This window comes from Pseudophryne corroboree, chromosome 4, assembly GCF_028390025.1.
Source record: "Pseudophryne corroboree isolate aPseCor3 chromosome 4, aPseCor3.hap2, whole genome shotgun sequence".
NCBI classification, from domain to species: Eukaryota; Metazoa; Chordata; class Amphibia; order Anura; family Myobatrachidae; genus Pseudophryne; species Pseudophryne corroboree.
The window spans coordinates 209,896,698-209,968,786 of record NC_086447.1 but is presented as its reverse complement, the minus strand read 5'-3'; the positions used below and the strand labels follow the sequence as shown (position 1 = coordinate 209,968,786).

The window sequence follows — 72,089 nt, the reverse complement described above, 5'->3', positions numbered from 1 at the left end:
TCTCCCCAGCACCCTCTCTCTACAGTATATGCTGCAAGTTTTTGCCACTGCGCATGTGCCGAAACCACACTGCGCACACGCTCCAATGGATTAGCAATAGCATGCACACAGATGATTTATACACAACACGAGTGACAAATAGTCATCTTATGGGGAGGTAATGGGGGGTGGCTATAAAAACACAAGCATGTCAACACTGTTTTCTGGACATTGCCTAGTCAGCCACTGCAAATGTATTCACAGCTGGAAAGGCTCTGGCATCTTAGGAGAGATGCTCAGACTGAGACAACATACAGTAGGCTTGCTCAGAGGGCCAATGGTGCAACCGATGTGCATCCGATGTTGATGTTTCCGCTTTTGTACGGAATCGATGGATGTGAGATGCCGGCAGTGGAGGTCTTTGTGCAGAAGACAACGGCTGACTTATTAGCATATTTTTGTAAGCATCCTCCAAGCAAATTGGCAGCTGTGCATGTAATTGTGTATACCTCTGACAAGGGCGTAGCTACCATGAGTGCAGGGAGTGCCGTTGCTATGGGGCCCAGAGCTGAAAGGGCCCATCTTCCCTGTCACAGTTACATGTGTTATATCCATTTTTCACCATTAGGTGGTGCAGTACATAGGGGCCCTTACAAATGTTTGCATTGAGGCCTGCAATATATCTAGGTATGCCACTGGATCTGCTCATTGTAACATGGTATGATATGAAATGGAGGGCATTATACATTTGTAATGTTACAAAATATGAAGTTGGGCACTGTAATGTGGCACAATACAGTATGTAGTACACTATAGTGTGGCATAATATGAATGGGGGACAGTGTATGTTATAATTAGAGATGAGCGGATTCGGTTCCCTGAGAACCGAACCCCCCTGAACATCACGCTCCGAGCCCGGATTCGAGTCCGGCTCGGGCCTTCCCGTCAGACTCAGAAACCAGAACGAGGCAAAACATCATCAACCCGCTGTTGGAATCACACGGGTTTTGGATCCTAAATAAACATCCGCGCATCATCACCATTTTCACTCTGGAGAGTGAGGGAGACAGACCTCTGTCTCTCTCTGGGGTGGTGGCATCGGGTGGGATTAGTGTGTGCTCTGTAGGGGTGCTGCTGCAGTCAATGTGTTGTACCTGTGCTGTGTTATGGGTGCTGTCCTGGCTGTCACTGGTGTTTCATGTTCTGCAGCTGTACATGGGTGTTGCTGTCCTGGCTGTCACTGTGTTGTACAGGGTGCAGGGGCACTATCCTCCTGTATGCTGGAAAATATAGGTATGCTGCTGGCCCTGTATGTTGTAAAAATTCAGAGGTAAAATTGTTAAAAATTAAAAGCACACTGCTCCTGTATGCTGTAAAATATTGGGGTGCGGCTGGCCCTGTAGGCTATAAAAACTCAGGGGTGCAGTTGTTAAAAATTAAAAGCACACTGCTCCTGTATGCTGTAAAATATTGGGGTGCGGCTGGCCCTGTAGGCTATAAAAACTCAGGGGTGCAGTTGTTAAAAATTAAAAGCACACTGCTCCTGTATGCTTTAAAATACAGGGGTGCTGCTGGCCCTGTATGTTGTAAAAATTCAGAGGTAAAATTGTTAAAAATTAAAAGCACACTGCTCCTGTATGCTGTAAAATATTGGGGTGTGGCTGGCCCTGTAGGATATAAAAACTCAGGGGTGCAGTTGTTAAAAATTAAAAGCACACTGCTCCTGTATGCTGTAAAATATTGGGGTGCGGCTGGCCCTGTAGGCTATAAAAACTCAGGGGTGCAGTTGTTAAAAATTAAAAGCACACTGCTCCTGTATGCTTTAAAATACAGGGGTGCTGCTGGCCCTGTATGTTGTAAAAATTCAGAGGTACAGTTTTTAAAAATTAAAAGCACACTGCTCCTGTATGCTGTAAAATATTGGGGTGTGGCTGGCCCTGTAGGATATAAAAACTCAGGGGTGCAGTTGTTAAAAAATTAAAAGCACACTGCTGTATGCTGTAAAATATAGGGGTGTTGCTGTTCAAATAACGCTACACTGGCCCTGTATGTTGTAAAAATTCAGGGGTGCAGTTGTTAAAAATTAAAAGCACACTGCTGTATGCTGTAAAATATAGGGGTGTTACTATTCAAATTACATTACACTGGCCCTGTATGTTATAAAAATTCTGGGCTGCAGTTGTTAAAAATGAAAAGCACACTGCTGTATGCTGTAAAATATAGGGGTGTTGCTGTTCAAATAACATTAAACTGGCCCTGTATGTTGTAAAAATTCAGGGGTGCAGTTGTTAAAAATGAAAAGCACACTGCTGTATGCTGTAAAATATGGAGGTGATGCTGTTTCTTGCTCACAGCACTAAAATGTCTAGTTACGGCACTGCGTGTGGCAGACCCTGTCGCTGAAATTATTGGTTTGTTAAAGTGTGCATGTCCTGTTTATACAACATAAGGGTGGGTGGGAGAGCCCAAGAACAATTCCATCGTGCACCTCTTTTTCTTCTTTGCATTATGTGCTCTTTGGGGCCTAGTTTTTAAAAGTGTCATCCTGTCTGACACTGCAGTGCCACTCCTAGATGGGTCAGGTATTTGTGCCGCCCACTTGGGTTGCTTAGCTTAGTAATCTAGCTACCTCATTGCAGCTCTTTTTTTTCTTTGCCTCATTTGCTCTTTGGGGCCTAGTTTTTAAAAGTGCCATCATGTCTGACACTGCAGTGCCACTCCTAGATGGGTCAGGTATTTGTGCCGCCCACTTGGGTGGCTTAGTTTAGTAATCCAACTACCTCATTGCACTTCTTTTTCTTCTTTGCATTATGTGCTTTTTGGGGCCTAGTTTTTAAAAGTGCCATCCTGTCTGACACCGCAGTGTCACTCCTAGATGGGCCAGGTGTTTGTGCCGCCCACTTGTGTCGCTTAGCTTAGTCATCCAGCAACCTCGTTGCACCTCTTTTTCTTCTTTGCATTATGTGCTCTTTGGGGCCTAGTTTTGAAAAGTACCATCCTGTCTACCACTGCAGTGCCACTCCTAGATGGGCCAGGTGTTTGTGCCGCCCACCTGGATCGCTTAGCTTAGTCATCCAGCTACCTCATTGCAACTCTTTTTCATCTTTGAATTATATGCTCTTTGGGGCCTTGTTTTTAAAAGTGTCATCCTGTCTGACACTGCAGTGCCACTCCTAGATGGGTCAGGTATTTGTGCCACCCACTTGGGTTGCTTAGCTTAGTAATCTAGCTACCTCATTGCACCTCTTTTTTTTCTTTGCCTCATTTGCTCTTTGGGGCCTAGTTTTTAAAAGTGCCATCCTGTTTGACACTGCAGTGCCACTCCTAGATGGGTCAGGTATTTGTGCCGCCCCCCTCTGTGGCTTAGTTTAGTAATCAGACTACCTCATTGCACTTCTTTTTCTTCTTTGCATTATGTGCTTTTTGGGGCCTAGTTTTTAAAAGTGCCATCCTGTCTGACACCGCAGTGTCACTCCTAGATGGGCCAGGTGTTTGTGCCTCCCACTTGTGTCGCTTAGCTTAGTCATCCAGCGACCTCGTTGCACCTCTTTTTCTTCTTTGCATTATGTGCTCTTTGGGGCCTAGTTTTTAAAAGTACCATCCTGTCTACCACTGCAGTGCCACTCCTGGATGTGCCAGGTGTTTGTGCAGCCCACCTGGATCACTTAGCTTAGTCATCCAGCTACCTCATTGCAACTCTTTTTCTTCTTTGAATCATATGCTCTTTGGGGCCTAGTTTTTAAAAGTGCCATCCTGTCTGACACTGCAGTGCCACTTCTAGATGGGCCAGGTGTTTGTGCCGCCCAGTTGTGTCGCTAAGCTTAGTCATCCAGCGACCTCGGTGCAACCTTTTGGCCTAAAAACAATATTGTGAGGTGTGAGGTGTTCAGAATAGACTAGAAATGAGTGGAAATGAATGTTATTGAGGTTAATAATACTGTAGGATCAAAATTAGCCCCAAATTCTGGGATTTTAGCTGTTTTTATGTTTTTTTTCAAAAATCATCCAGATCCAAAACCAAGACCCGAAAGAGTGGTTTTGGCAAATCCAATCCAGACCCAAAACACGAGCGGGGATCCAGATCCAAAACCAAGACACAAAACCCGAAAAGTGCACGCTGCACATCTCTATAGTGTGAATTGTACTGTGTTGCATAATGTGTACTGGCAGCAAACATTGGGGGTCATTCCGAGTTGATCGTAGCTGTGCTAAATTTAGCACAGCTACGATTATGAACTCAGACATGCGTGGGGACGCCCAGCACAGGGCTAGTCTGCCCTGCATGTCAGTGCCGCCTACCACCCGCAGAAGTGCAAAGGCATCGCACAGCGGCAATGCCTTTGCACTTCAAGAGTAGCTCCCGGCCAGCGCAGCTTTAGCGTGCTGGCCGGGAGCTACTCTTCGCTACCCGGCCCGCAGTGGCTGCGTGTGACATCACGCAGCCACTGTGGGCCACTCCCCGCACGGTCCAGCCACGCCTGCGTTGGCCGGACCGCGCCTAAGAAACGGCGGCCAAACACCGGCGTTTCGCCCCCTCTAGCCCATCGACCGCCTCTGCCTGTCAATCAGGCAGAGGCGATCGTAGTGCAGCGACGGGCGGCCATGCGCCGGTGCACTGCGGCGCTGGCGCATTTCTGACCCGATCGCTACGCTGCGAAAAACAGCAGCGTGCGATCGGGTCAGAATGACCCCCACTGTGATATAATATGAACAAGGGCACTATTATGTTTCACAAAATAAACTAGGGCACTACTATGGGACATAACATTTACTAGAGCACTACTATGGTTTAGAAAATGAATTAGGTCACTATTATGGGACATGTAATTAACAAATGCTAACGAGAGGTATCTCTTTAGAAGCATTGGGACAGGGGCCCATTCAAAATGTTATTATGGTGCCTACAATTTCTGGCTATGCCCTTGACCTCTGACTCAGGCCCTTAATTCTGCATTTGAAAGATTGTGTTTCCAAACCGCAATTACGTGTCTGTTGTGAGACGCACTTATCTTAATTCTATTTCCTGCAATAGTCTAAATTAATATGACAAATAAGGGATTAGACAACCGAAACATTGTATAATATAGCTGCAACACAAGTGAATTAAATATTTTAAGCTGGAGGGAGCAATACATAAGCAGCCAATCGGAAGCAGCTGATGGGTCTTCACGTATCTTCTTTACATCAGCCTTCCAGTACCCACAAGAGATCCATTTCCTCCTTAGTAGAGTATGTGGGGATGCTCCCATATCTAATTATGTTACCTCCCCAGAGGCGTGCTAGACTTATGTGAACACACCCTTACTGTACTTAACCAATGCAAGTGCCCGCCTTTCCACCTGTCCCGGTGTAAGGGGGTGCATTTTGTTTCGCACTGAGTAATAGAGAAATGCTATATTCACTCACCAAATTTAGCACACAACACACAATAAACTATAAATGAGGCTTTAAACGTTCAATTATTTTCTGTAATATTTCTTGGAATAGATGAGGCCCATCATTTTCATCAAATTACGAAAAAATGGAAAGAAAAAACTTCTGATTAAAAGTTATTTTATTGCTAACCACAGTCATTGGGAACTGGGTCCCCATAGCCAGCAGACAAATCACGTGGATAACCACACTACAGTATCTCAAGGCTCTGTACCCGGTCTGCTTGTGACTGGGACCTGCATTGTTTGGAACAGCAGTGATATTTTATACTTACTTCTCACATGTTGGAGCATGGTTAAGCACCACTTATGAAGAAAAGCAATAAATAAATTGGCTTGAACAATAGGGAAGAGATGGATGCTGGTCATGAGTCACTCACTGAAATAAACCAGGTCGGCTACACATTTAGACATTTTATTCCTCTGCATACCAAGGATAATGTGATCTGAGGTTTGTAGATTTACAATGGAATATTACTGGGAGCTTTGCCAGACTTCTGTTCCCTGTCTGGCCAGTTTAGCAGTTTCCTGGTCTCATTAATATATTAAGAAGAAATGCGAATTACCTTGAAATAATTGACAGTTGTAGACAAATAAGTGAATACGTAAAATCCTACTTCTTATCAGCCTACCCCTATGGGATGCAGTCAGGATGGCGGTGGTAGGAATCCCGGTGCCAGAATCCCGTCACATAGCCAGAAGACCGGTGCTGGAATGCCGACATCGTACTAAGGAGCTCCTTCAGAGATGGACGGGGATCACTACATAAACAAAGTATATGGGATCTTGCGCCTTTATAACTTCATCTTTGCACCCACTCACAAAGAGCACCAAACCTTAACACAAATGTTAGACAAATAAATTGAGAGGTCCACAAGCGCTGTTACTACAAGGATTACAGACAGAATATGGTTTTCTTGTTTCTACAAGCCAGTTCGGATGGCCTATATATACGAAAGAGATACAAAGTCCATTATAGATCAGTTCTCCACATCCTTTCTTTCTTGTTAGAGTTGGGATAGACTCACCAAGGATCAAAAAGATGCCTTCATATAAAGGTATCTTTGTATCTTTTTTCGCCAACGATCACATTCTGGCTACAGGAGTGACACTCACCTCCTTTTTATCAGCTACGTTCACGTAACTGTTTCTTTATGGTCATCAATGGTAACCTCCTCTGAAGTCCAAATGCATAATAGACCAAGCATACACGAACTGTTACACCAAATGGCTCCGAAAAAATATATAATGGTTCAAAAAAGTATTTTATTTACTCCTTGCAAGGAGTATAGCATTAAAAACAATATATAACAAAACACTAAAACATAAAAAAAAAAACATATACAAATATCAGGTATACCCCCAGATAATGGTATGTCCAGATTTACACCATGTAGAAAGACACTCATTCCATGTGCAAAAAAAGAAAAAAAAGTAATGTGAGAGTGCTATAAAATTTTGGTGTTGGATACTATACCACAAGGTCCCCCTCTCAGCAATTATCCCCAATGCGTTTCGGAATTACTTCCTTCCTCAGAGTGTAAATCTCAACAAACCTTGACACATATTTATACCACTTCCTCTGAAGGAATTGTCGTAGCAACCAATCAGAAACCTCTACATTTAATTAAGAGAAATAGAACTCACACGTAATATATTATTTATATACATCCTATATCTTACACGTGACTATCTCCAATCATAAAAATATAACCAATTTCATTAAAACAATCATCTAAAACCGTGTTTGTAATTAAATTGGTAATCCCTAAAATAAGGTCTGAGCCTAGATAAAAATACAAACCCATACATTTCTATACAAAATAATTGCCTCTATTATGATCCGCCATGCCAGGTTTTATAAAACATTTCCCATTAGGCAAAGTAAAACACCCAGAAGTCTCTCTGTTGTGTATGTCTGTTTCTATGGAAACCGCATGTTCTACTCATATTTTCTTTTCGTATATGCTTCTTTCCGGACCGCCGGAAGCAGAATGACATCACTTCCGGTATTTGGAATGCAGAAACGGCAACAGGAGGATTTACCGAAAGTGGAATTTCATCACTTTCTGTATTTGTAACACATGACCATTGTAGAGGGACGTGATGGAATGCAAAACGCTTCCTGGTTATTACTTGCAAACGGGCTTTTATCAGAATATCACTTCCTGTATTTGTCTCTCTCCACGATTGAAGTGGAACGCATATTGCATTCAACGTAAGTGGTATTTCAATTTAACATCGGACATGTAAAAGACAAAAAATATAATTAAGAACTCCATATAAAATCCATACAGAATATAAACATCACAGAGTATATGTATAAAATAATAATAATAATAAATAAATAAAAATAAAAACATTCCATAAAATTCTAAATTTACAGAAACCACTTGGTCTCAAATTCTGCATTTAAATGCTATGCATTCCTTCTTTAGCCAGTCTCATTTCCCTATCATCAGTTCTCCAATTTGCCTCAATAATTTTGTACTGCATGTTATGAAATTCCTAATCGTATATATATTATTAGTAACAGTGGATTTATATTCTGTGATTTTACTTTCCTTGCTTTTACATGACTTACATAATATGCACGTTCCACATCTATGAAAGCCTTTCAACGTGATGGTATTCCCAATTCTTGGTATGGATAAGGCACTTTTAACTACCATATTTTTCAAATTGTGGGCTTTTCTATACATAAAATGCACAGTTTTAGAGATATGCTTTTCTGAAAGAGGATCCTTTAAAAGGAGTCCCCAATGTCTCTTTACTATTTGTTCAATTTGTCTATGTTGCCCATTATAGTCCGCAATAAAAGAAACTTCATTATTTTTCTGTTTCATACCTTTTATTTTTTTTCTGCAGGATTGGTTTTAAGTGCCTTAGTTTGATCTAGTTCTAGACCTTTTATCATAGCTTTAGATACTATTTCTTGATCGGATCCTTTTGATGTGAATTTATTACATAAAGAAGAGGCTTCCATTTCATATTCACTTACATCTGTACAGTTCCTCCTTATACGTTGGAATTGACTGGCTGGAATGCTACATAACCAGTTGGTATGATAGAAACATAGAAACAAAGAATTTGACGGCAGATAAGAACCAATTGGCCCATCTAGTCTGCCCATTTTTTTTATCCTTTAGGTAATCGCAACCCTCTTTGAACCTTAATTCCTTGTAAGGATATTCACATGCCTATCCCAAGCATGTTTAAACTGCTCCACAGGCTTAGCCTCTACCACCTCTGATGGGAGGCTATTCCACTTATCCACTACCCTTTCTGTGAAATCATTTTTCCTTAAATTTCCCCTGAACCTGCCTCCCTCCAGTTTCAGTGTATGTCCTCGATTTCTAATACTTCTCTTCCTTTGAAAAATGTTTCCCTCCTGAACTTTGTTAAAACCTTTGGTATATTTGAAAGTTTCTATCATGTCCCCCCTTTCCCTTTTCTCATCCAAACTATACATGTTAAGATCTTTTAGCCTTTCCGGGTAAGTTTTGTGATGTAGACCATGCACCATTTTAGTTGCCCTTCTTTGTATGCTCTCTCATGTATTTATATCCTTCTGGAAATATGGTCTCCAGAACTGGACACAGTATTCCAGATGAGGCCGCACCAATGACCTATACAGTGGCATTATTACTTCTCTTTTCCTGCTACTGATTCCTCTCCCTATGCAACCAAGCATCTGACTTGCCTTCCTCATTGCTTTGTTGCATTGGTTTCCTGCCTTTAAGTCACTTGAAATAGTGACTCCTAAATCCCTTTCCTCCTCAGTAGTTTCCATTATAGTACCCTTGATACTATATTTAGCCTTTGGGTTTTTGAGACCCAAGTGCATGATTTTGCATTTGTTTGATTACTAGTAAAATCTATGAACGAATTGCAATCTGTAGGCTTGTTAAAATTCCTAGTCTTTATTTCCCCATCATCTACATAGATGTTGGGATCTAAGAAATTGACCCCAACATTGCTAATATTAAACATTAGAATAATATTACAATCATTATTATTAGGGTAGGAACAAAATATATCCAGGGAGGCTCGATCACCTTTCCAAATAAACAAAATATCATCTCTATATTGACTGTAGGACACCAGACTGGCACAGAAGTCAAGAAAATTAATATAAGACAGGTGCAGAAAATGTATTACATGAGGTTAACAACAGAACCAATAAAGATAATATAGAAATGGAAAATCCAACATATGAAAGAATAGAAAAAGGTTTACCATCTTCAAAAGTTTACAGAGAGAGGAATCAAAACAAACGTTTCCAGGGAGATAATACAAATTTGAAAGGTAATCTCGGGACACAAACATGGCACCCCATAGAAAGTAATAGAGAGCAGAGAACACAGAGGGCACTTGGGAAGAATAGATTTGTGGATAGAAGGGAACAATTCAATGACAAAAGATGGTATGAACCAAAAGAGGATAGAAAACTAGAATTTACCCCAAAATGGAGGTCACATAATCAAAGAGATTTGGAATGGAGAGGAGAGGAAGATAGAAATTAAGTATCTTACCCCTCCAGGAATAATAGGTTTAAAGTACTACACTCAAGGGACTCTTTTTTAGAGAACGGAACCCCAAACAAAAAGAGGGGGAAAAAAGCAGGACAAAAAAGAAAATGTAATAAAAAAGTCAGTTTTGGTTTTAAGAAAATCCAATCTAAGCAACATATACTGTAGTAGAATCAACACCCCCAAAGGAGAAGGTTTCCCAGGATAATAAAGAACATACAGTGAAAATATATAATCTTAGTTCCCATAAACTTACAGTTCTGGAGGAGAGTGTCCTAGGAAAAGGACTCAAATTTGCACCCTCAAACAGATGTGACAAATTTGGTGTCTTTGTAGATATGGAGAGATTTTTTAGGAAATTGACCTTAAAAAGATTTTTTGCAGAAACCCCGACCATGGAAGATCAGGGAGGAACTAGCCATATTTCCAAATTTAAAAGGAAATCCAACTTTTAGCCCAGGCATAAAAAGGCTGTTTTATAGAAGCCCATGAGAAACTCATTAAGGAAGATCTCGAGTCTATCATTCTCAAACCCAATCTAAAAAATTATCTTAATAAAGCTGAATTAAAAGCTATAAAGGGCCTCAAGGAAAATAAAGAAATTGTGGTGAAACACACCGACAAGGGGGGGAGTATAGTAATCATGAGTCGGGACAATTATAACAAAGAGGTGATGTGACAACTAATGGATAAAAAGACTTATAGGAAATTAAGAGGGAACCCAAGTGTGAGTTTAACTCAAAAGTTTGAAACTTTTCTCGCTCTGTATACTTCTAAAGGGGTGATCACTGAAGATGAACGAAAGTTTACGATAATAGATAATCCATCTATACCTGTCTTATACGTGTTACGAAAGATACACAAGGACAAAGAAAACCCTTCTGGGCGACCTATCATCCCTGGCACTAATTCATGTTTATCCAATTTGTCAGAATTCCTGGATTATTGGTTACAACAAACTGTAAAGGGTACACCATCATATTTAAAAGATACCATCTCAGTCATAAATATGTTGGCAGATATACAGTGGGAGAGTGACTATCTGCTTTTCACAGCGGATGTCCTCTCTCTATATATTGTTAGCCAGCATAATTTAGGTATAGAGGCTACAAAAAATTTCTTAGAGGAAAACAATATAGAGGTTGATACCATTCTATTAATTTTAGAAGGTATAGCTCTAATTCTTCACAATAACTTTTTTTGGTTTGATGACGGTTTTTATTTACAGTTGAAAGGTACAGCGATGGGCACCAGACTGGCATTGAGTTATGCAAATTTATTCATGGCCCATTGGGAAAAACATCATGTGTGTACGGGTCATGACTTCGGTGCCAGTCTGGTGTCCTACAGTCGTTATATAGATGATATTTTGTTTATTTGGAAAGGTGATCGAGCCTCCCTGGATATATTTTGTTCCCATCTTAATAATAATGATTGTAATATTATTCTAACGTTTAATATTAGCGATGATGAGGTCAATTTCTAAGATCTCAACATCTATGTAGATGATAGGAAAATAAAGACTAGGAATTTTAACAAGCCTACAGATTGCAATTTGTTCATAGATTTTACTAGCAATCATCATACCAACTGGTTATGTACTGTAGCATTCCAGCCAGTCAATTCCAACGTATAAGGAGGAACTGTACAGATATAAGTGAATATGAAATGGAAGCCTCTTCTTTATGTAATAAATTCACATCAAAAGGATCCGATCAAGAAATAGTATCTAAAGCTATGATAAAAGGTCTAGAACTAGATCGAACTAAGGCACTTAAAACCAATCCTGCAGAAAAAAAACAAAATGTATGAAACATAAAAATAATGAAGTTTCTTTTATTGCGGATTATAATAAGCAACATAGGCAAATTGAACGAATAATAAAGAGACATTGGGGACTCTTATTAAAGGATCCTCTTTTAGAAAAGCATATCTCTAAAACTGTGCATTTTATGTATAGAAAAGCCCCCAATTTAAAAAATATGGTAGCTAAGAGTGCCTTATCCATACCAAGAATTGGGAATACCATCACGTTGAAAGGCTATCATAGATATGGAACGTGCATATTATATAAGTCATGTAAAAGCAAGGAAAGTAAAATCACAGAATATATATCCACTGTTACTAATAATATATATACGATTAGGAATTTCATAACATGCAGTACAAAATTCTGTGTATATTTATTAGAATGTAACTGCAGTGTCCAGTACGTTGGAAGGACTACTCGCATGTTGAAGACAAGACTTGCAGAACATGCATGCAACATTAAAAAAGGTTTAGAAACTCATAATGTATCACTCCATTTCAAAGAAAATCACAATTGTGATATCAGACATTTGAAAAGTTTATGTGGAATAAAAATTATTGAGGCAAATTGGAGAACTGATGATAGGGAAATGAGACTGGCTAAAGAAGAAATGCAAAGCATTTTTGATCTGAAAACATGAATACCAAATGGATTAAATGCAGAATTTGAGACCAAGTGGTTTTTGTAAATTTAGGATTTTCTGGAATGTTTTTATTTTTATTTTTTTTATTTTTTTATACATAAACCCTGTGATGTTTATATTCAGTATGGATTTTATATGGGGTTCTTTAAAAAAAAAAATATATTTATTGTTTTTTTCCCACAAAAAACATAGAAAAACAATGCAGTACAGTACAATATAAAGTGCAGATGAAATATATGCCTGGTACAGGTAGGCAACAGAGGGTAAGACTAAGCATTAAGAACCACCACTGACGCCGTGGGTAAATTTAAACAGCGTGGGAAACCGTGTCAATGCAGCTTCACACCAACAGTAGTACATATTGTCAAAAGTCCAGACCCAAAGCGCAATATACAGTATCAAATCTGCACACTAATACATACTAACGAAATTAATAATACAGCAACAGAGAAAGAAAGAAAAAGAGCAGAACAACAGAGACATGGATATGAATTAATAGGGAGGAGGAGGGGGGGGGGGGTGTTGCAGATGCTAAAACCTGTGAAGCACGGCACACACATAAGTAGCGAAGGGACCATCCCGCTCCGTGCCAATGGGAAGGGAACGAGTGTCACCTAGGGGCCAGAAGGGGATTATCACCAGTAGAAATACATAATTTGCAATAAGAATCCCAACTAAGGGAGTCAAATATTTTTAGAACGTGGAGTTGTTGGGGAGATGGCAGAGAGTCAATATACGGTCCCCACTTCTTGTAGAAACGCAGAGCATTACGGTCAAGGTCTGGAGAGTAGATTGACGCTCAAAATATAACGTAGTAGTAAGAAGGGACTTGAGGTTAGCAAGAGAGGGAGAAGTTCTATATATCCAATGATTTAAAATTAATTTATTTCCCAAAGTCAGCAAAACATACAGAAACGGGACATAATGAGCTTGAGAGCGGGGTAAACACCAGGCTGTAGTGTTAAGGCCAAGGAGCGCTGCTGGGTCCAGAGGGAGCACAATCTGGAAAGTAGATCTTACATACCACAGTATCTTATTCCAGAACCTTTTAATCTTTGGACAGTGGCAGAAATTGTGCATAAAAAGGGCATTCGGTGCTCAGGGCCGTAACTAGGGGGGGGGCTAGGGGGGCATACGCCCTGGGCGCCGGATTTGTATGGGCGCGAGATTCCAATTCAGCACCCTCAGACAGCTGCAGTAAGTCCCCGCTGTCTGAAATCTCTGCTTTCTCCTTTGCCGGCATCAGAGATTTACGGATCCATTATGCTGTCTGCTGCAGTCTAGATCAATCGACTGCAGAGCAGCGTATAGTGAGCGTGCCAGATCCCGGCCAGCAGCAGCAGCATATATCACACTGACAGCGTGCAGGAGGATGTCCTATGAAGCTCTCTGTAGCAGCACAGCCCACATCCCAGGCAGCAGTCTCCTATCCTACAGACGTAAACCATGTATGTACAGTGCTATTATATGGGTCCTCTATCAGTATCTGCATACTGTCTATACATGTAGCTGCAAACATCTCTAGTGCTTATTAGGGTCATTAGATGGCTCTATGCAGTGGGATTTTTTTTTAATTCACTAACTTTCTTTTTTAAAGCTAATTTAATATATTCTGTATGATGCAGTCTCTCTCTCTCTCTCTCTGTTATACCGGCACTCACATGCTCACACATAGAATACTTCGCCAAGTGTTCTCCAGTTGTGCTGCCCTCAGGCAGTGCGTCTAATAGCGCCGCCTTTTAACAGATATATAGATATATATATATACATACACACACACACACACACACACACACAAACACACACACACACACATTTCTTAAACCACCACTGCTCCATTAGTTGCTGCGCTGATCGCACTGTCAGGATTAACTGTTCAACCCCCCTAAAACAATAATCTAGATCCGCCCCTGCCTGCACGCATTACTGCTGTGTAGCACAATATGTATATGGGATACTAATGTGCAGTATATTGTGAATAAGGGGCTCTATTGTGTAATATAATGTGTGCCGTAATTTGGATTTATTGTTTTTTGTATGGGGGGGGGGGGGGGGCGCGGCAAACTACTGCCTCGCCCCGGGTGCCGAAAATCCTAGTTTCGGCCCTGCGGTGCTTTACACTTGAGACAGTGTCCAGAGGCTGTACAGACCATATATTTATGCTGTCCTGGGGCAATATAAGCCCGATGTAAGAATTTAAAGTGGATTTCCTGAAGCTGAGCAGAATGCAGGGCTTTCAGGATAGAGGGGAGGGGGTAAAGGAAGCAGTTCACCTCCGGATCCCAGGACCACTCACTTGACCATTTAGATAACATAGGGGGCCAGAGAACATCAGGCTTGCTAGGTAACAAATCCTGGTACAACCAGCTGACTTTGTATGAAAGAGTCGGTAACGTGACCAATAAGGGGGACAGAGGGTCCATCCTCCGCTCGTGCACAGGAGGGATGGGGAGAGATTGTACAAAATGACGAACTTGGAGAAACATAAAGAAATCAGATGAGGGCACACCGTGTCTCTCGGCTAATTCCGCAAATGACAGCACAAGTCCACCCGGGTCAAATACGTCACGAATAAGGGCAATGCCCCTAGACTTCCACGCAAGGAATTTGGTATTGTCAAAAGGTGGAGTGAAACAGGGGTTTCCGCAAAAAGGAATAAAAGGGGAATATTCTGGGTTTCGGTGTAGAGCTTTGTTTATGGCTCCCCAAGAGCGGTAAGTATCCCAAAAAATAATATCAGAATGCGCCAGAGATGGGAGGAGGGGTTTTGGGGTGTGTAGCAACGCTCTGAGATCATAGGGATACACAAGATCTTGCTCTACATCATAATTAACATATGAGGAGGTGCCTAATAGCCAATCCGAGATATATCTAAAATTCACAGCCCGGAAGAATGCCAAGAGGTCAGGGACAGCCAGCCCACACTTAGCGCGAGGAAGCTTAAGCTTAGGAAGGGAGATCCGAGATCTCTTATGGTTCCAAAGGAATTTAGAAAACAGTTTATCATATAACAATAAATCTTTGCTAGGGGGCTGGATAGGGATCATCTGGAGGAGATAAGAGATTTTAGGGAACACAATGCTCTTCAGGATGGCTACTCTCCCTAATAAAGAGACAGGTAGAGAGGACCAGGTGGACAGCAACTGTGACACCCTGTTAAAAACCTCTGTATAGTTGGCCGAATATAAATCTGAGATATTTACTGGAAAATATATACCCAAATATTTAAGTTTCGTAGTATTCATCTGGAATTGAGTAAGGACAGGTGAGGAGGTGCGCGTACAAGCAGCCGGAGTGAGGGGGAAGAGTTCAGACTTGGAAGCATTAACACGATACCCTGCAAAGGTACCAAACTCAGTAATGACTTGCATAATTGGTGGGATAGAGGTTTCAGGATTTGAAATAAAGAGGAGCATATCATTCGCGAATAAACTCACACGAAGCTCATGGTCACGGACCAGAACTCCAGAGTATCCGGGAAGGTGACGCAACTTAATAGCCAAGGGCTCTTTGGCGATGGCAAATAAGAGTGGGGAGAGGGGGCAGCCCTGTCTGGTGCCGCTGTGAAGGGGAATGGGTGCAGATAAGTAGCCATTACACATAATACGGGAAGAGGAGGGGGAATATAAATTTCGGAGCATGTTGATCAGGTCCAGCGGAAACCTAAACTTCTCCAGCGTGGTATGCAGGTGATCCCAAGTAACAAGGTCAAACGCCTTCTCCGCGTCCAATGAAAGGACGTATTGGGGGTCTGTGTCTCCGCTGGAGTGCAACCAGCTAGCCGCTGCAAGAACTTTACGGATATTATTAGTGGAATGCCTACCCGAGATGAAACCGGTTTGATCCGGATGAATAATTGAGGGAAGCACTCCCTTTAATCTGTCAGCAATAATTTTTGTAAAAAGTTTATAGTCAACATTGGGGAGAGAAATGGGGCGGTAGGAGCCGGGAAGATGGGGATCTCTCCCGGGCTTGGGAAGAAGACGGACCAGAGCATTATTAAAGTATAAAGGGAGGGAGTGAGAGGTTAGAATTGCATTAAACACCAGAACCAAAATATCCAGCAGTTTAGGCTGGAGCATTTTATAGAATTCGCCAGAGAACCCATCAGTTCCAGGGGCTTTTAAGGGTTTTAAATGTTTGATAGCAGCCTCCACCTCCCGAGCAGTAATTGGGGAGCAGAAGCCCTCAGCAACCGAAGGGGGATTTGGGGTAGGGAGACAGAATGCCAGAAAGAAGTTTTAGTGGGGACATCAACAGGGGAATGGGCATAAATGTCCGTGTAAAATTCTGAGAGGAGTTGCGCCATGTCTACAGACTTAGTAGCCAATGAGCCATCACCGCGTTTAAGCGATTGGATCACCGAGGAAGGCACAGATCCCCGCAGAAGATTAGAAAGGAGACGGCCTGTTTTATTGCCAAATCTGTAAAAATGGTGGTTTTTGTGAAAGGTATGACGATCTCCCACTAGTGCTAATACAGTGTTAAATTGGGATTTACATTCTAAGTATGTTTTCTTTGAGGCAGGAGAGGGAGACTGTTTAAATTGTTGGTAAGCATCCGTTAAGCATCGTTGAGATGTTTTAAATTCAGAAAGAAACTGCTTCTTTCTCGAGGAAACATATTCCACAAGCCTACCCCGGAGAACTGCCTTGGAGGTCTGCCAAAACAGTAAAGGATCAGTCTCAAAAGTGCTTGCATTATCCAGTCTGAACTTCCCCCAAAATGCCTCCAACCTATTCCGAAACTACAATGAGGAGGTGAAGGAAGTCGGGAAACGCCAACACTTAAAAGAGCCGCGATCTAGCGAAGTGGTTAAGCAAACCCAGACCAAGGCATGATCAGAAAGGGATATCGTTTCCATCTGAGCCTCACTACTTTGAGGGATCAGAGAATCCGACAGCAATAAAAAATTAATTCTGGACAAGGTGCCATGGGCAGCCGAGAGACACGAGTACTCCCTATCAGTAGGGTGAAGGAATCTCCAAGCATCAGTCAGATGTAATTGCTGAGCAAAGAAGGGGACACCTAGGGCAGGGGGAGGGCGTGCACGAGTGGAGGAATTCGAGTCCATATAAGCGGAGACCACAACATTGAAGTCTCCGCCCACAATCATTGGGAGAGACATAAATGGGCACAATTTAGTAATGAGACTCTTGAAAAATACCTTCGAATAAGAATTTGGGGCATAAACAGTACATAAAACATATTTGGTGTTATGAAGTAAAATCTCAAGAATCAGGAATCTACCAGCAGGATCACACAGAGAGGTGAGAACCTCTATATGCAGGTTGCGTTTAGCAAGGATAAGTACACCCCTCACCTTAGAGGAGTGAGGAGCATCAGAAAGCACCTGCCAACCGAGGACACCCAGCTTTTGGGCCTCCGGGGAAAGAAGGTGCGTTTCCTGCAAAAACATTAGATCCATATGCATTTTATTTAAATAAAGCAGTATTTTCTTCCGTTTGATGGGAGAGTGAATACCCCCCACGTTCCACGTACCCACTTTAATGGCAGACATAAGACATATGACTGGGGGCAATCACAAATGAAAACATCCTACAATCCCACAGGTAATGGAGAGGAGAGAGAGACACAGGAGGGAGGGAGGGAAGGGGTAGACAAAAAGGCAATATAGACATAGAAACGAGAGAAAGAAACAAGACCCACCGGGGGGTCCCGCTATAACAATGAGAATGTGACTTCACGGTAAGTCAACTGGGGCAGTAACCGTATATAGGGGGTAATTCCAAGTTGATCGCAGCAGGATTTTTGATAGCAATTGGGCAAAACCATGTGCACTGCAGTGGAGGCAGATATAACATATGCAGAAAGAGTTAGATTTGGGTGGGTTATTTTATTTCTGTGCAGGGTAAATACTGGCTGCTTTATTTTTACACTGCAAATTAGATTGCAGATTGAACACACCCCACCCAAATCTAACTCTCTCTGCACATGTTATATCTGCCTCCCCTGCAGTGCACATGGTTTTGCCCAATTGCTAACAAAAATCCTGCTGCGATCAATTTGGAATTACCCCCATAGCGAGGAGGACATTGCTCCTAGCCAATACCACTATATCGAGCAGCATAGGGGAGGGGGGGGGGGGATGGAAGGAGAAGGGAGGGGGAGATGGGGGTATGGAGGTGAGGGCCAAGATAATATCAAACAGGTGGAGGTTGAACACAAAACAAGTAGCATTGACATATAACTTCACAAGAACAAACATGTATACATGGGAACGCATAACAGAGAATGCACTTATGTTACACCAGAGGTACATATACACAGAGCCAGCCATAGGCATAGGCAAACTAGGCAATTGCCTAGGGCATTTGATATGCCTAGGGGCATCATCAGCTTCTGCTGATTAAAATGATATGCGGCATGCCTATATTCTGTATGTAGCATTTCATATGCAGATACAGCCACAGTCTCACACAGTATATTGGCATACTGCATATCAGTTTAATCAGCAGAAGCTGCTTGTGCATCCTAGCCACATAGCAATGCAAATAAGATGCATTTTCATTAAAAAAAAAGTGCCCGACGTTAGCATTGATGCAAGATTTGTGAGGACACATCTGTATCCAAGCAGAGGCAGAGATCACAGTGTTAGTGGAAGTGTGAGTGCTGTGTGCATGTGAGTGGGTTGGTTGTGCAGTAGTGTTCAGAATATGTGTAAGGAGCATTATGTATGTCATGTAAAAATGCTTTAATAATGTGCAACATATGTGTAAACGGCCACTATGTGCGTCATTATATGTATAAGGGCATTAATAATGTGCGGCATATGTGTAACAGGGTACTACTGTTTGTGTGTCATTATGTGTATAGGGGCACTAATAATGTGCAGCAAATGTGTAGGGAGCACTATGTGTGTCATTATGTGTATAAGGGCATTAATAATGTGCGGCATATGTGTAAGGGACATTATGTGTAAAAGGGCATTAATAAAGGTTGTCATAATGTGTAAGTGCATTATGTTTATAAGGACATTCATGTGTCTCATATGTTTAAGGGGCATTACTGTGTGGAATTGTGTATAAATGCATTACTAATGTGTGGCATTATGTGTATAAGGTGCTCTACTATGTGGCGTTGCATATAGAAAGGGCACTACTGTGTCGTCTAATGTGAATAAAGAGCAATAAGGTGTGGTGTAATGTGAATAAGGAGCAATTCAGTGTGATGTAATGTGAATAAGGGGCTCTACTGTGAGGAGTAACGTTTATAAGGTAAAGTGATACTACTGTGGGATGTAATATGAATTATGGACACTATCGCAAGATAAAATGTGAATAAAGTTGCAGCACTGTGTGGCGTAATTGGAATTGGGGTTACTATTGTGTGGCCATGCCCCTTCCCAGCAAGAAGATTCCCCTTTTTGGGCTGTGCGTCAAATGTGTGAACTGTTCCTATTTAAAATATAGGGGGTACAAGGACTGCTATGGGTGAGGGGTGATGGTGCTGGGAAAGAGGTGCAAGGTCAGAGGCAGAACCAGCGGTGGTGCTAGGGGGCACCAGCCAAAATCTTGCCTAGGACATCATATTGGTTAGGGCCGGCTCTGCATATACATCACCTATAGGACCAGCGTGGATGTGGTGAACAAGTCCAAATAGACCAACAGAGGATCACATAGTCCACAAGTTTAGGGAAAGAAAAATATGCGGCAACAGAGCAACAAGGGGAGAGGAGAGTTCTAGATCAGATTCAGGAGAGCACAGCTATTTCAGCGATGGGTCAGAAGTGGCGGCTTCCGAAAGATAAGCAGCAGCATCCTCCGGGGTATGAAAGTCCTTAAAGGATGTGCCATCAAAGATCCTCAGGCGTGCAGGGTAGAGCAGTGCGCATTTTTCGGCCCTCCTGGACCAATTTAGAGCATACAGGTGAGAATGCCTTGCGGAGTCTGGAGAGCTCCGGAGAAAAATCCTGGAAGAGTAACAATTTGGCATCTTCCCAAACAAGATCCCGTACACGATGGGAGGCCGACCAGAGAGCTTCTTTATGGAGAAAGTTGAGACACCGGAACAGTACAGCACGCGGTCGTGTTGAAGTGGAGGAGGGGCGGGTGGGGCCCGTTCTATGTGCACGTTCCGCCACTAGGTCCGAGCAGACATCTGGTATTCCAAGAAGATCAGGAAGAGTATGTCGGAGGAAATGATAAAGAGCCTGTCCCTTAACCGACTCTGAAAGCCCGATAAGCTGAAGGTTATTGAGCTGCGACCTATTTCCAAGGTCGTCGATCTTTGACCATACCAGGTTTTCAGATTTCTGCAGTTTAGCAGAGATATCAGAAAGTTTGGCGATTTGTTGGAAATTCTCACCAGCAGTATGTTCCACTTGCAAAACACATTTAGACAGCTGTTTGTATTGGCTTTTGATATCCAGGACAGCCTGCTGTAATGCAGCAGCATGCAGCTGTGTTTGTTCCTGGAATAAAGGCTGGACAGTTTCTTTTACCGCCCTGACAATGTCAGCATAGGATAACGGGTGCCCAGGTACATCTAAGGGCGATGGGGTCCCCGCAGCCGTGGAGCCCACCAGGGCAGGAGAGCTGGAGGGGGGAAGAGCTGCAGGAGCAGCGGGTGCAGCCGCTGTGTGGGCTCCGGCGTCTATGGAGGCCGCGGCGGCCATTTTAGAAGTTGAGCCGCGGACCTCAGACCTGGCACGGGGGTTCTTTCCCTGCATCACGGGGGCCAGAAAACGGTCCATACAGGGTGGCCGGAGCTGCAGGGGGTGAGCGGGTATGGCAGGCCGCTCAATGGACGCCCAGAACGGGCAGTATGGGGTTGTTAGTGGCGGCAGGCACCGGAGCTACACGAGCTGCGTGTCACTCCATGCAACGCCGGAACCGGAAGTCCCAATATGGGGTTCTTAATGATATTTTTTGTCTTTTGGATGTCCGATGTTAAATCGAAATACCACTCATGTTGAATGCAATATGGGCTCCACTTCAATCGTGGAGAGAGACAAATACAGGAAGTGATATTCTGATACAAGCCCATTTGCAAGTAAAAACCAGGAAGCATTTTGCGTTCCATCACGTCCCTCTACAATGGTCATGCATTACAAATACAGAAAGTGATGAAATTCCACTTCCGGTAAATCCTCCTGATGCCGTTTCTGCGTTCCAAATACCGGAAGTGATGTCATTTTGCTTCCGGCGGTCCGGAAAGAAGCATATATACGGAAAGAAAATATGAGTAGAACGTGCGGTTTCCATAGAAACGGACATACACAACAGAGAGACTTCTGGGTGTTTTACTTTGCCTAATGGGAAATGTTTTATAAAACCTGGCATGGCAGATAATAGGGGCAATTATTTTGTATAGAAATGTATGGGTTTGTATTTTTATCTAGGCTCAGACCTTATTTTCGGGATTACCAATTTAATTACAAACAGCGGACAAAATTTACTAAGAATTCGAGTTTGTCCGATTTGTGTTTTTTTTTCTAAGTCCCAATCCGGGAATTCACTAAGCACCAATCTCGGCAGTGTTTGGACTATTCGTAATGGTTTGATTAGCAAAGTTCAGAAATACGAATGAATAGACCATCGGTCAAACACGGCTGTTATTTCATACAATACGGGCATTCACTATTCATTCGTATTTGGGTGTTAGTCTCTGAGTGCTCAAGTGCGGGTCTGTTTTTTTTCGATTCGTTAAAAAAAGCAGCAAAAAAATAGACCTGCTTTTTCCAGTCGAGTTTGGATAACCATGCAGGGATCAGTGAGATCTGTGCATGGTTATCTATGGGAAAGGGTCATTTTAGTGTTAAAACTTAAAAAAAAATTGCGTGGGGTCCCCCCTCCTAAGCATAGCCAGCCTCGGGCTCTTTGAGCCGGTCCTGGTTGACAAAATATGGGGGAAAAAATGACAGGGGTTCCCCCATATTTCATCAACCAGCACTGGGCTCTGCGCCTGGTCCTGGTTCCAAAAATACGGGGGATAAAAAGCGTAGGGGTCCCCCGTATTTTTGAAACCAGCACCGGGCTCCACTAGCCAGGTACATAATGCCACAGCCGGGGGACACTTTTATACTGGTCCCTGCGGCCCTGGCATTACATACCCAACTAGTCACCCCTGGCCGGGGTACCCTGGTGGAGTGGGAACCCCTTAAATCAAGAGGTCCCCCCCATCCAGCCACCCAAAGGCCAGGGGTGAAGCCCGAGGCTGTCCCCCCCATCCAAGGGCGGCGGATGGGGGGCTGATAGCCATGTGTAAAAAATGTGAATATTGTTTTTAGTAGCAGTACTACAAGTCCCAGCAAGCCTCCCCCGCAAGCTGGTACTTGGAGAACCACAAGTACCAGCATGCAGTTGAAAACCTGGCCCGCTGGTACCTGTAGTACTACTACTAAAAAAATACCCCCAAAAAAACACACCGTAAAAGTATAAGTTTATTACATACATGCACACCTCCATACATACATACATACTTACCTATGTTCCCACGAGGCTCGGTCCTCTTCTCCATGTAGAATCCTTGGGGTACCTGTGAAAAAAATTATACTCACATAATCCAGTGTAGATTGTGTCCAAAGTATAATCCACGTACTTGGCAAAACAAAAAAATGGAAACCCGACCACGCACTGAAAGGGGTCCCATGTTTACACATGGGACCCCTTTCCCCGACTGCCAGGATCCCCCCTGACTGCTGTCAAAGAGGGTCCCTTCAGCCAATCAGGGAGCGCCACGTCATGGCACTCTCCTGATTGGCTGTGTGCTCCTGTAGTGTCTGTGAGGCAGCACACGGCACAGATACAATGTAGCGCCTATGCGCTCCATTGTAGCCAATGGTGGGAACTTTGCGGTCAGCGGTGAGGTTACTTTCGGTCAACCGCTGACCGCAAAGTTCCCACCATTGAGTGGCTGGAGGGGGGGGGACCCCTTGATTTAAGGGGTTCCTACTCCTCCAGGGTACCCTGGCCAGGGGTGACTAGTTGGGTATGTAATGCCAGGGCCGCAGGGACCAGTATAAAAGTGTCCCCCGGCTGTGGCATTATGTACCTGGCTAGTGGAGCCCGGTGCTGGTTTCAAAAATACGGGGGACCCCTACGCTTTTTGTCCCCCGTATTTTTGGAACCAGGACCAGGCACAGAGCCCAGTGCTGGTTGATGAAATATGGGGGAACCCCTGTCATTTTTTTCCCCATATTATGTCAACCAGGACAGGCTCAAAGAGCCCGAGGCTGGTTGTGCTTACGACGGGGGGCCCCACGCAATTTTTTTCTGATTTTTAACGACTTTAAACACCTTTTTAAGGTACACAATTAAGCCCTGCTCGGATCTCACAGATCCGGCCGGGATTACTTGTGTTTTGTCAGGCAGTGTTTTACTCATCACTCCCGTAAAACACTGCCTAACATTACAAATCACATCGACATCGGAAAAAACGAATTGGGAAAAGTCGTCAGCTTAGTGAATGATCGTATCAGGATTCAAAAAGTTGCAGTAAAATGCACCCGATACCATTCGAGTTCAAACACCCTTCAAAACGGCAAAAACACGAATCTTTGTAAATATACCCCAGGGTTTTAGATGATTATTTTTATGAAATTGGTTATATTTATATGATTGGAGATAGCCACATGTAAGATATAGGATGTATATAAATAATATATTACGTGTGAGTTCTATTTCTCTTAATTAAATGTGGAGGTTTTTGATTGGTTGCCCAAGACATTTCCTTAAGAGGAAGTGGTATAAATATGTGTCAAGGTTTGTTGAGATTTACACTCTGAGGAAGGAAGTAATTCCGAAACGCTTTGGTGATAATTGCTGAAAGGCGGACCCTGTGGTATAGTATCCAACACCAATATTTTATAGCACTCTCACATTCCTTTTTTTGCACGTGGAATAGGTGTCTTTCTACATGGTATAAATCTGGACATACCATTATCTAGGGGTATACCCGATATTTGTACATGTTTTTTTGTTTTTTTATGTTTTAGTGTTTTGTTATATATTGTTTTTAATGCTATACTCCTTGCAAGGAGTAAATAAAATACTTTTTTGAACCATTATATATTTTTGGGAGCCATTTGGTGTAACAGTTCGTGTATGCTTGGTCTATTATCCATTTGGACTTCAGAAGAGGTTACCATCGATGACCATAAAGAAACTGTTACGTGAACGTAGCTGATAAAAAGGAGGTGAGTGTCACTCCTGTAGCCAGAATGTGATCGCTGGGAGAAAAAGATACAAAGATACCTTTATATGAAGGCATCTTTTTGATCCTTGGTGAGTCTATCCCAACTCTAACAAGAAAGAAAGTATGTGGAGAAGTGATCTATAATGGACTTTGTATCTCTTTCGTATATATAGGACATCCGAACTGGCTTGTAGAAACAAGAAAACCATATTCTGTCTGTAATCCTTGTAGTAACAGTGCATGTGGACCTCTCAATTTATTTGTCTAACATTTGGGAATCACTACATATGCAGCACAGGGCAAGGCCACACAGCATGTGTAAGGCCATATCCCGCTGCGTCCGCAATTTTGCTTCCATCGGTAAACTGCGCTGTGGGCCGCATCAGCGGGCAACTCAGAATCAGATTATACGATTTGCAATTGATATTATATTTTATTATCCATGAGATTATTATAGTAAATATGTGTAAATGAATGTGCCATTATGTTTTCACAATGGTGGTTGCAGTGTGGATTTATTTGCAATGTGGCTGACAGTCAGGGAGCGTGTGTGAGCGGTTACAGTTCTTGACCAGTCAAACAGTGTTGTGACCATTGTGGGGGCATGTCACAGCTTTCCACTGTAATCCCATATGCAATTAAAACCCGCCCAATTACAAGACGTTCACATTCGATCCCTACATAGAGCTTATACAGTATATCACAAGTGCAGCGTAGGAGACGGGTTAGTGTCCTAAATGTCACGTTTCTAACACTTTGTTCTTTCAGAATTTTTGGTCGTGTCTACAAATGAAGAAATTCTGGAGTGATATTTTTTATAAATAGAACATTTTGGTGTCTATGTACTAAGCCTTGAAGAGAGATCAAATGGATGGAGATAAAGCACCAGCCAACCAGCTCCTGTCATTTTCCAAACACAGCCTGTAACATAGCAGTTAGGAGCTGACTGATACTTTATATCTCTACCCACTTTATCTCTCTCCGAGGTTGGGCCCCTTAATCTTAAATGCATGCTCGATTCTAGTGCATTACTGTGTGCTAATTTTGAATCTTGGGGGAATAAAGTTTACATATAATCACCTTCTATTTATATTGATAATTATAGTGACCATAGCGCAAAAAACATATTCTATCTAAATGGATAGATCACTGCCCACCTAGGTTGGAGCAGTTTACAACAGCATTATTACATCTGATATACCTAGAAAGAGCAGCTTCCATGTCTGCTATTGAATTAGGGGTCATTTGATTTAATAAAACATGGGAGCCATACATTGAAACACTGAATTTATCTACTCAGGAAAAACTGTTAAAATGTTTTGAATCTACTAAGGGTTGGACTGGCCCACAAGGGGAAACCCCTGGTAGGCTCCACCACCTGGGGGAAAGGGGGGGTGGGGGAGCAGGAGGAGTGCACCGCAGGGACATTTCTAGAGAGGAGGAGGCCCGTGTGCAGGCTCTGGCTGGGCCCCCTCCTGTCTAGCCGGCAGCGCTGTGTAGACTCTGGGCACTAGGGTCTACAGCGCATGTGCAGATCTCTGGGAAAATGGCGCGACAGCCTATTTCCCAGTGATTTACCTGCTGCGCATGCACTAAACACCGGGAAAATGACGCAGCGCCATTTTCCCAGTGATTTTGGCATTACGCCAGTGGTGCACCGCCTCCTCCAGAGATCAGATTTCACACGGTGCATTTGAATTACACATTATACTGTACACATGTTATCTTATACTGGACAGGACTATGGTGTATTTTCTATTGTACATTGCTGCAATTAATCTGGCACATTGTGCAGAGCCGGCCATAGCTATAGGCAAACTAGGCAATTGCCTAGGGCATTTGATATGCCCAGGGGCATCAGCAGCTTCTGCTGATTAAAATGATATGCGGCATGCCTATATTCTGTGTAGCATTTCATATGCAGATACAGCCACAGTCTCACACAGTATAAAGGCATGCTGTATATCATTTTAATCAGCAAAAGCTGCTTCTGCATCCTAGCCACATAACAATGCAAATAAGATGCATTTTCATTAAAAAATGTGCCCGACGTTAGCACTGAGGCAAGATTTATGAGGACACATCTGTATCCCAGCAGAGGCAGAGGTCACAGTGTTAGCGGCAGTGTGAGTGCTGTGTTCATGTGAGTGGGTTGGTTGTGCAGTAGTTTTCGGAATATGTGTAAGGAGCATTATGTGTGTCATGTAAAAATGCATTAATGTGCAACATATGTATAAGGGGCACTATGTGTGTCATTATGTGTATAAGGGCATTAATAATGTGTGGCATACAGTATGTGTTACAGGGTACTACTGTATTTGTCATTATGTGTATAGGGGCACTAACAATGTGCAGCAAATGTGTAGGGGGCACTATGTGTGCATTAATAATGTGCAGCATATGTGTAAGGGACATTATGTGTAAAAGGGCATTAATAAAGGTTGTCATAATGTGTAAGCACATTATGTTTAGAAGGACATTAATAATGTGTCTCATATGTGTTAGGGGCATTACTGTGTGGAATTATGTGTTTAAGGTGCTCTTCTATGTGGTGTTGCGTATAGAAAGGGCACTACTGTGTCGTCTAATGTGAATAAAGAGCAATAGGGTGTAGTGTAATGTGAATAAGGAGCAATTCAGTGTGATGTAATGTGAATAAGGGGCTCTACTGTGAGGAGTAACGTTTATAAGGTAAAGTGATACTACTGTGGGATGTAATATTAATTATGGAAACTATCGCATGATCAAATGTGAATAAAGTGCAGTACTGTGTGGCGTATTTGGAATTGGGGTTACTATTGTGTGGCCATGCCCCTTGCCAGCAAAAATACACCCCTTTTTGGGCTGTGCGCCAAATGTGCGAACTGTTCCTATTTAAAATATAGGGGGTACAAACACCAAAATAAGGATTGTTATGGCTGAGGGGTGATGGTTCTGGGAAAGAAGTGCAAGGTCAGAGGCGGAACCAGGGGTGGTGCTAGGGGGCACCAGCCAAAATCTTGCCTAGGGCATCATATTGGTTAGGGCCGGCTCTGTGGCACATTATCATGCATCCAGCAGCAGTATTTACTAGAGATGTGCGGCGGACACTTTTTGGGTTTTGGGTTTTGGTTTTGGGTCTGGATCCCCGCTCGTGTTTTGGATCTGGATTGGTTTTGCTAAAACCACCCTTTCGGGTTTTGGTTTTGGTTTTGGAGCTGGATGATTTTTGAAAAAACATAAAAACAGCAAGAATCCCAGAATTTGGGGATAATCTTGATCCTACGGTATTATTAACCTCAATAACATTCATTTCCACTCATCTCCAGTCTATTCTGAACACCTCACAATATTGTTTTTAGGGCAAAAGGTTGCACCGAGGTCGCTGGACAACTAAGCTAAGCAACACAAGTGGGCGGCACAAACACCTGGCCCATCTAGGAGTGGCACTGCAGTGGCAGACAGGATGGTAGTTTTAAAAACTAGGCCCCAAAGAGCACATAATGCAAAGAAAAAAAAGAGGTGCAAGATGGAATTGTCTTGGGCACTCCCATATGTTGTTTAAACAGGACATGCACAGTTTAATAAACCCATCATTTCAGCGACAGGTGGTCCCTCTGGAAAAAGCTCACCAAGTTCTCCAAATCATAGCTAGCTACAAACATACCACCTCCTTCTTTGATGACTTTTCACATCACGCAATCAGGAACAACACACAGGCTTTCACCTCCACTCCTATATTGGTGTGGAACAGAAAGAACAACAACCAAGAAATATGTAATTATTAATTACCACATTACTGGACACACTGAAAAACTAGGGGTCAAAGCCTGCAAATTTGTACCCCCTTCTCCATGATTAAGATAATTTCGGATTTATTGCTGGGATGCAGATAAACTGGTATATACCACGGGATCAAGATTGGATATTTTTCCCTCCACGGAGTCTGGTTGCTTATTTTGTGAAAATCTTGTGGGTTTCTGTTTTTCCTTTTTTTTTATTACATTTTTAATTGCATATTTTGGGGCAGATGGCTTATTTCTGTTTTTCACAGCTCCCAGTTACAAGGAGATTGACAGGAAGAGGGTGTTTGTGGGTGGCAACTGACCGTTTCTAGGGAGTGTCCGAAAAAACGCAGGAGGGACCCAGGATTTTGTGGGAGGATTCCTGACGTCAGCTCCACCCCGATCATCGCACCAGCTGAGTAAGTCCTGGGCTGAGCAGAAACTGCACAAACTAATGTTTGTGCAGTTCTGCTACACATGCTATCACACACCTGCACACACTCCATATCCTTCCCCTGTAGGCGGCGACTACCTGATCGCAGGGATGTAAAAAACGCACCCTACCGATCAGGTCTGAATTACCCCCATTGTTTTGAAACTTATTGACTATTGAAAGTGGAATAGAGATATTTGAAAAATGGCTGTGGCGTCTAACTTCCAACGCCATGCTGTAGGAACTCATTGATACTCAGGTCAGTTATCGACCAATAAGCATCTGTTGATTGCGTCTTCGTACACAAGTTGCAGATCTGAGATGCCTCCAGTGGTCGTCTTAATACAAATCCCATCGTCTGCGTCATTTGCATATTTTCGCACAGCCGCCGGGTACTCAATCGCAGCTGCGAAGACTTTTTCGCAATCATCGAAAGAATCAAAGCTAAGAAACTAATGTGGGCTATGATGTGGTCACAAGAGGGAGTGTGGTAATGGTCCTCCCCTGGCACAAAGATTGCATTTAGGCTCATGACTTTCTACTTACTTTGATGCCAGCAAATATACAGTACCGTAAATCTTTTATAGTCCTCAGATGACTTTGGGGTGTGAGTAAAAGAAATACTGTGCTGTGTCAAGAAAATTATTCTTACAATATAGAACACAAGACATTAAATGCTTAATGAGATCAGATATATGTAATGTTTACTGTGGCAAAGCAGTTGGAAAAGAACAGTCAGAATTCAGATGGATAGCAAGAAAAATATTTGCAAGTATATAAAAGAACAAACAATAAATATGAGAAAATGCAGACCATACTTAAAAAGCCATATTGTTTTTGCCAGAAAATCGTTAGCCCTTGAAGATAAACGTGCTGCATGGGCATTTCAAGTTCTGCCAGCTTACTATAAACCACGTTACTAAATCATTATACAAAACATAGAAACATAGAAACATAGAATTTGTCGGCAGATAAGAACCACTTGGCCCATCTAGTCTGCCCCTTTTTTTTTTTTTTTTACATTATTTTTATCTCTAACCTTATTTGATCCTGTTTGGGTTTTCCAAATTGTCAGATATCCATAAAACATTTAAAATCATTCTACTTGTTTTTTCTTATATAAATGAGATTAGCATAACAGTGCTGTTACTAGGGGTGTGCCACCTGTGACAGAATGAAAGGGTAATGTTTAGATCTTTTGCCCTTGCCAGCTGCCTGCATGGAAATCAGACATCTTTTGTTACCCTTGTCCCTACGATATGGGATAAGTAACATTGTAATATAGTAACATAGGAGGTCATTCCGACCTGTTCGCACGCTGCTATTTTTCGTAGCGCAGCGATCAGGTCACTACTGCGCATGTGTATGGACCGCAATGCGCAGGCACGTCGTACGGGTACAAAGCGGATCGTTGCTGAGCGATGGATTTAACAAAGAATACATTTGCACAGCCGATCGCAAGGACATTGACAGGAAGAGGGCGTTTGTGGGTGTCAACTGACCGTTTTCTGGGAATGTTTTTAAAAATGCAGGCGTGTCCAAGCGTTTGCAGGGCGGGTGTCTGACGTCAATTCCGGGACCTGACAGGCTGAAGTGATTGCAAGGGCTGAGTAAGTTCAGACCTACTCAGAAACTGCACAAAATATTTTTGCAGAGCTCGGCTGCACAGGCGTTCGTACACTTGCAAAGCGAAAATACACTTCCCTATAGGCGGCGACTATCTGATCGCAGCGCTGCAAAAAGTAACTAGCAAGCGATCAACTCGGAATGACCCCCATAGTTAATAAGGTTGAAAAAAAGACACGTTGTCCTTCGAGTTCAACCTGTATAAAAGACCCTACACTATTCTGTATGTAACCACAGGTAAACCGTAGGCAGATTATGAGTGAAAGATGCACTTTTATTGTCTAAAAATTAACAGTACACACTTATTTTTGCATTGATAATTAAACCCTTGGCTGCCAAGATTCACACCCTTCCTGAAATCCATGGAGTCACCATTGGTGCTCCTGCTCATAAGATTGCCCGTTATGTAGACGATATTCTTTTGACTATCACTTACAGTCCACTTCTTGCGACAAATCAAGAATATGGTTCACACTTTGGCTATAAAATAAATCCACATAAAACAGAGGTCTTTCTTCTACCTTCTCTAAACTACCTGCCTGGCACTAACACATGACTCTTCTATTCAATGGAGCTGCCATTGAATTTAGAGAGAGAGAGAGAGAGAGAGAGAGAGAGGGGAACAGTATCTGAGAGAGAGAGTGTCAGGAGGGAAGTGAGGGAGAGAGACTCTGTGTCAAGGAGAGAGAGAGGCAGTGGGGGTAATTCTGAGTTGATCGCAGCAGGAACTTTGTTAGCAGTTGGGCAAAACTATGTGCACTGCAGGGGAGGCAGATATAACATGTGCAGAGAGAGAGAGATTTGGGTGTAGTGAGTTCAATCTGCAATCTAAATTGCAGTGTAAAAATAAAGCAGCCAGTATTTACCCTGCACAGAAACAAAATAACCCACCCAAATCTAACTCTCTCTGCACATGTTATATCTGCCCCCCCCCCCCCCCCTGCAGTGCACATGGTTTTGCCCAACTGCTAAAAAATTTCCTGCTGCGATCAACTTGGAATTACTCCCTGTGTCAGGGAGAAAGAGAGAGAGAGTAGCAAGAGAGAAAGTGTCAGGGTGAGGGGATAGAGAGAGTGTCAGGGAGAGAGATAGAGTGTCAAGAAGGGAGTGAGGGAGAGAGAGACCGTGTCAGGGAGAGAGAGGCAGTGCCAGGGAGAGAGAGAGAGAGAAAGAAAGAGAGAGAGAAGAAAGAGAGAAAGTGTCAGGGTGAGGGGGGGAAGGGGGGGTTGGGGGTAGAGAGAGAGGGAGGTGAAGCGAACAAAAGATTACCTGACTACAGCAGAGGTCTCTGATGGGGCAGACACTTTCTAGCATTAGGTCCCACTCCCTAAATACCAATGAATCGCGGAACTGCTGCTCTGCTGCCGGGACTCAAAGCCGGCCAGGTAGGTCCCCCCATTGCTGCATCCTATGTGCGGTTGCAGCCTTGGGGGAGCTATCAGCTGCAGTCATTCTTCCCGTGGGCAGGGGTGAAGGGGGAGCAGCGGGCCTGGGAGGCAGCCCGTGACTGGGTACAGGGGAGAGCAGCGGGCCCTGTAAGCAGCCCGGGTCCCATACCAGCTGCTTCCCCTGCACCCACAGTAGTTACACCACTGTGTATAACAGTTGTTAAATAGTCTGATTAAAAAAAAATGATCTTTCAGTGTATGGTCAGCTTTATACTGGAGCCAAAGCAGAAAAGAAATATGCCCACCCTCAGTTTTACCCTTATTGTACATGGTACCAGCTGAGTGACAATTTTAATTACATGTATGTATACAAAACACAAGCCAGCCATGTTCCCCTCTGTATCTGGGAGGTGAGTACATGTAACTGCGATGTAATGGTTTGCTGAGCATATATGCTAGGTTAGGGATTTACAAAAAATTGGACCGAAATATGACCAAATCCCCTCTGTTTTATTTGCTTCATGCACACAGATTTGCAGTATATTATTGTTAGCGCCAATAGCAAATTACTTTCTGTTATACTGATCCATTCGTGTGAAGCCAATCCAGGACAAATGTTCCTTTTGTTTCTTATTAAAGCAGCCTTGATATCTACAAGGAGTCTTAAATCTCTCTCTGTCTGAAAACTATGAGCTGGCCCCTCTCTTATTACAATTACATTAATCATGCTTATCATTGCCTTCTAGTTGAGTTACATTATTACATTATTTATGACTTAAACTTTTTGTAGCCTGAAACTAACTGGTTATATTTGTCTTTTGAAGATTGTATCCTCTACTATTATGGTATAGCATAATTCAGTAAAAATCTTGCATTTAATATACTGTATTTTGAGGTACTAGAAGATTAAAGAGCAAAAAGCCATTGTACAGTAAAGTAAAATCTACTTTCAAAAGTGTGGGAACACATATTTTGAACTAACTGAACAATTATAAGTGTTTGGCTTTGAACTATACACTTTACTACTGACCTCTGTTTTGGATAAGATTTTCCAGTGTGTACTTAGTCAAAAACGCAATATACTGTACGTAGTAGGGAGCGTTTACTGGGACCCAGCTGGTCTGCACAGAGTATTTCAAGTAAAATCATTCAGTTTTGAGGCGGTGTTAAATGGTTTAGCCTGTAACTCTGTTGTTACCTACAGATGTGTCCACTTACATCTTTGCTAATTTGCTAAATTTGGCACAACATGGAAAACATGGCTAAACTGTTTTTCACGAGTAACGAGTGAATGGATTTAAAAAAATTTGTTTTCCATAATAGAATATGTATAAAGTAACATATTAAAGAAGCAAGTTAAGAAAAATCACAAGTCATGGCTAAATCTTTGAGTCTATAGTATGTTAAACCAAGCCATACATGGCGGGATATAGCAAAGATGTATGTGGACACATCTGTATTTCAGATTGACAGATACCAGGGCCGGACTGCCCATCTGACATTTCTGCCATAAGGGGCCGTTAGTGTGGTGGTCTGGTTTGGTCCCACAGAAAGCGGCAAGGCAAAGTGCAGCACAGCTTCTGGCTCTCTAGTTTGGTGGCCACCCGAAGTGTGTGTCTCTAGGAAAATAGGGGCATACCGTGAGTCCACACCCCCTGTCCTGCGGCACACCCTCGTGAGCCATATCTGCTGCCCCCCGTCCTGAGGTGTGTGTCTCTAGGAAAATGAGGGCTTGCCTCCTGGCTCAGGGCACGCCCCCTATGACAAGTGCGCCCATCTGGGGCATACGCTTTCACAAATGCCAGGGCCGAAAAGTAGCCCCATTCTGTCCCTGATAAATACTCACTTTCTGCATCCTTTAATAGGCTTCCAGACAACTGTATCTTAAGCTCTTAAATTCTGATAAACTCTTAAGACTAAGTATATACTGTAGCTAGTTGTAGTTACCATAAGGCAACGTGTAACTCTGATCATTATAATTGCGCTCACCTGTAGTCACCAGATAAACATATCTACTAACGTTAACAATAACATCATTTACAGTATACAGCCTCAATGCCACCCAATAAAGTTCTCTGTCCATCATATGTAACTATGCAGTGTGCCTTGTAATGCACAAAGGGTGGAGGAAGGATAAGAATACTGGTGAAGGTAAATTTTGTATGGACACTGATATGCATGATGGTATGAAATATCTGAATCAGACCTTTACTACGAGACCAGACATAAGTGAGAGCCCGTTAGTGAATGCAGACCTGATATTTTTTCTCTCTTTTTCCCTCTAGAGATGTTTTCTTCTTTTCTTTTTTGAGTGATGCTCATGGTACTCTACATTTGCAAACACACAACAATTAAATTGAGATGCAAATTTGTGTTCCCTACAGGAAAAGGAGGCCTGGAAGGCGAAGGGGTATGGTCAGGAGTCCTCAGGACTCTGGAGAGATGGACAAGGTAAGCCAGTGGCCCCCAGGACGTATCTCCCAGGCCTAGCTGGTCTGACTCACCTAGGGTAAGGAAGGTATGTGCAAATTGCTAAGAGCTTACTGGCATGTACCAGGGTTCTCTTCTCAGGCAAGCAGGAAAGTAATGACATATCTTACTTGCATGAGGAAGAATATTGGTAAGGTAGCACCAACAGAGCCATCCCATATCCCTCCTGCAGACGGACCTTTTCAGGTAATACAAATCGACTTCATACAGTTAACACCCTGTAGGAATTTGAAATATGTATTGGTGTGCACTGATGTTTTCTGAAACTGGGTAGAGGCATTTCCTGCCACCACAAATACTGCTGTGTTTACCGCAAAGAAAACTGTGCAGAAATTTGTGTGTAGATATGGTATCCTTAGGAGTAGGAGCAAAGTGATAGCTTGAAACTGGACTATTGAGGTCATAGACACTGCCACTAGTGTTACGTAGCATCGGAACCACTCCCAGATTCCCACTTAACGAATCACCCTCTTTGAATTTTTTTTTCTGGTTTTGGAAGACAACCTCATGTCATGATTGATCCGCACCATGATTAGAAATACACCAATGGGCGTGGCCTAGAAGCCATTCAGAGTGGACGTGTTCTCCTTGGGCTCCTACTTACCAGTGGATATAACCACTCATACTCCCCCCAGGCACGCTCCAAATCCCTGTGTCTATTCCCCCTTTGCCTCACATATCAGGGGACAGTGCTCGCGGAGCCGGGAGAGGCTCTAGGCCTCTCTGCGGGTTGTGGCCTGCTCCCCCTGCACGGACCGGGACCTGGAGTTTTAGGTCTGCCCAGCTGACGGACCGCGGGATACCGCCGGCCCTCCTGATCCCTTCGATACCCGGCCCGACCCCTGTTACACCTACTACGGCGGGTGCAGTCCTCTCAGCCTCCCGCCTTGGCTCTCTGCGGCTGCCGCAGCTGCTCGTCTCCCCGGACCGGGCTGATTCCCGTCATCCTCCATCACCCCCTGAGACGGCTCCCCGAGCGGTGCTTCCTGCCGCGTAGAGGCGGTGCGGCGGCTGTGCAGGACGGAGCACTCGGCGTCTCACCTGCCCTCTGCAGCCTGACGGGGGATCGCGTAGTGGACGGGGGACCCGGCGGCGGGAGGTAAGGCTCACTGGCACGCGGCGGTGGCTGACTGACGCTCCTGGTGCACTTGGTGCGCTGCTCCCCGACCCGCAGTACTCGGCCCTGCAAGTGCTGTTCAGTAGCGGGAGCCGGCGGATGAGAGCGGCCCCCATTGAAAAGTTACTCCAGCAGAATAATAAAGCAGGGAAGCGGACATATTCTGAGAAAGCTCCTGTAGCTGGGATTCTTAAATCCCTTATTTATCCCCTCTCAACACTCTCTTTCTGTTCCTGCTGGCTCCCTTGTCTCCCTCTGTCCCTCTGGGGTGTCCCTGTTAGTGCTGCGGAATCGGGGAGCGGCGCCTAAAGCTCCCGCGGATTGTGGCCTACAGGAATCCCCAAAGCCGGGGCCTCAATTTACCTAGGCTGACGGAGGTGCCCGGAGCTTCGGAACTGGGCCGCTGGTCTCGCCGCCGCCTCCTGGTGCCTGTGCTGCTGCTGACCGCGACGGGACGACATCCCCTGCCGCCCCTGCTTGCTTCTTCTCCTCGGAGGTGTCGGGACCCGCGGTGACCGGACGGAGCCGCGTGGAGCCCAGTGGCCATCTTGGTGGATCTCTAACTCTGACCACGGATTTACATGTAACTATGGGAAGACCCCTAGCTACTTTCTGGAAGATGTGTCTGCTTGCTTGATGTTGCCTTAAAGCCACGTGGGGGGTTACGGCATGGCGACGACCCGCGCATTCTTATATTGCCAGGGCTATGTGAAAGTGTAATACTGCAACACCTTCCTTACAGACCGATCTCATGGTGAGAGGCACGAGGAAGAAAAAGGCCAAAACCAAGCCAGACGAGACTCCAAAATCCGCGACACGTCATTCGTCGGACCTGCGTCAGTTCTTAACTACGCCGACCTCAGGCCCTACTTTCATCTCAGTGGCACCGGATTCCCCGACTCCTCAAACTCCGGAAAGCGGCATGTCGGTCTCCAAAGACACACATTCCCCGTTGGCCTCCTCTTCGTCTGCAGAAATCAGTGAAATTCTATCTCACGTCAAAACGCTTCCCACCAAGCAAGATTTCTCTGCATTAGAGACTCGCTTGCGTTCTACTATTAAACAGGAGGTGGCAGCACTCCAACAGGATATATCTCAAGTAGCGGCTCGTGTTGATATATTGGAACGCCATGAGACGTCTAGCGTAGACACTCTAACTAAAATTCAAGAGGTGCTTACTCATCAGAGGGGTGATATTGCCTTTCTCAGGGCACGTATTGAGGATATGGATAACCGCGGGAGGCGGAATAATATTAGGGTCAGAGGCCTTCCCGAAAGTGTCCAGCAGGCTGACCTAACGACTGCCCTTACTACAATATTTGGAAAGCTTATTAAACTAGACCCGAACGAGGCAATCACGTTTGATAGAGCACACCGAGCCCTCCGTCCTCGTGGTATATCGTCAGACAAGCCGCGGGATGTGATTTGCAGGCTCCACTATTATGCCCAAAAGGAGGAGATAATGAGAAGGGCCCGTCAGCTGAACGACATCGACTTCCAAGGGGAAAAGATTCAGCTATTTCCGGATCTCGCATGGTCAACACTGCAACAACGCCGTGCCCTACGGCCTCTCACCGATTCCCTACGGAAACAAGAGCTGAAATACAGATGGGGCTTCCCTTTCTCCCTTCAGGTTTCCCACAATGGCAGAGCAGTTATCCTATCCAGACCTTCAGAGTTACCGGCCTTCCTTACGACTTTAGGTCTGCAGCCGGTATTGCTTCCTGACTGGGACTCTTTTCACTACCAACCTGAAATACCAGCCGTGACCCCTCCGGATGACGTGTGGCAACAAGTACGATCCCCGCGGCCGCGGGGAACCCGCCCTACCAGCACACAATCTGCTGAGCCTCCATGACTTTGACACCTTGCTCTATAGTGATGTAATTGTTTTTGTTATTGCAGTTGCATAATTGGTTTCTTTTGCTCCTCTGTGCTGCAATACGTCATTGATATTTACAATCGGTTCTGTAATGGTTTTTTCTAAAATAAGCAAAATATTTTCGTTAGGATGTGTTTCAAATTTCAATTATATTTAGGCCATACTTTTGCTAAAGATGTTAATACTTTCTTCATTCCTCTGTAATTCTCTCCACATAGAATAGCCTTTCGAACCGCGGGAGGTCGCTGTCCGTGGCCCCCCGTAGGACCCCCATTATGCTGCATCCCCTGTCTCTTCGGGTTGGGAGCTGGCAGGATTCCGCTCCTGTCCCTATTGCAGCGGCCCTTTTTCTAACACTGCGGTTAGCTATGTTTGTTATTATGGCAATTTGTGGTGTGGATCCCCACACTACGCTCTCCTTTCTTCTTTTTCCTGGTCACATTTTGACTTTCTATCTTACCTCTGCCGTCCTATCTTCTTTTCTTTCTTCTATTACGGTTGGGATGTCTAATATAACTCTGCTGGGCTTAAGCTATAATGGGTCAAGGTGATTTGCATATTACTTCCCTTAATGTGAAGGGCTTAAATATCCCTGAGAAAAGGTCTAAACTTCTCAAATGGCTCAGGGATGAGAGAGTAGACGTTGCCTTTATTCAGGAAACTCATTTCAAGATTGGCCATGTACCGTCACTTAACTGTCATTATTACCCTCATGTCTTTATGACCAATAACCCTTCTGGTAAGACATTGGGTGTGGCTATCCTATTTGCCCGTCACCTACCTGTCCAAAATGTCTCATCTCATAGATTAGTTGAAGGCAGGGGGTTGCTGATTAAATGTGATATCCATAATCAACGTTTTTCCTTTTTGACTGTCTATGCTCCCAATACAAAGCAGCCTGCCTTCCTGACCTCGGTTTTGGAACTCGCCGAGCCTCTTTTGGAGGGAGTGGTGGTGATGGGGGGTGACCTGAACTGGACCCTTGACCCTCTCGATGACCCCTCTAAAAAGGTTTCTCTTAAGCCAGAGAAGGAGTATAGGAGGGTGAGGCACGCTCTGCTTGACCACCAGCTGATCGACACGTGGAGACTGACACACCCCTCGGAGGTAGACTATTCTTTCTTTTCTCATCCCCATCAGACATATTCTAGAATTGATTACTTGTTTTTAAGCCACCGACACCTGCACTTAATGTCTGACGCTTCCATAGGACAAATTGTATGGTCCGATCATGCCCCTGTTAATCTCACGATACGCCTCCCCTCAAGCCCCAAGCGCCAATGGTCGTGGCGCTTCAACGACACACTTTTACAAGATGTGGTGTGTCGCTCTCAAATAGAATCAGCCATTGACTCCTATATTAACACCAATGACTTAGATGATATATCTAAACTTTCGGTATGGGAGGCACATAAATGTGTCTTAAGGGGGGTCTGCATTCAGATAGGCTCTCTTCGCAAAAAAACACAGGGAACAGCTCAGGGATGACTTGTTACTTAAGATAAAATCCTTAGAACTTCTACATAAGAAATCCCACACTCCACAACATTATACAGATCTCGAGGCGGCTAGGGCAGACCTGAATAGACTGCTCTCTGATAGAGTCAAGTTCTCCTATCGGAAGTGTCGGAGCAGGTACTATCAATGGGGCAATAAACCGGGGAAATTATTAGCCAGGGCTCTTCGTGAACAACGAGCTATTACCTTTATCCATTGCATCAAAGATGGTCGGGGGAAACCCCACCACAAGACACCTCACATAGCTAGAGCCTTTCGGGCCTATTATTCAGCCTTGTACAACCTTTCTGGGCCGTTGGGGAGGGCGGATAGGATAACACACCAAACGGCCATAGCAGACTACTTAATACTCATAGGTTTCCCTAGTTTGTCCAGAGAAGATGCAGAGGGTTTGGATGCCCCCTTCTCCCCGGAGGAGGTTTTGAAAGTTATTGAATCCTCCCCCAATGGCAAAAGTCCGGGCCCCGACGGGTATACCATTGCCTACTATAAAGCCTTTAAGGAGAAATTAACCCCTCTTCTTACAAGAGCATTTAACACTATTTCCGAAAAATCACAGTTCTCTTCTCAATCCCTAGAGGCACATGTCACAGTCTTACCTAAGGAGGGTAAAGACCCCAGCCTCTGTTCCAGTTACCGGCCGATCTCGTTGTTAAATATAGATATAAAACTCTTTGCAAAGCTGATTGCAAACCGCCTTAAATTGCTGTTGCCAGATTTGATTTATGGAGACCAGGCGGGTTTTGTCCTGGGTCGGGAAGCCAGGGATAATACTTCCAAGGTGCTTAATATGATTCACTATGCCAACCAGGCAACACCCCCCTCGATTATATTGTCAACTGATGCTGAAAAGGCGTTTGATAGGGTGGACTGGGACTTCCTGTCCGGCGTCCTAAGACACCTGGGGATGGGCAACGCCTATCTCCATAGAATTTTATCTCTCTACTCTACCCCGTCCGCTAAAATTAAGATTAATGGTTCCTTATCAGACCCCTTTACCATTTCCAATGGCACACGACAGGGATGCCCATTATCCCCACTACTTTTTGTATTATGCATGGAAGCTCTGGCGAGAAGCATTAGGGCTAACCAAAATATCTCCGGTTTGTTAATGAGAGGAAGCGAATACAAAGTGGCTCTTTATGCCGATGATTTGTTGGCTCTGATTTCAAACCCGGTTACTTCTCTCCCAAATCTGATGCAAGAATTTGATAAGTTTGGAGCCCTTTCTAATTTTAAGATAAACTATTCCAAATCTATCGCAATGAATCTAACTACTTCCCCTGATGTAATAGCGGGTCTGAAGGGTTCCTTCCCTTTTACCTGGTATGCCCATAAAGTTAAATATTTAGGGGTTATGCTATCCAACGATTTATCTAAAATATTTTCCTTAAATTTTAGCCCCTTACTGAAAAAGCTTCGTATAGACTTCCAGAGGTGGAAGAAATTGCGTATATCCTGGTTTGGCAGGATTAATATAGTCAAAATGAACGCTCTCCCCAGGATCTTATTTTTTCTCCAAACCCTCCCCATACACATCCCTCCTCTATGGTTCAGGGACGTTCAGAATCTCATTTGAACGTTCGTCTGGGGCGGTAAAACACCCAGATTTAAACATGACATTCTATTCCGGAGAAAACACCAAGGGGGACAACAGCTCCCACATATTCCCAGCTACGACCATGCTGTACAGTTAAATAGAGTTTTAGAATGGACAAGGGCCAAAGATTGTAAACAGTGGGTGCTTTTGGAGGAGGGTTGTCTCCCACATCATATAGAAATCGCTCCATGGTTACCCACCCTCCCGAAGGTCACCCACCCCACGGTCTCCCCTACGCTTAAATTATGGAACAAGCTCAGGTCGAGGAGCCATATCTCCTCTAAGTGGTCGCCCCTAACCTCTTTTCTTTACAACCCCAAATTTGTTCCAGGACTCCATGGTTTGGCTTTTGCTCCATGGGCCGAAGCTGGGCTTTTTAGGGTCAGTCAGCTGGTGAGTTCAGGTAGGGTGCGGTCATTTTCAGGTATTCAATCTCATTGGAATATATCAAGCATTGATTATTGGAAGTTCATTCAGGTCCATCATTTCCTAACTTACTCTAAGAATCTCTCTGACATCACTAGAGATCTAATTTCGAAAAATTATGCGTTTCCACTCGTTCTCCTGCACATACCATCTCCCAAATTTACACACTTATTGTGGAGGATCTATTTTCTCAGCCCCCTACCTTCATGACTTCCTGGGAGAAAGATATACCTAGGTTAGCTATACAGGCCAATTGGGACACTATATTTCGTAATGCCCAGGCAAGATCTCTATGTCTGTCAACGAAGGAAACACTATATAAGCTCATATATAGATGGTACAGGACTCCTCGTGTCCTTAATAAAATGTTTCCTACCCTTTCGAATCTCTGTTGGAGATGCAAGGGGGCCTCAGGGAGCTTTTTACACATTTGGTGGGACTGCCCTCTAATAATCCCTTTCTGGAATGACGTTTTTAAATGCTCTGAGTTGATAGTGGGGGATGCGGTACCCAGAGGGCCGGAGTTTTGGCTTTTTAATCTTACCTCAGCAAGTGTGCATTCTTATAAAGGTTCACTTTTGAGACACCTCAGCAATGCTGCAAGGGCCGTGATACCGGCTCTTTGGAGGTCCACCTCCCCGCCCTCGATCAAACAATGGTTTAATAAGATCACACACTTCTTAGACATGGAAGACCTTGTCTCCTTCTCGATGGGAAGAACCACTGACTTTACCGCTATTTGGATTCCCTAGTATGACTTTATGGAGTCTCTGATATATCGGTCCTATGTGGTAACCTAGTTGTCTTCCCAGTATTCATCCTGACAATTCCTCAACCCCTTATACACCTCCAGATACGTAACCCATCCCATCTTACTCCTTTAGGACTCTTTTCCTCTTTCTATTTCTCACACTTATTCCTTTTCTATTCTCTATTCTTTTTCTACATTTTTCTTAGCTAATTCTTTATAATGTCTATATTCATAGATATATCTTTGATAGTTGAACAGACAACTTTTTCTATGTTGCCCTACATGCTTAAAACAAAGTTAATAAGAATGTACGACCAGAGATGTTTTATGTTGTTTTTATTTCTGGATATTATTGTCAGAAAATGTTGTACTATTGATATATCTACAGCTTTAATAAAAACAGATGAAATAAAAAAAAAAGAAATACACCAATGAGGTGACAGTACAGTACCTTATCGAGATGAGCCAGCATTTGAGAACTTAACAAAAGAACTTGAAACTGTTGATTCCTGTTATGCCAACTACTAACTGTCTTGATTGTGAACCAAGAGACTGTGTGATTGTTCTTACACTCAGGTTGCCTAATAGACAGGTGGGAAGGACCGTACCAAGTTTTGTTGACAGCACGATCCCATTGAAAGTAGCCGAGAGAGAGACTTGGATCCATGAATTTCCATCGCAGGAAAGTCGGTAGTCTGGAAGGAACTCATAAAGGAAGTGAGATCGCAGAAATATCACCCGAGAGTCTGTTCCGTGAAGACTGAGAGGCGGCACTGTTGAACACTACCTGAGTGTACTAAAGGATTACAGAAAGACCAGTCATTGTAATGGATTTGCTGTGGGCAAGATTTGTTTTGTTCTATCTTTCTTTTTCCATTTTTTTCAGGACATTCTATTTTTGTGAGGTTTTCATGAGGAGTCGAGTGTGGGACTGGAACTGGTTCTGGAGAAAGGAGTGATTTCTTTATAGGATCCCAGGATCAGCCTATCACTTTGTTTAAAGCCAGAGAAAATCAAAGGTCTAGTAGTTACGGAGTTCGGAGGTAATGTGATAGGCTATTGTCTGAGGAATACTCTATTTTGTAGTTATTGTGACCCTATAATTGAAGATGAGTGCATCCAGAGATGTCAGTCTAGCAATAAGGCAGCATTTGACAGACATCCCTAGAGTGATTACCACTCACTAGTCGTTAAGGTCTTAAGGTCTTACACCAAACGGAATGTTGGATGTGTTCACAGGTACCTCTAAGACCAAATAATGCAGGAATAGTGCCACCCTCCTTAGAGTTAGCTGAGGTACTTAAATGACATGGAAAGGGGGGGGGGGAAACAGGTGGACAAGGAATATAATATATCTAGACCCCCTAGTCTTAAGATCCACCGATACCATAGATAAATCCCTTATGTGTTTAAATCTCACCAATTTCAGGAAATTGGGAGGTAATCAGGAACAATCAGACAATGGCTATTCACACATAGCAGATAAAGAGCTCATTAATATATGTGGAAGAAAAGTTTACGAATCGCTCTCCCCAAACTCTGAAGGTTTATGTTATCTAGGAAGGACACTACCTGAAATAATAACCCTTGTTCAATGATGAAACAGACCTAGCATACGATCCAGAAATGGTAACAATGTTCAGGGAGTGATAGGAATATATATCACGATTTGTTTGTGTTTTCTCCCTCTACCCAGCAAAGCCTCTATCAAATCCGAACATCAGTGTGCAAAGACGTAGGTGCATGTATGTGTGCAACGTTCATTCAAATCAGACATCATAGGCCATAGCACTATCCCAGCATACTCTATAGGTTGAATGTCATCCCACACCCAACCAGTGGTCCTGTGACCGCCGAGTGCATATAGAGGATGTCCCGTCCTCCTCCCTGTCTTCCCCAAATATAGTCAATGTCTGATTTGTGAAATTAATACATACGTGTGTCTAGGTCACCGATTATGTGTTTGAAATATTTTTTTTGTAATTATGTTTAGTGTGACAGTTATTGTCTACTGTCAAAGGGTGGACTGTCGAAGTCAAAAATATTACATACACACCACATACAGACTCCAAACAGATGGGTCTCTGTTCATGTGTTCTGCACATATACGGTTGCATGCGCATTCGCACAGAGAAGCCACAAAGGCATATACAACATATTCATACAACTCATAGACAAAACATGTTTAGCATCATTATGTATTAAATTATATAATAGAGTTTAACATCAGATATATATGTATTATTGGAATGGAACAGGTTAAACATATCATGCTTGGTGTCAAAATGATCAGGAGAATGTTTGTGTTGGTTTGATAGCTGTGGTTAGATTGTAGCACATTGCAATGATTAGTTATGATTAAATGTATTAAATCTAAAGTCACTCTTATTAGAACAAAGACAGCATCTGTGCAGCAAAAACCAGTGGCTGACCCCTCTTCAAACTGGACGTTGCTTGCATATGAACTGACCAATAACACATCATGAATGAGAGATCTCCCTCCCCTGGACCAATTGCAGAAGACTCAGTCCCAGACATGTACCTCCCCGAATACACAGTATATAGTTATTTCCCCTCACCCAAGAAGTTCTGTTTTGTTGGTGTAGATTCTAAAATGGAGACGACTGTTCACTGAGCATGGGACAGGGTGATGTATGCTGGCTGTAACGGATTCTTTTGTAACAACTGCTTCTTGTGTAATTGTAACTCTGTAACCATATATATATATATTATAACTGAATGATATACTGTACATATGTTATATTGTATGCATACACTTTTAATATCAAATATATAAATCTCTGAGCATTGGACCTCAAACAATAATGTGTGCGTGTACTTGCTTTCTCTTAAGGGATCTAGTGTTTGCGACGTACAGCGCACTTTTATCGTATATGGTAATAAGATGTGCCATGCGTCCGCAGCATATATTAACGCTGGCATTTGAAATGTTTATTTAGAAATAATTGGAACTTTACACTAGCATATCAGTTTTATGGACAGTAAGGTACATAGGGGCAGATGTACTAAGCTTTGGAGAGTGATATAGTTGATAGAGATAAAGTACCAACCAATTGACTCCTAAATGTAATTTTTAAAATGCAGTCTAAAAACACGGCAGTTGGGAACTGATTGTCTGGTACATTATCTCCATCTACTTTATCTCTCTAAGGGGTCTATTCATGAAGTAGTGTAAAGTGTGGAGAAGTGAGCCAGTGGAGAAGTTACCCATGGCAACCAATCAGCATTGACGTAACATTTATAATTTGCTTGCTGTACAATTGTACGGAGCAGCTGATTGGTTGCATTGGGCAACTTCTCCACAGGCTCACTTCTCCACACTTTTCACTGCTTCATGAATAGACCCCTAAGGCTTAGACCCCATAGTCCTACCTATTTGGTTTCATGCTTATGGACTCAGAGAGCATTATAACTGTAGAACCACTACACATGACACCTGCAGTCTAGTTCTCTGTGTAGAATGTCCAGTACTGCTGAAAAACCATCATCAATTAAGGTATGATTATTCATATTCAAGATTGTGCCCTTCTGCTCTGTGGGAGGTCTCTGTCCTCTCTGAGCTCTCCTACAAAGAACAAATAATGACTACTCCAATGACAGAGTCCGTTTTATACAAATCAGTGGTTTCTGTATGGAGACAATAGTGCAGCCAAACAAGTTACCAGATCTACCTTTCAGAAAATATAACTGATGAACCAGATAATTCACCACTAAAATATATATCTATATAAATTTACATCTATCTGATATAGAGGCTGGGAGAATCCCATTTCTTTTATTTGTATTGTATTCATTAAATGTGTTTTTTTTTATACATCTTTTACATGTGCATCTGGATGAAAGAAACCTTTATGTGCCTGTACTAGTAGTAAAAATACGTAAGCTGTGTGAGCATCCATTGTCACTTCCATATTGAAATACGTCAATGGCTTTTGAGATGAAAGATACCTTTACATGATTATTCTGCTCTCACCTAAAGTAAGAATAAAGTGAGAAATAAGAATATTTTCCTGCACAATATTACAGTGGTGCCCCTTATCTTAGAATAGTACCTGCACTACCCTCTTTGGGAAGAATATACTTGAAAATCTAAGAACTGAAATTCCCATACTCTACGACTTATTTAGAAGAGATCGGTAGCATGAAATAACCCCTTTCTTTTTCTATTTTATATCAAAAGTCTGAGAAATATTGAACGAGGATGGATCAAGAAAGGGATTGAAGGACCAACCTTATAACGATGTTGTGGACATTAACTTATTACATTTTTGTAACAAGTTTGGCGCAAGGACTTATCATTACCTTTTTGACTATTTACATGTATACAATGTTTGGTGACTTGTTTTTAGGATTGTGTCTTTGCTGCCCTTCTAGTGGCGCCCAGGTTTGGTACACATTCCACTTTCACATATTTACATCTCTAGGGCACCCCACCTGTGAGATTAATGTGGCAGCAGCATAAGTGAGGTCTGAGTGTCATACTCTTGATCCCAATATTAAGAGTTAAAAAAGGTTGAACTCAATAAACTTTTGTCTCCTTTTCAGTATCACTACGTAACATCAGTGGCTGATAGATTTGATTTATTTCCATTACAAGACAATCTTATCCATTCCACATTGAGAGCATTATATGGGGGTGATTTATCAAAGCTTGGAGAGAGGTAAAGTACTAACCAATCAGCTTCTGACATTTTATATGCTTGAAAAATTACAGCTCAGAGCTGATTGGTTGGTACTTTATCTCACTACACTTTATCTCTTGCCAAGCTTTGCTAAATCTCCTAACCATGGGCGTAAATATAGTGGGTGCCAGGGGTGCCACTGCTGTAGGGCCCAGAGGCTTAGGGGGGCCTGGACCTAGGTTTTTATACCAAAATCCCAGATTTGCCTGCATAATTTAGACTGTGGCACTAATGTGGCATAATTTGACCTGGAGGGCACTCTAATGTGGCACAGTATGAACAGGGGTCACTATTCTGTGGCATAATATGAACTGGTGACACCTGTGTGAATTGGGGGAATACTGTGTGGCATACTGTCACTTGGCAGCCCTACAATGTGACATTAATGTGAACAAGGGTACTACTATGGTTTATAAAATAAACTAGGGCACTGCTATGGGGCATAATAATAACTAGGGCACTACTATGGTTTTAGAAATTGACCTTGGCCACTATTATGGGGCCTTAACATTAATAAATGCTTTGGAGAGGTGTCTGTCAAGAAGCACAGGGACAGGAACCCCTACAATATGTTGCTATGGGGCCCACAAAGTGCTGGTTACACCCCTGCTCCTAACTGTCCACACTCCTGGCAGGTTAGGAAGAGCCAAGTATTGCTAATTATTACTTAACACCATCTTCCTGATGCCCATGTGGGCAATATTTAATGTTTTAATAGTTTTAATGGTAGATACAGATTGTGGCAGCATATTTCTTACTTCATTATTAATTCATAGTTATTATACACCAAACATAAATAAGAATGATAAAGTAATCCTAAACATGTGGCTGAATTTTCAATATTAATTTGTAAAAAAAAAAAAAAACCCCACAAAAAAACCCCCAACAACAATAAGACAAAGCGTTCTGTTGCCACAGTGTGGGCAGAAGACCCGAATAAATAAACCACATATTCATTGTTGAACCTCAAGCTCTCACTAAATACACTGTTTTATGGTAATCAATACTTTCTATCCTGCAAAAGACCAGTGATTACAAGCAGAGCATTGTATTCCTGTAATGAAAAGGGACAAAAAAATATACTGAATAGTCTAGTAGCTAAGGGACGTTTGTCCAACCTATTCTTCAAGAGATGGACGATGCTGTCTTCTGGAACTAATAACTCCTTCCATTCATTTGTTGAATATTACTGTTTGAAAGCGCTCAGGAGGAAGAGCAGGTGATCGGTGTCAGTTATTACATTGTCGCAGCAGGGTCACCGAGGGGGGCAGGTACTAATCACCGAACCGCCAGCTTCTGGAGTGGCCTGGAGGCGGCCAGGGTCAGCTACTGATGAGTACAAACATCCCCATTTGCGGCGTGCGGTGCTTTGCATAATATTTTTTTAATATTTTTTGTGTAAGGGGGCATGGCCATGTTGTCCAGACATGACCGCGCCCTTTGCCCAGTACCTGGGTCCTTGTCAGCTCTTGATGGCCTTGGCTGGCAGCATAAAGGTGGGATCAGGAGGAAAGGTAATTGCTCACCCATTACTTTTCCTTCTCATGCTGCCTCACTCTTGGAACCCTGAAGATTAGAAGGTTGTTCAAGCTTTGTGTAGATATTTTCATTTGCCAGGCTTGTCCACGTAGCAGTAATTAATCTGAAAGAATAACAAAATAGTATAAGAATGAGCAAAAAAGGCTAAAATTACAAAACTATTTTAAAACACATTTTAGTTTAGATATATCAAATAACCTCCTTTCTACAATATCACAATATTTATATGGAAAATTATTCAAGTGTTCAGTATTTTATACCGCATTCAAACTGTATACTTCTGGCCATAATATTACAGTGTATTTTTAGGTCTATATTTATGGGGGGGAAAAACAATTTTTAAGGTCAGAGACTTTGTATAATTTACACATTTTGTCAAAGTGCTGAACGTCACAAAAGTATGTGCTTAGACTAGATGTTCCTACAAATAAGTTCACTACTTGCTTACATATTTATCAAAACGTAATTAATGAATGGAACAGACCTTTGTCAACTATTTATGAAGGGTTTTTGTTGGAGATCCCTCTTCTCTAGACAGAATTATATTGCTTAGATCTTTACTACACTAATATTTCCTTTAAAAGGCAGTCATCTCTCCTGTCGTGATCGTCTATCTATCAGGAATCCCAAAAGAGTCAATATGAGGTTGACAAAGAAGGTACAGTGTGAAAGTGAGACAGACTGCACAGAGGGCTGGCTTGTGATTTACAAGTCAATCATAGTAGTCATAAAAAATAATTGACATAAATGAATGACTTTATAGAGTATAAATGGGCAGAGACCATATTCTGTAAAATAATTGAGATGAGCATGTTCGGTTCTCAGAGAACCGAACCCTACCGGACTTTGCCTTAGGAGCCCGGATCCAAGTCAGGCTCGGGTTTTCCTGCCTGACTCGGAAACCCGAACGAGGCAAAACGTCATCATCCCACTGTCGGATTCTCGCGGGATTTGGATTCCATATAAGGAGCCGCTCGTCGCGGCCATTTTCACTCCAGTCTCGGAGAGTGTATTGAGAGGACATGTCCTCAGTGTTCAGTGTCTGTGTGGGGGCGGGAAAGTGGGGTGTCGAGTCTTGTGCTGTGTAGTGCTGTCCAGTCCAGTGTAGTCAGTGTATTGTGCTGCATCACAGTGTTGGTGTCCTCTGCTGCTATATGTCCCCAGTGCTGCTGGCTTGCATTGTTGCTGTTTTGTCCTGCATTAGACCAGGGGAAGTCTCTTGTGCATCAGTCCAGTGACCTGTCACAGTGTTGGTGTCCTCTGCTGCCATATATCCAGTGTAGCTGTATAAGTCCCTTACAGTGTTGTTGTGTTGTGCTGCATCAGACCAGTGGTAGTGTCCTGTCCATCAGTCAGTCCAGTGACGAGGCAGTCACAGTGGTATACGCTGCTGCTATATGTCCACTGCTATAGTATTGTAATAATAACAGCAACAACCACAAGTCCCTTAAAGTGTTGTTGTGCTGCATCAGACCAGTGGTAGTGTCCTGGCCATCAGTCATTCCAGTGACGAGGCAGTCACAGTGGTATACGCTGCTGCTATATGTCCACTGCTTCAGTATTATAATGATAACAACAACCACAAGTCCTTTACAGTGTTGTTGTGTTGTGCTGCGTCAGACCAGTGGTAGTGTCCTGTCCATCAGTCATTCCAGTGACGAGGCAGTCACAGTGGTATACGCTGCTGCTATATGTCCACTGCTACAGTATTATAATAATAATAACAACAACAACAACAAGTCCCTTACAGTGTTGTTGTGCCGCATATTTTGTTATATAACTCCAGAAACATGATGGAGAACAAACATTTGGAGGATAAAATAGGGAAAGATCAAGAACCACTTCCTCCTAGTGCTGAAGCTGCTGCCACTAGCCATGACATAGACGATGAAATGCCATCAACGTCGTCTGCCAAGGCCGATGCCCAATGTGATAGTAGAGGGCATGGAAAATCCAAAAAGCCAAAGTTCAGTAAAAAGAACCAAAAAAAGAAATTTAAATCGTCTGAGGAGTAACGTAAACTTGCCAATATGCCATTTACGACACGGAGTGGCAAGGAACGGCTGAGGCCCTGGCCTATGTTTATGTCTAGTGGTTCAGCTTCACATGACAATGGAAGCTCTCATCCTCCCGCTAGAAAAATTAAAAGAGTTAAGCTGGAAAGAGCACAGAAAAGAACTGTGCGTTCTGAGATAGTATCACAAATCCCCAAGGAGAGTCCAAGTGTGTCGGCAGTTGCGATGCCTGACCTTCCCAACACTGGACAGGAAGATGTGGTGCCTTCCACTATTTGCACGCCCCCTGCAAGTGCTGGAAGGAGCACCCACAGTCCAGTTCCTGATATTGAAATTGAAGATGTCACTGTTGAAGTACACCAGGATGAGGATATGGGTGTTGCTGGCGCTGAGGAGGAAGTAGACGATGAGGATTTTGATGGTGATGTGGTTTGTTTAAGTCAGGCAGCGGGGGAGACACCTGTTGTCCATGGGATAAAGAAGCCCATTGTGATGCCTGGGCAAACTGCCAAAAAAGCCACCTCTTTTCTCCACAAATCCGGACAATAGGTGTCAAGCCATCTGTTGCCTCTGTCAATCTGTAATAAGTAGGGGTAAGGATGTTAACCACCTAGGAACATCCTCCCTTATACGTCACCTGCAGCGCATTCATCATGTCAGTGTCAAGTTGTGAAACTTTCGGTAAGAGCGTAAGCAGTCCACTGACACCTAAATCCCTTCTTCCTCCTGTACCCAAGCTCCTGCAAGCCACACCACCAACTCCCTCAACGTCAACTTCCGCCTCATCAGTAGTCCTGCAGGCCATGCCACTGTCAAGACTGAGGAGTCCTCTCCTAACTGGGATTCCTCCAGAGGATCCTTGAGTGGTACGCCTGCTGTTGCTGCCGCTGCTGATGTTGCTGCTGGGAGTCGATCGTCATCCCAGAGGGGTAGTCGGAAGACCACTTGTACTACTTCCAGTAAGCAATTGACTGTCCAACAGTCCTTTGTGAGGAAGATGAAATATGACAGCAGTCATCCTTTTGCAAAGTGGATAATTGAGGCCTTGACAGCTATGTTGGTTTTAGATGTGCGTCCGGTATCCGCCATTAGTTCAGTGGGACTTAGAGAATTTTTTGAGGTACTGTGTCCCCGGTATCAAATCCCATCTAGGTTCCACTTCTCTAGGCAAGCGATAACGAGAATGTACACAGACGTCCGAAAAAGAGTCACCAGTGTCCTACAAAATGCGGTTGTATCCAGTGTCCACTTAACCACGGACATGTGGACAAGTGGAACAGGGCAGACTAAGGACTATATGACTGTGACAGCCTACTGGGTAGATGTATTGCCTCCTGCAGCAACAACAACAGCAGCGGCACCAGTAGCAGCATCTCGCAAACGCCAACTCATTCCTAGGCAGGCTACGCTATGTATCACCGCTTTCCGTAAGAGGCACACAGCTGAAAACCTCTTACGGAAACTGAGGAACATCATCGCAGAATGCCTTACCCCAATTGGATTCTCCTGGGGATTAGTGATATCGGACAACACCACCAATATTGTGCGTGCATTACATCTGGGCAAATTCCAGCATGTCCCATGATTTGTACATACAATTAATTTGGTGGTGCAGACTTTTTTGAAAAATGACAGGGGTGTGCAGGAGATGCTGTCGGTGGCCCGTATAATTGCGGGCCACTTTCGGCATTCTGCCACTGTGTTCCGAAGACTGGAACACCAGCAAACACTCCTGAACCTGCCCTGCCATCAACTGAAGCAAGAGGTGGTAACGAGGTGGAATTCAACACTCTATATGCTTAAGAGGATGGAGGAGCAGCAAAAGGCCATTCAAGCCTATACATCCACCTACGATATAGGCAAAGGAGGGGTAATGCACCTGACTCTAGCGCAGTGGAGAATGATTTCCGTCTTGTGCAAGGTTCTCCAACCCTTCGAACTTGCCACACGTGAAGTCTGTTCAGACAATGCCAGCTAGAGTCAGGTCATTCCTCTCATCAGGCTTTTGCAGAAGCAGCTGGAGAAACTGAAGGAGGAGCTAAGATGGAGCGATTCCGCAAAGTATGTGGGACTTGTGGATGGAGCCCTTCATTCACTTTGCCAGGATTCAAGGGTGGTCAATCTGTTGAAATCAGCACTACATTTTGGCCACCGTGCTCGATCCTAGGTTTAAAGCCTACATTGTATCTCTCTTTCCATCAGACACAAGTGTGCAGAGGTGCAAAGACCTGCTGGTTAGTAAATTGTCAACTCAAGTGGAACGTGACCCGTCAACAGCTCGTCCTTCAATTTCTCCCACCACTGGGGCTGCAAGGAAAAGGATAAGATTTCCTAGCCCACCCACTGGTGGTGATGCAGGGCAGTCAGGAGCGAAAGCTGACATCTGGTCCGGACTGAAGGACCTGCCAACGATTACTGACATGTCTACTGTCACTGCATATGATTCTGTCACCATTGAAAGAATGGTGGAGGATTATATGAGTGACAGCATCCAAGTAGGCATGTCAGACATTAATACTAAAAATGGAGAGAAATCGATGAACCCCAAGTGCTCCTTCATTGCACTACATCAGTGAACAAGCCTCTCAGAATTGTCTTGAAGTGCACTGTAACAACGAGATCTTCTTGCAACTAACATAAGGAAACACCTGCAAGGATTAGTCTAGCTGCCTCACAGCACCAGGGTCTTTGGTTCCTGGTCTACAAGGGGGAAATGTACTAAGCCTTGGAGAATGCTCCAAGGCTTAGTACATCTGCCCCTGAGTGTCTCCAGTCTCCATTTTGGGTCATCACTTCTTGTGGTTGCTGTTGCTGGTATTCCTGTCCTGTTGTATCTCCTAGCAGTGCATCAGTAGTTCCTATGTCTCGTACCTCACTGCTCCTAGTAAGCACTGCAGTTCATCATTCTGCCCATTCTGTACCTCTCACTGTTCTTGTGCAGTTCTGCAATTCATCAGTACATGTACCAATACTGCATACTGTACCTTGCTGCTTCCACACAGCTCAGCAGTGTATCAGTTATCTGCCACCTATCCTGCTTCTCTGGTTCACTCCATTCAGGTATCCTCCAATAAGTCTGCTTTATATATCCTGTCTGTTCCTAGTTTCCAACAACCTGTTTTCATATGTGCAAGATTTCTAGGACTTGTAGATCCACGGATGCATCTGTATTGTCCAGCGGCGTTTCTAGAGATGAGGGGGACCCATGTGCAGACTCTGTGTGTGGGCCCCCTCCTCTCATGTAGCTGTCACCACCGTTGTCCGCGCTGAGACTCTGGCACAGTGCCAGAGTCTACAGTGCATGCGCAGGACTCCGAAAAATGGCCGCTGTGCCATTTTTCCGGAGTCCTGCACATGCGCTGTAGACTCTGGCACCCTGCCAATTATAGAAAAAATGGGTGCAGTGTGTGCAGTGTGGGCCCCCTCTGGACTCAGGGGCCTGTGTGCACTGCACACACTGCACCCATTATAGATATGCCAGTGGTATTCCCTGATCCTGTGAGTCTGTTATGTGCAACCATTTCAATATTGCATCTGATACCCCTTTTCCACAAGCTTAATTTACCCGTGTTTTTGCACGGGGGCGCGCATCGACACATGTTTTTAGTAAGTGGAAACGGCTCCCATACAAAAAACACGTGTTGAGTGACCCTGGAATCCTACCCGGGTAGCTACCTGGGTTGACCACGGTAATGTCCCGGGTAATTGTGCCGTGGAAACGGTCATTACCCGTGTTTTCAGGCCAGAGTAACGCTCTGAGACACTGATTGGTGCTTCTGGGGCACAGGAAGATGATATCATGCCTGGGAGACACGCTGGACGCATGCAGCCATCGCAGTAGCTTCTAAACTCGGAGTTGGCATGCTGGGAGACACGATGGGCACAGCTATTGCAGCAGCTTGCACAAAGACACTCCGCTGGGCACATGCAGTCATTGAAGCAGCTTGCAAACAGACACTCTGAAGTCACACTGGGCACATGCAGATATTGCAGCAGCTTCCAAACTGACACTGTACAGCAGCATAAGCTCCAGCACAGCAACATGGCTACCCATACTCAGTGCTTAAAGTGGTCCTGGAGAGGTGGTGGAACTCACCCACCCCCCTACCCCTGCCCCAGCTCTAAAGGGATTGTGTGCGCCGTAGGCATGCACCACAAAAAGGGGCATGGTCTCAAATAAGAAAGAGGCGTGGTCACCCAATAGTCTCCCCAATGTAAATAATGTACAGCTGCCCCCTGTAGAGCTGCCCCCTGTAGTTATGCCCTCATTACAGATTCCCTCCTGTAGTTATGCCCCCAGTAGAAGCTGCCCCCAGTACAGATGTCCCCAGTAGAAGCTGCCCCCAGTACAGATGCCCCTTGTAGTTATGATCCCAGTAGAAGGTGACCCCAGTAGAGGCTGCCCCCTGTAGTTATGCCCCCAGTACAGATGCCCCCTGTAGTTATGCCCCCAGTAGAAGCTGCCCCCAGTAGAATCTGCCCCAGTAGATGCCCCCAGTACAGATGCCCCCAGTAGAAGCTCCCTGTAGTTATGACCCCAGTAGAAGCTGCCCCCAGTAGAAGCTGCCCCCTGCAGTTATGCCCCCAGTACAGATACCCCCAGTAGAAGCTGCCCCTGTAGTTATGCCCCCAGTACAGATGCCCCCTGTAGTTATGTCCCCAGTAGAAGCTGCCCCCAGTACAGATGCCCTCAGTAGAAGCTGACCCCCAGTACAGATGCCCCCTGTAATTATGCCCCCTGTAGAAGCTGCCCCTCGTATAGATACACCCTGTAGTTATGCCCCCAGCAGAGATGCCCCCTGTAGTTATGCCCCCAGTACAGCTGCCACCAGTAGAAGCTGCCCCTAAGTAGCGCCGCTTCACACACACACACACACACACACACACACACACACAAAAAACAACAACAACAACACACACATTACTCACCAGCCCACTCCTGCTTCTAGACTGCTGACCTCCGTCTGGCCATCCGCTCCTCGGATCTATGGGAGAGACGTCATGACGTCTCTCGCATAGTGCTGCACAGCCACACATAGCGGAAGCCGAAGCTTAGCAGTGAGCTCCAGCTGCCACTTAGGGGAAGGTGTCGGCACCCGCTAGTAACACAACCTCAGCATCCCCATGCGGCTCTGGGCTCACATTCTGGGTTAGGTGAGCCGGAGGAGGCAGAACTGCGTTCCGTCTCCGATTGGAACTGACGGGACGCAGTTCCGCCCCGTTCCGGCTCACTTTAACCTCTGCCCATACCTGGTCAGACACCGAGATAAAAGAGCTGCTTAATATTCGAGGAGAGGAAGAAATTAGAAGGCAGGTGACTGAAACAGTTAAGGATGCTGCCGTGTATAAGAACATAGGCCCTCATTCCGAGTTGTTCGCTCGGTATTTTTCATCGCATCGCAGTGAAAATCCGCTTAGTACGCATGCGCAATGTTCGCACTGCGACTGCGCCAAGTAACTTTACTATGAAGAAAGTAATTTTACTCACGGCTTTTTCTTCGCTCCGGCGATCGTAATGTGATTGACAGGAAATGGGTGTTACTGGGCGGAAACACGGCGTTTCAGGGGCGTGTGGCTGAAAACGCTACCGTTTCCGGAAAAAACGCAGGAGTGGCCGGGGAAACGGTGGGAGTGCCTGGGCGAACGCTGGGTGTGTTTGTGACGTCAACCAGGAACGACAAGCACTGAAATGATCGCACAGGCAGAGTAAGTCTGAAGCTACTCTGAAACTGCTAAGTAGTTAGTAATCGCAATATTGCGAATACATCGGTCGCAATTTTAAGAAGCTAAGATTCACTCCCAGTAGGCGGCGGCTTAGCGTGTGTAACTCTGCTAAATTCGCCTTGCGACCGATCAACTCGGAATGAGGGCCATAACCCTTATGCTGGCAGAAAGAGACATCCAAAAAAACCAGCAACAAGTCGTTAAAAAATTGAAGGCACTACGCAAACAATTTACTAAAGTACACAACGATAACTGCAAGAAAAGTGACGCTGGACGGATTGATTGGGCATATTATGACCCATGCTATAGTGTCTTTGGCAAAACTGCACTAACAAATCCCATAGCACTATCGTCATCCAGCTGTGCCAGTCGCCAGATGTCAGAGGAGGACCATGTGGAAACACAGCACAGCCTTCCCAGCTCACAATGCAGGCCATCATCCCCGCTGCTTATATCGGACAGCAGTTTCGAAGAATCAACCGCCAACGATGATTCCATCAGCGCCACTATTGAGGACGTACCAGAGTCTCAGGTGGAGACATCACAACCCCCCAAAACCACGACTTTGTGCTCAAATAGTATTAACATTTACAAACATTTTTATTTACATACATTCAACCACCGTACAGCAGGGGTGTAAAAACTCCAGGCCCTCCAGCTTAGAACTACACGTCCTAGCATGCCCTGCTACAGTTGCAGCAGTCCCTATACAAAATCTATGTAAAGGAATGCTGAGATGTGTAGTTCCGCAACAGCTGGAGGGCTGCAAGTTTAACACTCCAGCCCTACAGGCTAGTTTCACAACAGGTTTTAGCTATTTCAGTAGCAGTGAGGGTGCTCCAGTCAATACTGTGGTTTTGCCTTGTCAATGTGCATGGTAATGTTGCAGAGTATAGCTAGTGTGCAGGTGGGAAAAGGCCACAAACACGTATATGCTACCACTGCTATTTTTATATATAATCATTGTTCATTACATTTTTTTTTTCCATCCCCTTCACAGTCTATAATGCTCCACAGCGGAAAAAAAACAAAAACAAAACAGAACAAACGATTAGAGCAATGACGTTCTTTATCGTGGAGCACCAGCGTGAGGCGGATAGTGAGATGAATTCCCAGGAAGATGCACGAACTGAGAGATATCTTGTGTCCGAAAAGGAAATGCATCAAACATTTATGACGCAGTTAATGGCCATGCATGATAGGCAGATGTCATTTTTTGAGCGTACGTTTGCACGTACTATAGGGAATACCACACAAGCACAACAGCAAGACAAAGCCTACCCATAGCACCCATATGGTCCATACAACTATGAGCCTCCCTCAAATCCCACAACACAAATCCCGCAATCTCAGAATATCGGGTTTATAGTAGAGATGAGCGGGTTCGGTTTCTCTGAATCCGAACCCGCACGAACTTCATGTTTTTTTTCACGGGTCCGAGCGACTCGGATCTTCCCGCCTTGCTCGGTTAACCCGAGCGCGCCCGAACGTCATCATGACGCTGTCGGATTCTCGCGAGACTCGGATTCTATATAAGGAGCCGCGCGTCGCCGCCATTTTCACACGTGCATTGAGATTGATAGGGAGAGGACGTGGCTGGCGTCCTCTCCATTTAGATTAGGAGAGAGAGAGAGAGATTGACCTGAGGCTGATACTGTAGAAGAGAGTGCAGAGTTTAGTGACTGACCACAGTGACCACCAGCAGTGCAGTTGTTTTATTTAATATATCCGTTCTCTGCCTGAAAAAAACGGTACACACAGTGACTCAGTCACATACCATATCTGTGTGCACTGCTCAGCCCAGTGTGCTGCATGCCTGCATCATCTATGTATATATTATATATCTGACTGTGCTCAGCTCACACAGCTTATAATTGTGGGGGAGACTGGGGAGCACTGCAGTGCCAGTTATAGGTTATAGCAGGAGCCAGGAGTACAAGACAGTCACATACCATATCTGTGTGCACTGCTCAGCCCAGTGTGCTGCATCATCTATGTATATATTATATATCTGACTGTGCTCAGCTCACACAGCTTATAATTGTGGGGGAGACTGGGGAGCACTGCAGTGCCAGTTATAGGTTATAGCAGGAGCCAGGAGTACATATTATATTAAAATTAAACAGTGCACTGCACACTTTTGCTGCAGGAGTGCCACTGCCAGTGTGACTGACCAGTGACCTGACCACACTGACCACCAGTATAGTTAGTAGTATACTATATTGTGATTGCCTGAAAAAGTTAAACACTCGTGGTGTGACTTCACTTGTGTGGTGTTTTTTTTTTATTCTATAAAAAACTCATTCTGCTGACAGACAGTGTCCAGCAGGTCCGTCATTATATAATATATATACCTGTCCGGCTGCAGTAGTGATATATATATATTTTTTATATCATTATTTATCATCCAGTCGCAGCAGACACAGTACGGTAGTTCACGGCTGTAGCTACCTCTGTGTCGGCACTCGGCAGTCCATCCATAATTGTATACCACCTACCCGTGGTTTTTTTTTCTTTCTTCTTTATACATACATACTACTACATCTCTTTATCAACCAGTCTATATTAGCAGCAGACACAGTACAGTACGGTAGTTCACGGCTCTGGCTACCTCTGTGTCGGCACTCGGCAGTCCGTCCATAATTGTATACCACCTAACCGTGGTTTTTTTTTCTTTCTTCTTCATACATACATACTACGACATCTCTTTATCAACCAGTCTATATTAGCAGCAGACACAGTACAGTACGGTAGTTCACGGCTGTGGCTACCTCTGTGTCGGCACTCGGCAGTCCGTCCATAATTGTATACCACCTAACCGTGGTTTTTTTTTCTTTCTTCTTCATACATACATACTACGACATCTCTTTATCAACCAGTCTATATTAGCAGCAGACACAGTACAGTACGGTAGTTCACGGCTGTGGCTACCTCTGTGTCGGCACTCGGCAGTCCGTCCATAATTGTATACCACCTAACCGTGGTTTTTTTTTCTTTCTTCTTCATACATACATACTACGACATCTCTTTATCAACCAGTCTATATTAGCAGCAGACACAGTACAGTACGGTAGTTCACGGCTGTGGCTACCTCTGTGTCGGCACTCGGCAGTCCGTCCATAATTGTATACCACCTAACCGTGGTTTTTTTTTCTTTCTTCTTCATACATACATACTACGACATCTCTTTATCAACCAGTCTATATTAGCAGCAGACACAGTACAGTACGGTAGTTCACGGCTGTGGCTACCTCTGTGTCGGCACTCGGCAGTCCGTCCATAATTGTATACCACCTACCCGTGGTTTTTTTTTCTTTCTTCTTTATACATACATACTACTACATCTCTTTATCAACCAGTCTATATTAGCAGCAGACACAGTACAGTACGGTAGTTCACGGCTGTGGCTACCTCTGTGTCGGCACTCGGCAGTCCATCCATAATTGTATACCACCTACCCGTGGGTTTTTTTTCTTTCTTCTTCATACATACATACTACGACATCTCTTTATCAACCAGTCTATATTAGCAGCAGACACAGTACAGTACGGTAGTTCACGGCTGTGGCTACCTCTGTGTCGGCACTCGGCAGTCCGTCCATAATTGTATACCACCTAACCGTGGTTTTTTTTTCTTTCTTCTTCATACATACATACTACGACATCTCTTTATCAACCAGTCTATATTAGCAGCAGACACAGTACGGTAGTTCACGGCTGTAGCTACCTCTGTGTCGGCACTCGGCAGTCTGTCCATAATTGTATACTAGTATCCATCCATCTCCATTGTTTACCTGAGGTGCCTTTTAGTTGTGCCTATTAAAATATGGAGAACAAAAATGTTGAGGTTCCAAAATTAGGGAAAGATCAAGATCCACTTCCACCTCGTGCTGAAGCTGCTGCCACTAGTCATGGCCGAGACGATGAAATGCCAGCAACGTCGTCTGCCAAGGCCGATGCCCAATGTCATAGTACAGAGCATGTCAAATCCAAAACACCAAATATCAGTAAAAAAAGGACTCCAAAACCTAAAATAAAATCGTCGGAGGAGAAGCGTAAACTTGCCAATATGCCATTTACCACACGGAGTGGCAAGGAACGGCTGAGGCCCTGGCCTATGTTCATGGCTAGTGGTTCAGCTTCACATGAGGATGGAGGCACTCAGCCTCTCGCTAGAAAAATGAAAAGACTCAAGCTGGCAAAAGCAGTAGCACCGCAAAGAACTGTGCGTTCTTCGAAATCCCAAATCCACAAGGAGAGTCCAATTGTGTCGGTTGCGATGCCTGACCTTCCCAACACTGGACGTGAAGAGCATGCGCCTTCCACCATTTGCACGCCCCCTGCAAGTGCTGGAAGGAGCACCCGCAGTCCAGTTCCTGATAGTCAGATTGAAGATGTCAGTGTTGAAGTACACCAGGATGAGGAGGATATGGGTGTTGCTGGCGCTGGGGAGGAAATTGACCAGGAGGATTCTGATGGTGAGGTGGTTTGTTTAAGTCAGGCACCCGGGGAGACACCTGTTGTCCGTGGGAGGAATATGGCCGTTGACATGCCTGGTGAAAATACCAAAAAAATCAGCTCTTCGGTGTGGAACTATTTCAACAGAAATGCGGACAACAGGTGTCAAGCCGTGTGTTCCCTTTGTCAAGCTGTAATAAGTAGGGGTAAGGACGTTAACCACCTCGGAACATCCTCCCTTATACGTCACCTGCAGCGCATTCATAATAAGTCAGTGACAAGTTCAAAAACTTTGGGTGACAGCGGAAGCAGTCCACTGACCAGTAAATCCCTTCCTCTTGTAACCAAGCTCACGCAAACCACCCCACCAACTCCCTCAGTGTCAATTTCCTCCTTCCCCAGGAATGCCAATAGTCCTGCAGGCAATGTCACTGGCAATTCTGACGAGTCCTCTCCTGCCTGGGATTCCTCCGATGCATCCTTGCGTGTAACGCCTACTGCTGCTGGCGCTGCTGTTGTTGCTGCTGGGAGTCGATGGTCATCCCAGAGGGGAAGTCGTAAGCCCACTTGTACTACTTCCAGTAAGCAATTGACTGTTCAACAGTCCTTTGCGAGGAAGATGAAATATCACAGCAGTCATCCTGCTGCAAAGCGGATAACTGAGGCCTTGACAACTATGTTGGTGTTAGACGTGCGTCCGGTATCCGCCGTTAGTTCACAGGGAACTAGACAATTTATTGAGGCAGTGTGCCCCCGTTACCAAATACCATCTAGGTTCCACTTCTCTAGGCAGGCGATACCGAGAATGTACACGGACGTCAGAAAAAGACTCACCAGTGTCCTAAAAAATGCAGTTGTACCCAATGTCCACTTAACCACGGACATGTGGACAAGTGGAGCAGGGCAGGGTCAGGACTATATGACTGTGACAGCCCACTGGGTAGATGTATGGACTCCCGCCGCAAGAACAGCAGCGGCGGCACCAGTAGCAGCATCTCGCAAACGCCAACTCTTTCCTAGGCAGGCTACGCTTTGTATCACCGGTTTCCAGAATACGCACACAGCTGAAAACCTCTTACGGCAACTGAGGAAGATCATCGCGGAATGGCTTACCCCCAATTGGACTCTCCTGTGGATTTGTGGCATCGGACAACGCCAGCAATATTGTGTGTGCATTAAATATGGGCAAATTCCAGCACGTCCCATGTTTTGCACATACCTTGAATTTGGTGGTGCAGAATTATTTAAAAAACGACAGGGGCGTGCAAGAGATGCTGTCGGTGGCCAGAAAAATTGCGGGACACTTTCGGCGTACAGGCACCACGTACAGAAGACTGGAGCACCACCAAAAACTACTGAACCTGCCCTGCCATCATCTGAAGCAAGAAGTGGTAACGAGGTGGAATTCAACCCTCTATATGCTTCAGAGGTTGGAGGAGCAGCAAAAGGCCATTCAAGCCTATACAATTGAGCACGATATAGGAGGTGGAATGCACCTGTCTCAAGCGCAGTGGAGAATGATTTCAACGTTGTGCAAGGTTCTGATGCCCTTTGAACTTGCCACACGTGAAGTCAGTTCAGACACTGCCAGCCTGAGTCAGGTCATTCCCCTCATCAGGCTTTTGCAGAAGAAGCTGGAGACATTGAAGGAGGAGCTAACACGGAGCGATTCCGCTAGGCATGTGGGACTTGTGGATGGAGCCCTTAATTCGCTTAACAAGGATTCACGGGTGGTCAATCTGTTGAAATCAGAGCACTACATTTTGGCCACCGTGCTCGATCCTAGATTTAAAGCCTACCTTGGATCTCTCTTTCCGGCAGACACAAGTCTGCTGGGGTTGAAAGACCTGCTGGTGAGAAAATTGTCAAGTCAAGCGGAACGCGACCTGTCAACATCTCCTCCTTCACATTCTCCCGCAACTGGGGGTGCGAGGAAAAGGCTCAGAATTCCGAGCCCACCCGCTGGCGGTGATGCAGGGCAGTCTGGAGCGACTGCTGATGCTGACATCTGGTCCGGACTGAAGGACCTGACAACGATTACGGACATGTCGTCTACTGTCACTGCATATGATTCTCTCACCATTGAAAGAATGGTGGAGGATTATATGAGTGACCGCATCCAAGTAGGCACGTCACACAGTCCATACTTATACTGGCAGGAAAAAGAGGCAATTTGGAGGCCATTGCACAAACTGGCTTTATTCTACCTAAGTTGCCCTCCCACAAGTGTGTACTCCGAAAGAGTGTTTAGTGCCGCCGCTCACCTTGTCAGCAATCGGCGTACGAGGTTACATCCAGAAAATGTGGAGAAGATGATGTTCATTAAAATGAATTATAATCAATTCCTCCGCGGAGACATTGACCAGCAGCAATTGCCTCCACAAAGTACACAGGGAGCTGAGATGGTGGATTCCAGTGGGGACGAATTGATAATCTGTGAGGAGGGGGATGTACACGGTGATATATCGGAGGGTGATGATGAGGTGGACATCTTGCCTCTGTAGAGCCAGTTTGTGCAAGGAGAGATTAATTGCTTCTTTTTTGGGGGGGGTCCAAACCAACCCGTCATATCAGTCACAGTCGTGTGGCAGACCCTGTCACTGAAATGATGGGTTGGTTAAAGTGTGCATGTCCTGTTTTGTTTATACAACATAAGGGTGGGTGGGAGGGCCCAAGGACAATTCCATCTTGCACCTCTTTTTTCTTTTATTTTTCTTTGCGTCATGTGCTGTTTGGGGAGGGTTTTTTGGAAGGGACATCCTGCGTGACACTGCAGTGCCACTCCTAAATGGGCCCGGTGTTTGTGTCGGCCACTAGGGTCGCTAATCTTACTCACACAGTCAGCTACCTCATTGCGCCTCTTTTTTTCTTTGCGTCATGTGCTGATTGGGGAGGGTTTTTTGGAAGGGACATCCTGCGTGACACTGCAGTGCCACTCCTAAATGGGCCCGGTGTTTGTGTCGGCCACTAGGGTCGCTAATCTTACTCACACAGTCAGCTACCTCATTGCGCCTCTTTTTTTCTTTGCGTCATGTGCTGATTGGGGAGGGTTTTTTGGAAGGGACATCCTGCGTGACACTGCAGTGCCACTCCTAAATGGGCCCGGTGTTTGTGTCGGCCACTAGGGTCGCTAATCTTACTCACACAGTCAGCTACCTCATTGCGCCTCTTTTTTTCTTTGCGTCATGTGCTGATTGGGGAGGGTTTTTTGGAAGGGACATCCTGCGTGACACTGCAGTGCCACTCCTAAATGGGCCCGGTGTTTGTGTCGGCCACTAGGGTCGCTAATCTTACTCACACAGTCAGCTACCTCATTGCGCCTCTTTTTTTCTTTGCGTCATGTGCTGATTGGGGAGGGTTTTTTGGAAGGAACATCCTGCGTGACACTGCAGTGCCACTCCTAAATGGGCCCGGTGTTTGTGTCGGCCACTAGGGTCGCTAATCTTACTCACACAGTCAGCTACCTCATTGCGCCTCTTTTTTTCTTTGCGTCATGTGCTGATTGGGGAGGGTTTTTTGGAAGGGACATCCTGCGTGACACTGCAGTGCCACTCCTAAATGGGCCCGGTGTTTGTGTCGGCCACTAGGGTCGCTAATCTTACTCACACAGTCAGCTACCTCATTGCGCCTCTTTTTTTCTTTGCGTCATGTGCTGATTGGGGAGGGTTTTTTGGAAGGGTCATCCTGCGTGACACTGCAGTGCCACTCCTAAATGGGCCCGGTGTTTGTGTCGGCCACTAGGGTCGCTAATCTTACTCACACAGTCAGCTACCTCATTGCGCCTCTTTTTTTCTTTGCGTCATGTGCTGATTGGGGAGGTTTTTTTGGAAGGGACATCCTGCGTGACACTGCAGTGCCACTCCTAAATGGGCCCGGTGTTTGTGTCGGCCACTAGGGTCGCTAATCTTACTCACACAGTCAGCTACCTCATTGCGCCTCTTTTTTTCTTTGCGTCATGTGCTGATTGGGGAGGGTTTTTTGGAAGGGACATCCTGCGTGACACTGCAGTGCCACTCCTAAATGGGCCCGGTGTCTGTGTCGGCCACTAGGGTCGCTAATCTTACTCACACAGTCAGCTACCTCATTGCGCCTCTTTTTTTCTTTGCGTCATGTGCTGATTGGGGAGGGTTTTTTGGAAGGGACATCCTGCGTGACACTGCAGTGCCACTCCTAAATGGGCCCGGTGTTTGTGTCGGCCACTAGGGTCGCTAATCTTACTCACACAGTCAGCTACCTCATTGCGCCTCTTTTTTTCTTTGCGTCATGTGCTGATTGGGGAGGGTTTTTTGGAAGGGACATCCTGCGTGACACTGCAGTGCCACTCCTAAATGGGCCCGGTGTTTGTGTCGGCCACTAGGGTCGCTTATCTTACTCACACAGTCAGCTACCTCATTGCGCCTCTTTTTTTCTTTGCGTCATGTGCTGATTGGGGAGGGTTTTTTGGAAGGGACATCCTGCGTGACACTGCAGTGCCACTCCTAGATGGGCCCGGTGTTTGAGTCGGCCACTAGTGTCGCTTAGCTTAGTCATCCAGCGACCTTGGTGCAAATTTTAGGACTAAAAATAATATTGTGAGGTGTGAGGTATTCAGAATAGACTGAAAATGAGTGGAAATTATGGTTTTTGAGGTTAATAATAATATGGGATCAAAATGACCCCCAAATTCTATGATTTAAGCTGTTTTTTAGTGTTTTTTTAAAAAAACACCCGAATCCAAAACACACCCGAATCCGACAAAAAAAATTTGGTGAGGTTTTGCCAAAACGCGGTCGAACCCAAAACACGGCCGCGGAACCGAACCCAAAACCAAAACACAAAACCCGAAAAATTTCAGGCGCTCATCTCTAGTTTATAGACAATTGCCCTAAATAAAGCCAGCTGTTGATAAAACAATGTTTGTGTGTTAAGGTTCTGTTTGAATTTTTCTATGTTATATTGTTACCTCAGAAAATGTGCAGCAGTGGGATCCAAATATTGGGGTACCCTGATACCTAGAAAGCCAAACGTTAGGGGATTTTTACAGAGTGTTCTGTTTGCACTTTACTCTTTTATAATGTTACCTCAAGAATGTGCAGCAGTGGGATCCAAATAATGGGGTTACCCTGATACCTGCCAAACATTAGGGCAGGAGTCTTCACCTGTGGCCCTCTAGCTGTTGTGGAAATACATAGCAAGGCATGCTGGGACATGTAGTTTCACAACAGCTGGAGGGCCACATGTTGAAGACCTCCTGCATTATGGGGATTTTTACAGAGTGTTATGTTTGCACTTTAATATTTTATATTGTTACCTCAGAAAATGTGTGCCAACTGTTTGCCAACTGCCTAAAAGCAACAATATACAACTAATAACTTTTGAACAATTTTTGTAATTGAGAAATTGTAGAAAACAAAATAAACTCAAAACTGCACACAAAAACTTGGCTGTACTCTACTGCAACATTGAGGGAACATTGGGGGTCATTCCGAGTTGTTCGCTCTGTATTTTTTTCTCGCAACGGAGCGTTTAGTCGCTAATGCGCATGCGCAATGTCCGCAGTGCGATTGCGCCAAGTAAATTTGCTATGCAGTTAGGAATTTTACTCACGGCATTAAGAGGTTTTTTCTTCGTTCTGGTGATCGGAGTGTGATTGACAGGAAGTGGGTGTTTCTGGGCGGAAACAGGCCGTTTTATGGGAGTGTGCGAAAAAACGCTACCGTTTCCGGGAAAAACGCGGGAGTGGCTGGAGAAACGGAGGAGTGTCTGGGCGAACGCTGGGTGTGTTTGTGACGTCAAACCAGGAACGACAAGCACTGAACTGATCGCAGATGCCGAGTAAGTGTGGAGCTACTCAGAAACTGCTAAGAAGTGTCTATTCGCAATTCTGCTAATCTTTCGTTCGCAATTTTGATATGCTAAGATTCACTCCCAGTAGGCGGCGGCTTTGCGTGTGCAAAGCTGCTAAAAGCAGCTTGCGAGCGAACAACTCGGAATGACCCCCATTGGCTGCAGTGGTGGCCCTGATGCGCTCACCAGCTATGTTATACCCCCCCCCCCCCCCCACCACCAAGCCTGATGCATCATGTACAGTGACCCTCGCCCCATGATCATGCACATTCCACTCGGGAAGAAAGTTTTCCTTTTGTATCTCACATATATTATGGAGAATGCAGCAGGCTGCTACTATATCTGGAATGATTTTCAAGTCCACATCATTCCTCTTCATGAGGCAGCGCCAGCGTCCTTTTAAACGCCCAAACGCATTCTCAACTGCCATACGGGCCGAACTTATGGCATGGGTGTTATGGCTGTTCAGGAGATAACTGAACATGCTGGGTGTAGCCCTTCATCAGCCTGCGCTGTAACGGGTCATCAGCCTGCATCACCAATGAGGTGGACCAGGATGTCCACACCATCTACGATCACCGATTTCTGTTAATATAATATTAATATTATTCCAGGGGTAAAACTTGAATATTGGTTTATGGGTGAACATTAGTTTAAGGAGTAAATAATCTTACCTCTCTAGGGAAAAGCCAACCACCGAGCTTGTCCTCAGCAATATTGTAAAGAATCGGAGTTGGCAAGAACCCTCACATCATGTGACCGTCCGGGTACCCCTATGAAGACATCTGTGAAACTAAAAATAAAGGTTTATTACAGTTTATGCCTCATCAAAAAAAGCTCAAGCCTATTTCAAACACATTGGTAAAACAGTGCTTACCAGTATTTGTGGTCCACTACGGCTTGCAGGACAATGGAATGCCAACCCTTGCAATTATAGCAGTCTGCTGGGTTGTCACGAGGGGCGATGATGGAGATGTGGTAGCCACGCTTCTTAAATCCTTTTATAGTCTAGCCGCTGTCCTTGTGGCAAGGAAATAAAGCGATGGTACATGGTATCCAGCAATGGCCGCGTGACCTGGTAGACAATCTTGCAGACCGTGCCAATCCCTACTCCAAATAAACAGGAACTTGTGTGATACTCTCCAGTGGTAGCATACCACCATAGAGCAATCGCTAATATCCTGGCCGGCTCAATGGGCTTCTGGAACCAGGTGGTCTGCTTGGTGATTGTTGGGGACAGTAGTTCCAAAATATAGTCGAATGTAGCATGAGACATCCTGAAATGTGCCATCTACCGCTCCTCCTGATAAGCTGAAGTGGTCTGCATGATTGCTTCTCCATGTCTGCGATCTCTCACCCACATTCTTCGGCTTGGTGTAGAGCTCATCCTTATGAGAGAAGTAACTGTGGCTGAGATCAGCACTCCCCTGCTTTTCAAATAATGGCGTCAAGAACTAGCCCTCTCCACAAAGAATTGTGCCCTCCTCCAGCTCAGCAGTAGGTAGCACAGGGTGAGAAGCTGTATCAAGCTGTCTGGAGCAGATATAAGCAGCAAGAAACTGCAAACAGTCTGCAACTCCATGCTAGACACAGCTACTGCATTGGTCTTTATTGCTGTAATGCTATGAGCAGGCCCCACCCCTCCCTTTTGTTCCTTTTCGTGACATCATCTTGCTGAGACAGTAAAAAGTCAATTTTTAATGACATCAATAGGCTTTTACACAGCTTACCCGGGTTAAGTGGAAACAAATCCAACCGGGAAATAACCGTGTGGAAGTGCAGTGGAAGTGGTGTCTAAAGCCAGGGCCACCACTGGTTAATAGCCGGGTTAAAAATCCCGGGTCAGACCCGGTACTCAGGTGGTAAAGGGGTATGAGTAATCTGTATTATTGCACAATCTGTTAACATCTGTCAAGCAAATCTCCTCTGTATCTATCAATTGCATTTCCCAGTATAAGCCATGACACAAATGTTTTCAACATAATACTACTGTATATAGAAGTTAATAAAAATTAAAATGTATATGGAGATAATAATAAAAAATAATAATAATAATACAAACCTAACACTGTATCATACAATGAATAATAAATTGTGATTAGCATGGACGTTCACATCTACATATGTCTACATGATAACAAAAATGTACCAAGATAGGATAATATTCCTGTAACTCATGTATTCATAAAGTAGAAATGATTCTTAGGAATTGTGAGAATTGTGGCTGTAAAATAGGTACAGTAGGATTACCAGATTTATCCCTGCTGCCTGGTGAAAACAGAAAAGGACACTGTGGGGTAAATTTACTAAGATGGGAGTTCTATTTAAGATGGGATGTTGCCCATAGCAACCAATCAGATTCTACTTCTCATTTATCTAGCACCTTCTAGAAGATGGTACCTGAAATCTGATTGGTTGCTATGGGCAACATCCCATCTTAAATAGAACTCCCATCTTAGTAAATTTACCCCAATGAAAGGCTGCTGCTGCCTATGGCCAAAAACATTCAAGTAAACCCAATCTTGAATGAATTTGGAAGCAAAGCAATGTATGACCTGGCAGCGCTCTGAATGGGAGACCAGGTGCGGTAGGCTTTTTGCAATTACACAGGGCAGCTAGCAGGAGGTGCTATTGTCTATGACCTGTCAACTCAGTTTTTCAGCTGCTCATGTCATCCAATGGCGTGTGGATGGCAGTTGAAAAACAATATACTTTAAATCAGCTCTAGAGCTACCTCCCACATAGTCATCCCCCAAATATATAAAACTTTTAAACATTTGTGAGGGCTGCCAATACTGCAAATCATCACACAAGGGCAATGTTGTTCAGTAGATCTATAAAACACCATCTCAGTGAGGGCCAGATTAAGAGTCAGGCAGATGGAACCAGTTGGATAACTAGAGGCCACTGACGGACTCTCAGGTGGACCTGTACAAACAGAGCGAAACAGGAAACCCAACTTCTCAGTTAAGCAGCAGATAGCAGGGGGTCAGGTGGGCCCAGTAGGCAGCAGCCTTGGTGCGGGTCATGGCAGACGATGATCCAGGAGTCTATAAATCCAGGCCACGGCTTTGGGACTATCCAGATGCTGGAGCTTGTGGGACCCTTTACCTTGTGGGCCCCTGGACATTTGCCAGTCTAGCCACCCGGTAGTTTCGCTATTGGATGGGACTACAGCTAAAGGCCTCTTCATAAAAGTAAGCCCATCATGATGACAGCATGATTACCAGCAACCCACACTAGTTCACAGCAGTGGTTCCCAACCTTTCTTGAATCACAGCAGCCTATTGTTTCATGGCACTCCTAGGCCCAAAGTTAAATTGTGCTTACCTGTCATCCTTAGGGTCAGTTACGGGGTGGTGGACAGGGTTGCACTACTGTTTGTACACACATTTTATGATTGACATCACCAGCACTGGTATTGCCTATCACATTGACCATACCAAATTTGATTTGTTCCTATTGTAGATCAACAATGCATGAAACCCCAGCAAGTGGCCTGCGGCACCCTAGGGTTCCACCTCATCCATTCTGGAAACCACTGCACTAATATGTATACAAGTAACACCAGCTTTGTGCTGACTCTCAGGTGGACCTGTACAAACAAAGCGAAACAGGAAACCGGCAGATTAGGAGGGAGTTGTTTAGAATGCTGGTCAGATGCATTCCCAGGGGTCAGACACACCAACAAGCAGCCACGTGGTTCCTGTGGGGACACCAACAGTCTGCAGGCAGACCCAACTTCTCAGTTAAGCAGCAGATAGCAGGGGGTAAAGTGGGCCCAGTAGGCAGCAGCCTCGGTGCGGGTCATGGCAGATGATGATCCAGGAGTCTATAAATCCAGGCCACGGCTTTGGGACTATCCAGATGCTGGAGCTTGTGGGACCCTTTACCTTGTGGGCCCCTGGACATTTGCCAGTCTAGCCACCCGGTAGTTTCGCTATTGGATGGGACTACAGCTAAAGGCCTCTTCATAAAAGTAAGCCCATCATGATGACAGCATGATTACCAGCAACCCACACTAGTTCACAGCAGTGGTTCCCAATCTTTCTTGAATCACAGCAGCCTATTGTTTCATGGCACTCCTAGGCCCAAAGTTAAATTGTGCTTACCTGTCATCCTTAGGGTCAGTTACGGGGTGGTGGACAGGGTTGCACTACTGTTTGTACACACATTTTATGATTGGCATCACCAGCACTGGTATTGCCTATCACATTGACCATACCAAATTTGATTTGTTCCTATTGTAGATCAACAATGCATGAAACCCCAGCAAGTGGCCTGCGGCACCCTAGGGTTCCACCTCACCCATTCTGGAAACCACTGCACTAATATGTATACAAGTAACACCAGCTATGTGCTGACTCTCAGGTGGACCTGTACAAACAGAGCGAAACAGGAAACCGGCAGATTAGGAGGGAGTTGTTTAGAATGCTGGTCAGATGCATTCCCAGGGGTCAGACACACCAACAAGCAGCCACGTGGTTCCTGTGGGGACACCAACAGTCTGCAGGCAGACCCAACTTCTCAGTTAAGCAGCAGATAGCAGGGGGTCAGGTGGGCCCAGTAGGCAGCAGCCTCGGTGCGGGTCATGGCAGACGATGATCCAGGAGTCTATAAATCCAGGCCACGGCTTTGGGACTATCCAGATGCTGGAGCTTGTGGGACCCTTTACCTTGTGGGCCCCTGGACATTTGCCAGTCTAGCCACCCGGTAGTTTCGCTATTGGATGGGACTACAGCTAAAGGCCTTTTCATAAAAGTAAGCCCATCATGATGACAGCATGATTACCAGCAACCCACACTAGTTCACAGCAGTGGTTCCCAACCTTTCTTGAATCACAGCAGCCTATTGTTTCATGGCACTCCTAGGCCCAAAGTTAAATTGTGCTTACCTGTCATCCTTAGGGTCAGTTACGGGGTGGTGGACATGGTTGCACTACTGTTTGAACACACATTTTATGATTGGCATCACCAGCACTGGTATTGCCTATCACATTGACCATACCAAATTTGATTTGTTCCTATTGTAGATCAACAATGCGTGAAACCCCAGCAAGTGGCCTGCGGCACCCTAGGGTTCCACCTCACCCATTCTGGAAACCACTGCACTAATATGTATACAAGTGACACCAGATTTGTGCATATGTCGATCTGAAGATTCAGAGAATCAATTGTTCAGAAGAGGAGATGGATTTAAGAAGTGTCAAGTAGAAGTAAGTAGTTGTAACATATATCCACACACACATATTATTTCTATACAGTAAAGCTCTGCGGAATACATACCATATATGTGTGTGCTATATAAATAACTGATAATAAATAATACCCAAATGCACACAGGGGAGGGGGACCTGGCCCAGTCCATTTCCTACAGTAGGGCGCCATGCAGTCACATGCTTTATATGCCACTGGCTGTATGCGCACTGTATCTATGTCTGCTAGGATAAATTAGCCTTTATATAGATCTAAAACAACCCTTTACTGGCTAATGGGCTAGTCATGTATGCACGCCCCTCCCAGGCCAAAACTTTCCAGCAAGCCCTCGGGTGCAGAACACATAATGTAACTGATGTGCAGAAACCTAGCAGTAGCGGATCTTGCCACGGGCAAGCAGGACTTTTGCCCGGGGCGCCGCCTTCCGGAGGGCGCTGGCGCCATCCGGAGGGCGCCGCACCGTGGCAAGATCCGCCACTGCTGCCCGCTGTGTCCCCCGTCCGCCTCCGCTGCTCGCTGCCCGCTGCCGTCCCCGTCCGCCTCCTGTGAAGGGAACTAGACGCTATGCGTCTAGTTTCCCTTCGTGGAGAGTAACTTTGCTGAGCGGTGCGCGATGACGTCATCGCGCACCGCACAGCAAAGGTCCTCTCCATGAAGGGAAACTAGACGCATAGCGTCTAGTTTCCCTTCGTGGAGAGGACCTTTTGCTGTGCGGTGCGCGATGACGTCATCGCGCACCGCTCAGCATTCAAGCGGCGCTAGCAATGTACAGGGGGCGTAACTGACCACGCCCCCTGTATTATGCCACGCCCCCTTCCTGCCCGGGGCGCAGAGCGCCCTTGAACCGACCCTGAAACCTAGTTCAGATAACAATTATGTAACTAGCATTTGTTTATGTTGCTATAGGGAAATGGCAATATACTGTATACAGCCTGTGTACTAGGTCAGGGTTTGCACTGTGACTGTACTACTAGCAGGCTTGGACTGGCCCACAGGGGTACAGGGGAAACCACCGGTAGGCCCCACTGCCTGGGGGCCCACCTCCTGCTCTAAGGATCA

At 44.6% G+C, this 72,089-nt stretch overlaps 1 long non-coding RNA gene across 1 annotated transcript; it reads left to right on the top strand.

The window, feature by feature from the left end:
- The first annotated feature begins 13,712 nt into the window (after positions 1-13,712).
- Positions 13,713-46,077, top strand: LOC134911267 (uncharacterized). Its single transcript, XR_010176431.1, has 3 exons — positions 13,713-13,844; positions 34,151-34,217; positions 45,752-46,077. It is a non-coding gene; the product is annotated as an uncharacterized LOC134911267 (long non-coding RNA).
- The last annotated feature ends 26,012 nt before the right edge of the window (positions 46,078-72,089 follow it).